This window comes from Puma concolor, chromosome E2 (assembly GCF_028749965.1).
Source record: "Puma concolor isolate L17-30 chromosome E2, mPumCon1.1.hap2, whole genome shotgun sequence".
NCBI lineage: Eukaryota > Metazoa > Chordata > Mammalia > Carnivora > Felidae > Puma > Puma concolor.
Genome location: NC_141681.1, coordinates 47,865,197 through 47,934,097, shown reverse-complemented (window position 1 = coordinate 47,934,097; position 68,901 = coordinate 47,865,197). Strand labels below are relative to the sequence as shown.

Sequence of the window (68,901 nt, the reverse complement as noted above, 5' to 3'; positions counted from 1 at the left end):
GCTGGCCACACAGCAAGATGGCCCCCACCCCGCCCTTGCGGGAGTCACAGTCTGATGGGGGAGGCAGACCTGTCACCAGTGAAACCAAGAATGGTGGGGGCTGGGAGGGGGGAGGTCTGGGGGCACATAATGCATAATGCGTCTGCCCCAGCTCGAGGGTAGTCAGGAAAGGATTCTTGTGTAACCACGCGCGATGGAACCCCAAAGGATAAGAAGGGCTTTATCTCGAGAACAGGGGGTGCCGAGCATCTCAGAAAGAAGGACCGGCCTCCGGCCTGGCCCATCTCAAAAGCTGGGAGTCTCAGGGTGAAGGGGCTAGTGCAGTGGGCAGGGCTGGGTCCTGCAGCGGGCGAGCGGGTCTTGGTGATGAGCTCAGACCAAAGGGGAGGAAAGGTGAGGTTTCCACATCCAGGAGCCCATCCCATGAGCTGGCGGGGACAGGCTGGCCAGGCAGGGGCACGTACCAGTCCATGACTGTGATGTCTGGCTGCTCATCGTCGAGGAGCTCCTCCCAGAGGCCCTCGGCCATAAGATCCACACACTGCTGCTTCACGGTCCAGCTGCGGGACAGGGCAGTGGGGGGGGGGGGGGGGCGGTGAGGCCTGGGACGTGCTGGGGTCCTAGCGCCCTCACAGAGACATCAAGGGCACCCACATAGGGGCGCCGAGCACTCAGTCAGCACCTTGAGGGTTCCTCTATTCCCCTCTGAGGGCCACTCCTTCGGAACCCCATGATGCAGATGAGAAACAGAGGCTCAAGAAGGGAAGTTACTGGCCTTAGGGATCCCAACCCAGGCGCGTGTGACTGAGCCCCTGAGTTACACCGTCTCCCCTAATGTGCAGAAATGAGGCTCGGTTTGATGGAGAATCAATAGTGGCCTGGTGACTCCCTCTCCCGGGGGGGGGAAAAAGTGGAGAAAACAACACTAAGACCTGTTATTTATTGAACATCTACTACATGCGGGTGGGACCTAGCCAGCCAGACCCTCCCTGGTGTTTTGCGAGCATTCTTTTATGCCAAAGCCTGTGCACCGAGCAGGAGACTGAGGCCCAGAGGGGCAAAGTCAGTGTCTCTAGGGCCCGCAGCCAGACCCTGGGGCAGGGAACCAAACGCAGGCCACACGCATCCCGGCCGCTCACCTGAGGTTCTGCTGGAGCTTCTCGGTCCTAATGTACCAGCCGTGGAAGTTGCCTGGCAGGTGGAGGAGCAAAGCGTTAGAACAAGCACATTCTCCAGGACTGTCCCCTCCCCTCGGGCGCCGCCACCAGCACTCACCCAGAGTCTCCAGGGGCTGCTGGGTGGGACCCGTAGGGGGTGCCGGCTCATAAATGTTGATGCCTGAAATGCACAAGGTGAGTGGAGCCTCAGGCAGGCTGAAGTTGTCTCCAGCGCTCCCCCCCACCCCGTCCCACCCCTACCCGCCTCCACCGGACTCCCTCCCCCCCCCCCCCAGGGCTCCGCTGGAAGGGCAGGAATCTGTGCCAGACCGGACCTGCCTGGCAGCGACGTGTGAGTCAGAGCCTTGCCAGAGCCCTGAGAATGTCCGGGGGGGGGGGGGGGGAAGCGACGGTGCGGTGAAGAGGGAGGGTGGAAGGAGGAGGGCGTCCTGGTGTGACAGACAGAGGGACCGAGAGAGAGAGGCACGTAGAGAAAGAGACAGAAATACAGGCGGAGGGAGGCAGGGAGAGAGAGGTAGAGATACGGGGTAAGACAAGGAGACACAAGGGGACATAGCAGGGGCAAACGATACAGACAGAGACAGAGGGCCGTGCAAGGCGGGACGGAGAGAGGCGCCAGGAGGCGGAGAGGGGCACAATGACGGGAGAGCCGGGGAAGGATGCAGAGAAAGCGAGAAGGGCAGAGAAGGAGAGACGGAGGGCTGCGAGGGTGCCGCGCGCGGCGGAAGAGGCGGGGCCTCGGGGCCGGGTGCCCTGCGGGTCCCGCACCTTCGGGGTTGGGCGAGCGCAGCAGGTTGCGGTAGAGCGGCCGCCGCAGGAACAGCAGCTTCCAGGTGAGGCGGGGGGGCAGCTCCAGGCTCCCGCCGGGCGGCCCCCACTCCTCCAGCAGCAGCTGCCGGGCGTAGGCCTCCGACGGCTGCTCGGGCCGGGGGGACCCGGGGGACTCGGGGGGCGCGGGGGACGGCGGCGACGGCGGCGACGGCGGCGGGGGCGGGGACGGCGGCTCCCGGGGGCTCTCGGGCTGGTCGGTGTCCATCCCGCTGCCGAGCGCGTGTGGGTCGTGCACCTGCTCGGTCTGTGGGCTCCGGGCGACTGTGCCGGGCTCGGCCGCGGGGCTCGGGGTTAACTGGGGGCGGGAGGGGCGGGGCGCTCGGCGGGCATTTAAGAGACGGGTGTGTTGGGGGAAGGCCCTCGGTCCCAGGCCCTCCGCCCTCAGACTTAGGAGTCCGGGGCCCCAGTCCCCTGCCCCTTCAGACCCAGGAGTCCGGGTCCTCTCCTCCGCCGGGACCCAGGAGTCCGGGCGCCCAGCCCCGCTTCAGTTTCCCAAGCCTCCTGCCTCAGTTTCCCCGGGGCCGGCCGAGGGCCCAGGCATTGGCCCTGGGAGAAGCGTGTGACAAAAGAGCTAATACCAGGGCTCCCCGCCCTCATCAAGACCTGGCATGGCAGGCTTCAGAGGTCAATTGAGGAAGACCCCCTCCTGCCCCCACCCCGTTCTCATCCAGAGGGTAGGAGGTGGGGGGAGGTCCTACCTCTGTTGCTTCCTCCTCCCCCCTCATCTGGGCCACACCCTTGGGACCCTGACATTTCCTGTTCTGGAAACCAAGGTGGAGGGCAGAGAAAGACACAGGGCACCCGGGTGGCTGAGTCAGGTAAGCGCCTTGATTTCAGAACTCACAGTTTGTGAGTTCGAGCCCCGCTTAGGGCTCTGTGCTGATGGTGCGGAGTCTGCTTGGGATTCTCCCTTTCTCCCTATCTGCCCTGCACGCACTCTCTCTCTTTCTCTTTCTCTCTCTCAAAATAAATAAACTTGAGAGAGGGACAGAGAGAGAGAGAGAGAGAGAAAATGGGGGGGTGGGGGGCAGAGAGAGAGGAAGACACAGAATCTGAAGCAGCCTTCAGGCTCTGAGTTGTCAGCACAGAGCCTGATGCGGGGCTCGAACTCACGGACCGCGAGATCACGACCTGAGCTTAAGTCTGATGCTTAACTGACTGAGCCCCCCAGGTGCCCCAATAAACTTTTTTTTTTTAGAAAGAGAGAGATGCAGAGGGACAGATGTGAAGGCACGAGATGGGGGACCCCAGGGAAGCCCTGAGAGAGCAGCAGAGAGGGGAGCAGCAACCCCACCTGGGTTTGGGGGGGGCCTGTACCCCTTCCCGGGACAGGGGCAGGGGTTACGGACTGCCAACCCCTCTTTCCTCAGAAGTCCTGGGGATTTTGGAGTGAGGGGTAGGGCGATGGTGGGGGCAAGAGGTCGGGGTGCGGAGGAAGTGGGGTGCCGGAGGAACCTGTAGGGCCGGATGCCCGCGGCCACATCCTCCGGGGCCCTGTCCCACACCGGCCCAGGCAAGCACAGGCACAGAGTTCCGCACGGATTACCGGCGACAGTTTTCACAGTGGGTGCTTCCTGTGTACTAGGTGCTGTTCTAAGTGCTTATGGGTTCATTTCGTCCTCCAGCAACAGGGGAGGTGGACGCCCCTATTATCTGCACTTTGGAGACCCAGGAAAGGCGGCAGCACACAGGGGTGGCGCTGCGGCCCGGCCCTGCGCACCCAGTGCCTGTGTTGCTGGCGCACCGACCCCGTGTGGGGTGTGTTGTTATTCCCATTTCACAGATGAGGAAAGAGAGGCCACCCTCACAGGCCTGGTCCCATGCTGCCCTAAATAACTCCGTATGCTTCCACGGGCACTTCCTGCCCCGGATTCTTGCAAGACGCGGACAGACACATGTTCCAGACACTCAGAGTTGAGCTCACACCCGAATGAAGCTGCTGGTGTAATTGCGGGCTGCCTGCGTGCCAGGCATTGTTCCGCGTTCTTTAGGTGGAGTAATTAACTCGATCACCACATCCTCCCTAGGAAATGGAGTCCATCATTGCTCCCATTTTGCAGATGAGGAACCGGAGACGCAGAGAGGTCTAGTAACTCATCCGCGGTTGCACAGCTGGCGGGTCGACAGGTGGATACACCAGAGTTTCCGCGGAGGCACACGGACGGGGACACGGAATCAAATCCCCCCACCCCCAGGGAGGAATACTGGCCCGCACAGAAGCACGCGAGAGATAATGGTCACATTTACTGGGTGTCTGTCTTTAACTCATGGAACCTCACAACAAGCCCGGGTAGGGGGGATCTAGCCATGGTTCCTTCATTCACAGATTGGGAAACTGAGGCAAGAGGTGAGATGACCTGTCCTGGGAAAGGTGAGAATTAGCCAGGGTCTTGGGCGAGGTCGGGGGGGGGGGGGGGGGGTGGGTAGGGGTGGCAAGCGGGACCCATGGGAGGGAGCAGACCAACTGTTGCCCTCAAGGGCTGCCACCCAGATGCACCAGGAAGGCCTCAGGGGTTTCCCAAAAACTCGCAGAGCTCCTGGCACATGCACGGTCAGAGACACTCCCCCGGCCGCCACAAGCACACAACACACACCCATATCTGGCCGCCTGCCCTCCTGTCCTCGCTGGAGAGGGAGCACAGGAGCAGGGGTGGGGGAGGAGGAAGAGGAAGGGCAGAGAAGAGCGGGAGTGTCTTTCGAGGGGAGTCACAGTTGTTCCTGGGTCAGAATCCAAGGCAGGGAGTGGCCTGGGGCCAGAGACCTAAAAGGAAGAGTGGCAAGGAGTGTGTAGAGTGGGGTCTACACCCCTGCCCCGCCTGCCCCCCTGGCCTGTCATGGTTTCCACACCGCACTTCACATCGTCTCCTTCCTGGGTCCTCACCCCCTTCTATATCACACACACACACACACACACACACACACACACACACACACGGATACAGTCAGAGGGGTCCTACAAGAGCCCAAACCCAAGCAGACACTCCCCCACTTAAAACCACCATGGCTCCCCAGTGCCCTCAGGCACTCTTGGACTGACATTCGAGGCCCGGATTTTTTCTGGTCCCTGCCCCCATAACCTGTGCTCTCCCATCAGGGATTTTGTTCCCAAAGTTCTTTCCACCTTGAATGACTTTCCCCCTCACTCACCCCCCAGACTCCGTGTCCCAAACTTTGCAGCATGTCAGATTCACACAGGGAGCTTATGCAGAATGTGTCTTCCCAGGTGCCACTCCCAAGCGCCTGACTCAATCCCTCTGGGCCCCAGAATCCAAAATTTCAGAAGTACCTCTCCCCCTGACACTCCTATGAGAAACATTCTTACTTAAATCTGAGGAATCCAGGCCACAACCCGGGGCCCTGCAAAGCCAAGCGGCTTTCAACATTAGGCCTCAAATGTCCCCCTGCCTCCACCTTCAAGGAATAAAGGTCTTAGTGTGGGGACCCATCTTCCAAACAGGCTGAGGCCTGGGTGACCGACATAGCGCCCCTCCTCAAGGGCACCTCTCATGGGTCACGAAACATTCAAGACCATGAGCAATGGTGGGACCACTTTGGAAATCACTTCGACAATTTTTTTTTTTAATTTTTTTTTTCAACGTTTTTATTTATTTTTGGGACAGAGAGAGACAGAGCATGAACGGGGGAGGGGCAGAGAGAGAGGGAGACACAGAATCAGAAACAGTCTCCAGGCTCTGAGCCATCAGCCCAGAGCCTGATGCGGGGCTCGAACTCACGGACCGTGAGATCGTGACCTGGCTGAAGTCGGACGCTTAACCGACTGCGCCACCCAGGCGCCCCAACAATTTTTGTAAGTGTATTTATTTTGAGAGAGAGGGAGAGAGAGGAGGGGAGGGGCAGAGAGAAAGAGAGAGACAGAGAGAGAATCCCAAGCAGGTCCCACACTGTCGGCCTAGAGCTCAACGCGGGGCTGGAGCTCATGAACTGTGAGGTCATGACCTGAGCCGAGATCAAGAGTCAGACACGTGGGGCGCCTGGGTGGCTCTGTCGGTTAAGCGTCCGACTTCGGCTCAGGTCATGATCTCATGGCTCTTGAGTTCAAGCCCCGCATCCGGCTCTGTGCTGACAGCTCAGAGCCTGGAGCCCGCTTCGGAGTCTGTGTCTCCCTCTCTCTCTGTCCCTCCCCTGCTCACGCTCTATCTCTCTCAAAAATAAATAAACATTTAAAAAATTAAAAAAAAAAAAAAGGGTTGGACGCTCAACCGACTGAGCCACCCAGGCGCCCCAACAATTTCTTTTTTTTTAAAAAAAAAATTTTTTTTTTCAACGTTTATTTATTTTTGGGACAGAGAGAGACAGAGCATGAACGGGGGAGGGGCAGAGAGAGAGGGAGACACAGAATCGGAAACAGGCTCCAGGCTCTGAGCCATCAGCCCAGAGCCCGACGCGGGGCTCGAACTCACGGACCGCGAGATCGTGACCTGGCTGACATCGGACGCTTAACCGACTGCGCCACCCAGGCGCCCCCCCAACAATTTCTTATGAAACCAGATATCCGGGGAGCCTGACTGGCTCAGTCGAAAGAGCATTCGATTCTTGATCTTGGGCTCTTGAGCTCAAGCCCCACGTTGGGTGTAGAGATCACTTAAAAAAAAAAAAAAAAAAAAACATGAAGGAAACAAAAACAACAAATATCCTCCCACCCTACAACGCAGCCGTCCCACCACGCCGAGGACTCAGCCACGGGACACGAAAGCACAGGTCCACACAAAGGGCCACACGCCACGCTTTTTCATAACAGCTCCAAGTAAGGAAAAGGGATAAAGCATCGAAACATACAAGCGCGCGCACGAAACCACACACTGTCACGCAGAGTGGCAAATGCCAAGCAAAAAAGTGCACGTGCTCTGCGGTTCCGCTTAGGGAAAATGCCGGAAGAGGCGGCAGTCACCTAGAATCCAAGAAGGGAGGCTGGTGGCTCCCTGGGCCCGGGAGGGTCCCCTTTAAAGAGGCATGAGGCGGGGAGGGGGGGTGCTTTCTGGGAGGGTGAGGCAGTTCTGTCTTAGTGGTGGTGGTTATATATGTGTGTGAATACGTTTGTCAAAACTCGCCCAGCGGTGTGTTTAAAATGGGTGTGTTTGGGGGTGGGGGGCGCCTGGGTGGCTCAGTCAGTCAGGCGTCCGACTCTTGACTTCGGCTCAGGTCATGATCTCACCGTTCGTGGGTTCGAGCCGGAGCCTGCTTGGGATTCTCTCTCTCCCGATCTCTCTCTGCCCCTCCCCCTTCCCCCCCCCCCCCCCTGCGCGCACTCTCTGGGTCTCAAAAGAAATAAATAAACATTAACGGAATAAAATAAAATGGGTGTGTTGTATTGTAAATTATACCTCAGTAAGAAGCAAAACAAAACGAATATGGCAACTCTCTCTACATACTAATAAGAAATTATCTACAAGCTTATTAAGTGAAAAAAGCGAGGTGACCGACAGGGGACCTTATATGCTACTATTCGTGTGAAGAAAAAAATATATACAAAGCAAACAAGGATCCCTGGCTTCCCATTGCCTTTCTACCTCTTATTCTTTTAACAAATACTTAAGGATTACATAATAATAAGTAATAATACTTATCAAGTACCACTATTTACTTATATCCCCCAGCCCTGTGTATTGGGGAGATAATGTGGAAGAACAGACAGATTCCTGTCCTCATGGAGCCTCAGGCCTCGTCGGGGGAGGTAAGGACTTCAACAAGTCCAGGGGTAGCTGGTTAATTAACAAACAGCATCAAGTGCTTTGACAAAAAAGAACAGACTGTGAGGACGGAGGAGAGGAGCAGGAAGCCTGCTTTAACTAAGGTAGTTAGGGAGGGCTTCTCGAAGGAGGTGACATTCGAGTGGAGACCTGAAGAAAGGGAAAGAGCTGAGCATATCCAGGCAGCAGGAAAAGCAAGTGCAAAGGCCCTGGGGTGGGACCAAGCTTAGTGTGTTTGGGGAACAACAGGGAGGCCCAGGCAGCTGGAACAGAGGAATGTAGGGCATTGGGGGGCAGCTTAGGTAGGGAGCGGTAGGTAGGTAGGTGGAATACATTCTAAATGAGACCCTGGGGAAGGTCTCAGCTGGGAAATGATCTCTGGCTGAGAGTGGTCAGGGGAACAGCGAGGAGGCAGATGAGGGTGGACAGGACCAGGGCGGGGTCATGGAATGACAGGCAGAGGACAGGTTCAGTATCCCCTCTTGATTGGCCCTGGGCCGTGGACAGATGGTGGCACCATTATCAGAGAGGGGAGTATGGAAGGCGGGACAGATGCGGGCTTGGGGAGGAGAGACAGGAAAGTGCAGGACATCCAAAGGGACGGTGCCAGGCGGTGACTGGATGTACGAGGCCACAGTTGAGGGACAGATCAGGGCCGAGACCCAAATCTGGGAGGCACCACCGTGTCGACAGCGGAAGAAAATAATGAGATATAACAACAATAATGATTGCAATTATGGAGCGCTTACTCTGGACCAGACACTGCCCGATGCGCTCGTGTGTGTTCACGTAACGCACTCACTGCGGTAGGTATTGTTATTATTAAGCCCACTTCACTGGGAGGAAACTGGGGCACAGAGAGGTAAAGTGACCTGCCCAAGGTCACACAGCCAGGACGTGGCAGAACTGAGATTTGAACCCCAGCGGGCTGGCCCCAGAGTCTGCACCACCAGGGAGGGTGGCTGAGGTTGGGGTCCAAGGTCCTTAAGCTAGTACCTGACCCCCAGTGGGACCCTTCTTACCAGCCATCTGACCATGGCTCTGCTCTCCTTAAAACCCCTCCCGTAGCCCCAAAGGCCTCAGAGGGGCTCCTGGTCAGCAGCCCAGTCTCTAAGTCATGGAGCTGGTCCCGAGGACCCGGACACCGCCCCTGCCCCCTCTCTGCATTCCGGCAGCTCCAACTGCCATTCCTGGGATTCAGAGCCCTCAGGAGGAGGACAGATGAAGGCTGTGCTGGGCACGGTGACAGGGCTCCATCTCGTCCCAGGTGGGAAGTCCCGCTGGGGTCTGTCGGTCCGTCTGCCCCATTACACATGGTGTACGACTTTCCTAGTGCTGCACAGCCAATGAGCACACACGTGGTGGCCTGAAACAACAGAAGCTTATTCTAAATCCGGAATCAGGGGTCGGCAGGGTCTCGCTCCCTCCAGGGGCTTTAGGGGAGAATCCTTCCTTGCCTCTTGTGCCTTTTGGTGGCTGCCGTGTTCCTTGGCTTGTGGCCACCTCGCTCTAACCTCTGCCTCTGTGGTCATGCTGCTTCCTCTTCACTCTCAGATTTCCCTCTGCTTCGCTCTTTTCTCCCCCTAAAGTTGATTTATTTTGAGGGGGGAGGGGCAGAGAGAGGGAGAGAGAGAATCCCAAGCAGGCTTTTTGCTGTCAGGGCAGAGTCCAATGTGGGGCTCGATCCCACGAACCACAAGATCATGACATGAGCTGAGATCAAGAGTCAGATGCTCAACAGGCTGAGCCACCCAGGCCCCCTGCCTCACTCGCATAGGTCAGTGACATTTGTCATTAAATCTAGGGCCCACCTGACTAATCCAGGATGACCTTTCCACCTCAAGCTCTCTAACCTAATTATATCTATAAAAACCCTTTTTCCAAGTAAGGTAGCATTCATGGATTCTGGGGACTAGGTTGGGGACATATCTTTTGGGGGACTGCCATTTGTCGCCATGCAACCCACGACAGACAGGGATCCCTCAGAGGACCTCCTCAGAGGTCTGGGGAGGCAAGAGAGCCTGGCTCAGTGGTTCTCAAATTTGACTATGTGTCAGAATCTTCTAGAAGGCTTATTAATCGCAGACTGTCGGGCTCCAAACCCTGCTCCCACCCCGAGTTTCTGATTCGGTAGCTCTGGGGTGGGCCAACAGGTGATGCTGGCCTGGGATCCCACACTAGGAACCACTGGCTGGTGGTTGAGCATAAGGTTGCCTGAGCTCAACAGTCGCCACCCTTATCCTGTGTGTCCTTGGGCGAAGGACTTTCCTTCTCCAAGCCTTAGTTCCTCATCTATAATATTGGGCTAACTCCTCCCCACAGTGCTATCCGAGATAGCCCACACTCTCCCCTCGCTCGTGGTATTCCATATTTTTGCTGGTCCTTGACCTTCCAACTTCCTTTCTACCTCAGGGCCTTTGCACAGGCTGCCCCTTTTGCCTACCAGGCCTTCCACTCCATCTTCCCTTCAAACGTCACCTCTTCATAACACACACCTTTCTGCCTTTATTCTACCCAACAGTATATCCTGGCAATTGTTCCCTACCGGTGCATAAACAGCAACCTGGGCCCTCCCCAGCCAAGGTCAGTTTCCCACCCCCTGCTATTCTCTGTCGTCACACCCCGTTCTTTCTTTCTTGAATTCTGTATGATTTATAAATACCTATGAGTATGTGGATATGTTCACTTGGTCATGAACCGTGTCACCCCATGAGAATGTCTGCCTCACCAGGGCAGGGCCTTGGGCGGGTTTGTTTTCTTGTTTTGTTTTGTTTTGTTTTTAGCTCAGGGCCGACAGACTGGTTGCTCTGTTTGCTGAGCAGGGAGGACAAGAAGGCAGGAGGACGAGGCTCCATCCAGTCAAGGAACCGCATCCAACGTGCATGAGTCTAGCTCCCACCAGAGCTAGAGTCTAGCTCTCACGGCAAAACCAGTATCACCCCCAGGGCCCAATCCTACTGGTTGAGAGAGAATGGTGGGGTTCTTGGAGGGCAGGTACCAGGGGCCTTTGAGAAACAGACGGTAGGTTTCCCACCGGGATGCAGGGGGTGGGGAAGCCCAGCCAGGTCGGGAGGGGGCAGGGGATGGGAGACAGTCTGGTGGAGGATGCGGGGAGCCAGCTGCGTCCTGCAGGGGGCGACAGAGAGGCAGGGTAGGAGGGAAATGGGAGGGGCAGAGGGAGAGAGGAAGAGGAGGAGGGGAGAGTGGTGGGGAGGGAAGCAAAGCGACACGGAGACAGAGGTGTAGATAAAGACAGACTGGGATGAGCTTGGCCAGGGGCAGGGAAGGATCTAGAAGGTGAGAGACACCCGGAAGGCATTACCTGGGGCAGAGGGCAGGTGGGAGTCCAGTGGCAGGTGCGGGAAGAGGCAAGGCGTGTGTATTTCAGATACATTTGCCCTTGTGCCACATACAAAGTATTCGTACGAGATCTGTGCCGAGGCATTGTTTAGGACGGCAAACAACCGCAAGCTTCCTGAAAAGTCCATCAACAGGGACTGTTTCAGTAACTCACGGTTCATATGCTCCATGGGATACTATAGCCATCGACAAGGAGTGCGGTTGCTGTGTCCGTACTAACAAGGAACCACCGCCACCATAGAGTGTTAGGGAGGAAAAAGCAAAGCACAGAAGGATGTGTACATTTATGCTAACATTTGTGCAAAGTAGGACACATATCTGCATATGCACGGAGGGATTTGCTGGTACATGCCATACTTTTCTGGAAGGAGATTGCGGGAAACTTGTAGAGAAACTTGTACCAGGGGTCGCCTCCGGGGAGGGGGGACGGGGGAGGGAGGGGGGTTGATTTTGCAATTTATCCCCTTTGGAATCTTTTACATTTTGTTCCATGGGTTTGGGTTACCTGCTTAAATACTAAGAGTCAGCGATAGAATATGGTAGAGAGACAGAGACAGAGACAGAGACAGAGACAGAGACAAAGGTACAGGGAGGAGAGGGAGTGAGGAAGAAAGGGAGAGATTCTAACTTTGCTGAACCCGGGGGCCCCAAACTTCTGTGATGCGTCTGACGTTCTAGGGACAGGCCGTGAGCTGTCCCCACCTCCCCAGACCACAGACCTGGACCCTGTTTGCTGTCCAGAGTCACTCCCAGCCCCAACACCTCTCAGCCCTAAGGCTTCTTGAGCAACCATCTCTCCCCTGAGCCTTTTTGGGGCCTGGCCCTAGTCCAGTTGACTGGCCACCCCCAGCCCCCCTGGGGGGACAGACGGTGACAATCTCCAACTGGGTCCTGTGGCCCCTCAGGTGCAGTAGTGAAGGGAGCCCTGCCCGGTCCAGGAAGCTGTGACAGGGCAGTGATGTGCAGAGAATCCCAGACCACGTGCTTAGGTTCGAATCCCGCCTCTCGCACCTTCTGGCTGTGTGACCTCAGATTGGTGACTTCCTGGGAGGCTTGTATTAGCTTCCAGAGTGCCGTAAGGGAATCGCCGCAGACTTGGTGGCTTAAACCAGCAGAAAGGTGCTGTCTCACAGCCCTGGAGGCCCAAGTCCAAAATCAAGGCGTCAGCAGGGTCTTGCCCCCTCTGAGGCTCTCAGGGGAGAATCCTCTTGGTGGCTGGGAGCCGCCGGTGCTGTTCCCACTGCAGCCCTCCCGTGTCCGCCTCGTCTTCACGTGCCTTCTCTGGGCATCGCAAACCTCCCTCCGCTTTCCCTTCTAAGGACAGGACGTTGTCACTGGATGCAGGGCCCAGCCCGAGGAACCAGGGTGATCTCATCTTGAAACCCTTAATCACACCCGCAAGGGCCCTTTTTCCACAGAAGGGATTTGGAGGCTCCACGTGGACGGATCTCCGGGAGGCCGGGGCGCCTTTCAACACCCTGTAGGGTTAAACGAGGTAAACTCGGAGCTCAGCAAAGCCCTGGACAAGGACTATTTTGATGAATGTTAGCTATGACCTTGATTTTGCTTGGGCCACACGATACTGTTCAACGTGCCAGATTGGTTGCCTACCTTGAAGACTGAAGAGCTCTCGCGTGAAAATGGGGATTTCTCAAGGAAAAGCCTCCCCGGGGCTCGGAGGCTGAGCCTCTTGGACCATGTCTGTCATGCTCAATGCTACTGCTCCGCCGTCTGGGCCACCCAGGGCCTGGCACAGAAACCAACGAGGCACCTGAGACTTTAGGCCTGGCCCTCCTAGGCCACGGGACCCGGGGCAGGGCCTTACCCTCTGTGGACATGATTCCACATCTGTGAAATGGGGGAAGGCATGAGATGCTTCCCTGCGCCCCTCTTCATAAGCTGTGGGGTGTTGGCAGGAAGCAGGCACGAGGTTTGAGCCCAACAGTGACACTGTGGCGGACAAAGTGCTAGGCGGCCCCCACACCATGTTCCTGTTCTCAATCCTGGCTGCGTGTTAGAATCACCTGCACATGGGGGGTGGGAGGGAGGGGAGGGTGGGTGATGGGTATTGAGGAGGGCACCTTTTGGGATGAGCACTGGGTGTTGTATGGAAACCAATTTGAAAATAAATTTCATATATAAAAAAAAAAAAAAAAAAAAAAAGAATCACCTGCACAGGGGTGCCTGGGTGGCTTAGTCGATTGAGCGTCCAACTTTGGCTCAGGTCATGATCTCACAGTTCATGGGTTCGAGCCCTGCCTCAAGCTCTGTGCTGTCAGTGTGGAGCCTGCTTCAGATCCTCTGTCCCCCCTCCCCCACTCTGTGTGTGTGTGTGTGTGTGTGTGTGTGTGTGTGTGTATAATCACCTGGATAATTTTCATTTAAATACCCGTGACTAGGTCCCAAGCCATACCAAAGAGGGTTGCCCTTTGTTCATAGGACAGACCATCAGCATGACCTTGAAGGTCTTTATTCCTCCCAAACCCCTCTCTTGTTCATTTATTCTTCCTCTTTGTTCCCTCTCCCTCCCCCTTCCTCCCCACTGGGAGCCATTTCATTATGTAAATGAGTCTTTCTTGTTTGTAACCCTGAAAAATGAATATTATTGTTTTATGCCCATAATTTGTAATCGACACACGTAGCCTGGTACTATAGATCTTGATTTCACTTTTTTCTGTTGCTGGGTTGGCTCCCCCTACCCATGGGCGCACTTGGTCCCTGGGTCCTGAGCACGGCACGAGCTGGTGTGCAGCCCGTGTTTATCACTCACTGCCCTAGGAGGGACACCCAGGCCGCCTCCTGCTCCTGCCCCATAAACACTGCTGCAGTGAACATCCTCGTGCTCGCTCCCTCCCGGTCCCATGATTTCTTTGGGAAGTCACCCAGAGGCAGAATTATTGGGAGATACATATGTGCAATACTTACTTCATCAGACTAAACCACACTCTAATTTTTAGCAGACTTGTGACAACTTGTTGTTGAAAGTTGTCTTCCTCTAATTACCAGTGAGTTTGTGCTTGTACACACCCTGATTGGTCTTTTGTGTTTTTTTTTTTTTCTTTTCTTCTATGAGTTGCCTGTTTATACCATTTGCCCATTTTCCTATTTGGGTCACTCTTTTTCTCATTAAAAAAAAATCTCGGGGCACCTGGGTGGCTCAGTTGAGTGTCTCTTGATTTCAGCTCAGGTCATGATCCCAGGGTTTTGGGTGGAGACGCAAGTTGGGCTCCACACTCAGCATGGAGCCTGCTTGGGATTCTCGCTCTCTCCCTCTGCCCTGCTCGCTCACACGCTCTTCTCTCTCTCTCTCTCACACACACACAAATCTCCACGTTAGACTTTGCAAATATTTCTTCCCATTCTGAAACCTGTTACATTTGCCCATGATGTCCTTCCTTGAACAAAAGCTTTAAATTTTAACATAGTCAAATTAATTTTTTTTTTCTTTTACTTTACAACTTGTTCCAATGGAGTTTTAAGTTCTTCTCTGCTCCTGGTCATCAAGTATTTTCCTCCGTCACCTTTATAGTTTTTCAGAGGATGCTGAATCCATCAGAGAAACCTTGTCCAATAGAACTCAGATAATGGAAAGCTTTCATATCTATACCATCAAATTAGTAGCACTGGTTACTAAGTGCTACTTAGTGGCACTTAGTAGGATGTGGCAATTGAGGATGTCAAATGTAGCTACTGCAGCCACAGCACTGAACGCTTCATTTATTAAAAAAATTAAATAGCCATATGTGGTTAGTGGCTACCGCCCCGGACAGCACAGATCTAGGGTTTTGTTGTGGTGTTAGGTATGGATTCAGTTTTCTTTTATCTCCAGAAAATGAACCAATTTCCCCAACACTATTATTAAACTATTTTTCCCTCGTTGCTTTGTGGGGCCATCCTTATTGTATATTAAGCTCCTGAATACACGTGGGTCGGCCTCTGGGTTCTCCGGAGAAGCCCAGTGAGTCTAGTGAACAGCAGAGGTGGAGAATCACAATTCTACACTAACAGACTTTTTAGCCAGACACACAGCTGCCCAGAATAAAGACTACATTTCCCAGCCTCCCTTGCCACTGGAGGAAACCATGTGACTAAACTCTGGCCAATGAGGCAATGGTGCAACCTCTGGTCATGTCCTTAAAGGGGAGTGCCTACCTCTTCCAGTCCTCTGGACCACTGATTCAGCCGGGGGTGGGGGGTGCTGGGAATTTGCATTCCCAGCAAGTTCCCAGGGATGCTGCTGGTCTGGGAACCACACTTTGGAGAACCATTGGTCTGACTTGTTTCACTCACTCATCTTGGGTTTTTGTTAAACATGCCTTTGACCTACAGGCTAATACATCCTGACTTGCCCCTCCCAGGCCTTTGCAGTTTAGAGCACAGCACCCCCTGCTGGAGCTGAGGTAACCCTCGCTGCTTGTGTGGCACCAGGTCGACTCAGAGGCTGGCTGCGACTGTGCCACACTTGCCCTTGAGTGCTCCCGTCCTTCCGAGGCTGGAAGCCTGAAGAACTAACTTGCACGGACCCCCTTGCGAGCTGGGGTCAGTAGGGTTCTGCCTGCAGGAGGGACCGGTGCTGCGGGGCGGGAAGCTGGAAGAACCTCTGTTCCCCCAGCAGCAGAGGCACGAGGGGACTTCCGGGATTCTGGTGGTGCCACTGAGCCCTTCTGTTCCTCTAGCCCCACGCATGGCCGGGTTACTGGCCCTGTCGGCTCCCACAGACTTCCCAATACTTTTGTAACTAACCCCCTGTATTAAATCTCTTGTTTGAGACAACTAGAGGCCTTTGATGTCACAGGAGCCCCTTCTGCGGAGGCAGGACAGCAGGACGGGGGCACAGGGCCTGCAGAGACATCCTCAAGGCCACCCAAAACCATTCTTTAAACTGCAGTGACAGTGACTGAAGGGGACAATCACAGGTGGGTCGCCTCCACCATGTAATGGCCCTACAAGGGACTTCCCGTCCTTCACCTGCAGTGGCCTGTCCTGGAGAGGCCCCGGGGGCCCCAGGGAAACAAGGCACTCAGGCTGTGAGCACGGCGGCTCTGTTCTTCACCGTCCTTCACTGGTTTTAGAATCACAGGCTTACCAGCCTCCTAAAATGAGTGGGGGTTTCTATCTTTTTTGTTTCCTGGAACAAACTGTACCAGGTAGGAATTACTGGATCCAAGTCTGGTAGAACTCATTTGTAAAAGCATTTAAGCTCCAAGCTTTTTCGTTACTGTGTGTTTGGCGGGGGACGGGGGTGTGTGTTACTTTGGACTTTTCCTGTTTTCCATTCCTCCTTATACCAATTTTGGCTCTTCCCAGGGACGTAACAGCTCCACCCAGGCTCCAACACATTCACACATTTGGCAACAGCTGTCGCCTTTGGTAGGTTTCGACCCGATTCCCCATCTAGCCTTAGTGCATGTTCCTGGCCGGCCCGGATCACAGACACGGTGCCCCATCCTTGGGGAGCTCAGGGCCTGAGGAGAGGGATGCTGGGGGCGGAGGAGGGGGTGTCATGTGACCGTGGGGAACAGGAGGTGTGGCCCGAGCCAGAATCTCTACATACTTCATGCCCACAAACCAGGCTGAGGTCCCGGGTGCCAATGGTGATGCGACTGGCTCCTCCCGCTGCCGCCGCCCCCGCCACTTCCTGGGTTCCGGGGAAGATGCGCGCAGGCAAGCCCAGGACCAGCCCGGGGCGGTCAGTGACCAGGACTCAGAGGCAGCGCGGTTATCGTGACGTCAGCCAATTGCTTTCGCCCCTTGTGGAGACCCAGGCTCAGCCCCCACCGGGACCCTGACGTGGCGGGAAGCCTTTGGCCAATGGAGTATCTTCCAGCTGGCTACTCGGGATCCATCTGCCTCCGCCGATTCCTCAAAAGCCCACCTGCCCGCTGACCGATTTTCTGAGTGGCCAATTTACTCGAACGTCAACTCATCAAGGATCATTTCCATCCATTGGACATGCTCAAGACAACCTCTGAAACAAGTTTCCAGCAAATCTCAGATTTGGCCAACTGGTGGTCGTGGCACATGGGCTCCGGGAACCTGGCCGTTGGCAGGCCGGCAGGGGAGCGAATCCGGGCCCCTGGTCAGGGGGGTGCTACTGGCTTCTTTGACCCGAACTCCCGCAGAGGCTGCCCTCTCTCCGCCCCAACCCCTCCCAATTCCACACCAAGCCGGCCTGGATGGGGGTGGGGGTGGGGCTCCACACACACACACACACACACACACACACACACACACACACACAAAACAAGAAAACATTTTAATTGTAAAACTAACTCAAGGGAGGGGAGGGTGGGGCGGCTCCAAGGGGACAGGAACCTGATTCTTCAAGTGGTGGTTCTGTCCCTGACGCTGCCCCGCAGGACAGGGGCCATCCGTCCCCAAGTCGGGACAGGGGCTAGAGTGTTATAAAATGACAATATAAATAGACTTCTAGAAAAGAGGAGGCTGTCCAGGCGCAGTAGTCGTCTTCTGCAGAGGCTGGGGACGGGCAGGAAGCCCTGACCCCCGTCTCCCCATCCAGCCACAGAAAGGGGGTGCAGGACTTGGGGAAAAGGCCACTCTTCAGACATTCATGACCGCCCCCACAATGGCTCAGGCGGGGACAGGGGGCTGCGCTGTATGCTAGGTAAGGTCTCAGCGATACCCACTCGCAGGCTGCAGGACAGAGCGGATGGACCTTCCGCACATGCACACGCGCACACACATGCACACCCGTGAGCACACGCACGCAGACAGACACACACCTTTCGTAGTGTTCTCTCCACCCACAGCAGCCCCCACTGCAGATGACTTCCAGTGATGGGGGGCTGCCCCTCCTTCCTGGAGACAGGAAGACACAGGGAGGGCCTGTCCCCGAGGGTGGGGGTCCTGGGATCCTCACGTGCTCCCACGAGTCCCTGTGTTTTTTCAAAAGTCACAAAATCAAACTGGAGTTCAGTAGTAGGGTCCTGCACACCCCCCCACCCCCAGCAAGAAGGGCGGTGCCACATGGAGTGTCTCCCAGGCTGAGGAGTGGGGGCCGGCCCCCTACTGGCCTGCGGCAGGGCAGGGGTGACCCCAGGGGCTCTTTGGTTCAGGGACAGGGCACTGGGCCTCATCTGGTGCGGTTCTGGCGCATGAGGGGCACGATGCTGGCGGGCGGGCCCGCTTTGGCCAGGAACGGGTGCTTCAGCAGTTCAGCCGCCGTGGCCCGCTGTGCCGGGTCACGCACCAGCAGGCGGTCCAGGAAGCCCTTCAGGGACGGGGACACCTGTCGAGAAGAGAGGGAGACAGTTAGGGGATCTGAGTGCCAGCTCCACCGCTCACTTGCCATTGGGCCTCCGTGCTCCTCTGTCAAATGGGATGACAATACCCACTGCCCAGGGAGGGGGCCAGGAGGTCCCATGTGTACTAGGGTCGGGCCCCGGGGGGAGCAACAAATCCAGCCAGGGGCTCATTTCTTTTGCATTTTCAAGGTTTGTAAGGAGGGGACCGCAGCTGAGCCCTGGGGGTACCTCTCCCTTACCAGGAAGGCTCCTCTCCTGCACCTGGCTATGCTGTGTGTGTTCAGCCAGGCCAGCCTAAGCACAACCACTGTGGGACGGTCGGTGAGGGCTCAGGGGACCCGCGGGGGTAGGGGGTGGGGAGCTCAGCACAGAGCGTCCTCTCCCCCACACCACCTGCCTGCCGGGCGGGGCCCACCTTGTGCAGGTTTTTCAGTCGAGGCGGCAGGTTGTCCCGAATCATCTTCATGGCTTTGAGGGGTGGCTCGTTGAAGTAGGGGGGCTCCCCATCCACCATCTCGATCACCATCACCCCCAGAGACCAGATGTCCACCTGTAGTGGGGAAGGACGGTAGGGCTGAGCTGTGCAGGGACTGGCTGGTGCTGGGGGAAGCCGCGGAGGTGGGGAGGGGCCCTGCTTCTGCCTTTGCCTCTTTGTGACTGGGGTCCTTGGGCCCTGAACACCCGCTCTGGCACCCACCTTGCCAGACCCACACACTCTTCCCGCAGGGAGCCCTCGAAGGGTTCTGCGCACGCAGCACCCCTCACTTTCTGCTAACCACGCCCAGGTCTCCTCAGGGGAGCAACCCTCCCTCCCTCCCTCTGCAGAGCATCCTGGGGTCCCGGACCAGGGGGCCTAATCGGCACAGGTGGGACATAGTAATTGGTTCAGGAATAGGCACGTGACCCAAGCGGAGCCAATCAGAGTCAATTCTAAGATTAATATCCAGGAAAACAGTGCCGCTCGTGGGGTGGGGACGTGGCCATGTACTGAGGGGCTGGGCCAGCTCTGCTCCAACAAGGGCGGTGCCCGCCTGACTGAGGACTACGCCGAAGCAGTCGGGGCTGGGGACGGACAGAGCGCATGGATGGCTGGGCCCGAAGCCGGTCACCATGCCCAACTTCACAGTTCTTGGGACCCAGACCCAGCTAACCGTTTGAGCTGGTTTTCTCACTCACAGCCCTGGGCGTGGCTCCGAACTAGCACCCACCCAATCAGGGACGAATGCGCAGAGCACATGCGTGCCTACGTCCTCTCCCACAAGCCCATCCCTGGTGACCCACTTCCCAGACTGAGCCCCACCCCGCCCCCAGCACTCCAGCTGTTTCGGACCGTCACGCTGTAAGCCAGGGCCGACAGCTGGACAACCGGGCCACCTCCGGGTTACCTCTGGCCCATAGGGGAGGCGAGAGATGAGCTCTGGGGCCATCCAGTAGGGCGTGCCAACCAGTGACTTCCTCCGCGGTACCTCCTTGCTCACCTGGGCACAGAACCCAAAGTCCGACAGCTTCACCTGCAACAGGGCACAGGCAGCGGGGGTCAGAGGTGCTGGAGGTGGGAGTGAGCGGTGTCCACCTGCAGCCTGGAGGTTAGAGCCAGACCACTGAGTGGCTCCACCATCTGCCAGCAGGGGGCCCTCAGGTGTGTCACCTCCCCAGGATCACACCTTCTGCCTCCCTGACAGGGTCTGCCCTGGGACTCCTGCAGGAAGTGGCCCAAGCCTTACAGGTAACAGATGCTTCATGGGGGCGGAGATCACGGCTGGCTCCAGAGGCCCATGCCCTGGGCCCCGGTGTCCCTGGAGGGAGCACATCTTTAGGTGAGAGGGGCACAGCCCTGCCCACGAGGGCAGGAGGGGTGTGGCCCACGCGGCAACAACCGCGTTCCCAGAACCACGGATTTTCACCTGTTTTGGAGCCACAAGCCCCCTTCAGATTCTCGAGGGTATGTGTGGATCTTCTCACCCCCAGGAAATATACGCACACGGCATGCACACAATTTCAGGCTCCCAGATGTCCCCCAAACACGTCTGCAGACGGCTTTAGGGGTTGGTGGATTTCAACTGAGACTCCCAGTGAAACAGGGCCCGCTCCCACCCCTACCTCTACTGGAATGGCTTAACCTTCCTGGGGGAGGACAGGTGAATCACCAACAAGATTTTGGTGAAAGTCAAGGACCCCCTCCCGCTGAAAATCACATCTACTCTTAAAAATATAAATGCAGGTTCTGGGCCCCAGGAGGCTCATCCGTGGACCTCAAATTTGGAGCGTAGGTCCAGAAGATGGGAGGCGGGATGGCGGTCGATGGCCCACCTCTGGGTGCTCGGCTAGGAACAGTTTCTTGGTGGAGGAGGAAGCGTATGGCCGAGAGCAGTGGCCGGCCACTCAGACGCCCTCTCCCCTCTCTGGGCCCAATGCGAGACCACAGTTCCAGCATCCTGCGCTGAAGGCAGACTCCGCCAGCCCAGGTCCCCGGTGGATGCGTGAGCAGAGCCCCCCACCGCCCCGGACCCGACTCTGGACTGTCACATGAGGCGCAAACTTACTGCTCCTTGAGCCACTGAACCCGGGATCAGAGATACCCTCGGAGCAGAGGAGAGCTGGGGAGAGGTGGGGGGAACTGGGGAGAGGCGGGGGAAGCCCGAGCCACCCTGCTCCTCACCCTGCCGTCGTGGGTCAGCAGGATGGAGTCACTCTTGATGTCGCGGTGGATGACGCCCTGCGCGTGGAGCACAGACAAGGCCTGCAGCACGGCCAGGCACACGGCGGCAATCTGCTCCTCATTCATCCTGCGCGGGATGGGGGTCAGCGACTGGGGCAGACAGGGCCCCGGCCGGGGGTCCGAGGGGGACACGGCCCTCCCGGCCCCGAGACGCGGCCCCGCCCCAAGGGGTCCGAGGGGACTTCATCCTGTCGTGGGACAGGTCTGAGGGGACGCAGCTCCCGCTGGAGAGCCTGGGGAGGCAGCAGGCTGGGTGCCCGCCGGGGTCCAGCTGCCTGGCGGTACCTGGTGTGAGTGACGATGTCGGTGAGGGCGCCGCCCTCCAGGAACTCCATCACCACCCAGAGCTCATCCCCGACCAGGTAGCTGTTGTACATCTCCACCACGTTCTCGTGCTGGTAGTCCCGCATGATCACCACCTGGGCACCGGGCTGGGTCAGCGGGGTGGGGAGGGCCACCCTCCCGCCTCCTCTCCCGCCCCGGGCTTGGGCCCCGCCATGCTGCAGGCCCAGTCCCACCTGTCACTCCTGCTCACCAGGGTCATCCTGGACCGCCTGCCCCAGTGCCAAAGCCAACAGACCCCAACGGCAGCTTGAGGCCTGATGCCTGCGTGGTGGGGGGGGCGCCCCCCCACACCCCAGTTTCAGATCCTGCTCTCCGACCAGTCCTGAGCTGGTCTCTGAGTGGCCCTGATGACCAGGCTGGTGTTGGGAGAGGGACTCGGGAAGAGAACATCTACGCACAGGGATGAGACCTCAGCACAAGCAGGTTATCAGCCAAGGTCAGAATAAAAGGCTGGGGGGGATGGACTTCAGGGGCAGAGGGCCTAACGAGGCAAAGCCGGGGCTTGGGGGTGGGAACACGCCACTTGCAGGGGTCCCGCTGAATAGCTCCCGGTGCGGCTGGAGCCCTGTAATGTTGGGGGGCCGGGGGAAGGGTTATGGGTACAGCTGAGGAGTACTGAGACGGGGAGGCAAAAGCCACAGTTTAGACCACCTCCAGGCCTGCCGTCCTGGGACTCCTGCGTCAGAGTCCGGGGCCTGCTTCCTCTGGGGAAGGAGCCGGGAGTCTGCCTTTGTAACAAGCTCCCTGGCAGACGCCACAAGAGCCAAAGCCAGAGGCTGGACAGAACCAAGGGCCCAGATGGGGGCTGGACCTCAAATGCTCGGCCAAGAGGCCAGGCCTTCATCCTGAGGACACTGAGGGGTGGGGCGCGCGCGGGCATGGGATAGTCTCACATGTCACATGTCAAAAAGAGCCCTTTAGCGGCGGTGTGGGGAATGCCCAGGGGGCGCCCAAGAGGGGAAGGCCGGGCAGGGCCGAGCGGGAGAGGCTGGGGCTACGCAGGGGCTGATGGGCTGGGAGACAGGGAGGGGCCAGAGCTCTGGGCTGGGGTCAGGGAGGGTGGGGCCTCTCTGAGACAGGGGCCCCAGAAGGGGCAGGGCTGGGACTCTGGGGCCAGTCTGGGAGGGTGTGAGGGGCCTGGGGCTCAGAGAAGGCCAGTAACGGGACAGAGATGCAGCGGGGGATACGGGGGCGCAGAGGTGACAGCCCGGGGAGGTGTGAGGAGTAAGGAGAGGAGGCAGGCCCAGAACCCAGCCCCAGGGAACCCCAGCCCTGAACGGCCTTCTCCCATCCCCACCCTTACAGGGGCTGGCCCAGAACGGGCCTCGAAACCCACTGGTGGAGGACTCCAAGAGGAGGGTGACGGCGGGGACAGGAGGGGACAGGAGGGGGCCCGAGGCCCACCTCATTGAAGAGCAGCTCGCGCCTCTGCTGCTTGCGCAGATCCATCTTCTTGACGGCCACCAGCCTGCCCGAGCTGCGCACGGTGGCGATGCACACGATGCCCGTGGAGCCCTCGCCGATCTTGATGAAGTTGTCCAGGTAGGAGCGAGGGTCGCCGGGGTCCACCACCAGCTGCAGGGCGGCCCGGAACTGCTCGTGGGATACTCGCTGGGGTTCCCGCTGTGGCGAGCGGGGCCCGGGGGGCCCAGGGGCGGGGGGGACGGCAGGGGTGGTGACGGGGCGGGCCGGGGGGGCCAGCTGAGGCTCGGAGGCATGGGGGCCCAGCACTCCTGGGCTGGGGGGTCCACGGGCTCGGGTGGGAGGCCGGGAGGAGGAGGACTGGGGGACAGCCCGGCCCCCTGCCGACGGCCCATTGGGGGCCAGGTTGCGAGGCTCCCCCTGCAACAGAAAAGAGAGGCAGCTGTCAGTGGAGGGGACAGGGGCCGGCTCTGCTCCCTGAGCAGGACAGGGGCCCTGGCTGCGGGGACAGACACATGGCGGTCAGGATGGAGATGGACAGCGGGCTGGGCACAGGTTGGGGTTGGTGGGTGGGGAACAGGGGAAGCTTTGGAAAAAGGGACGGCGGGAGGTCCTGGGGCAGGGGGATTGGTTACCTGGGCACCCCGGGACGGGTGGTCCGTATCGGCCCTCGGGTACGTGTTAAAGGGCCGACCAGCTGCCGCTTTTGCCCCACTGGCCAGACCGGCAGGTTGGGGGGTGCCGACGTCAGGCCCAGAGAGGGGGCGTTTATCCCGGGAGGACTCCTGGGGTCCCCCCGAGCCCTCCCTGGAAGACTTGGGCCTCTTCTCTGGCCCCGCCCGCCGCCTGTCGCCACTGCCGCCACCCGCCTCGCTGCGACCGGCGACCCGGCCCTGGCCGCCCGCTTTCTCTGGGGCCCCTCTGGCCGTGCTGGCCGGCTCTGCGGGCATCCCGTTTTCCTGGCGGGCTCGGGCAGGTGGCGGCGGGCTGTCTCTCCGGAGGGAGTTGGAGCGTGTCACCGACATGTTCTCAAACTCGTCGAGCAGCAGCGTGAGGGCCCCATCCTTGGCGCCTTTGCTGCCCCGCACGATGGTCTGGGGTCCGGGGCAATGGCGGGATGGGGGCCGGGCAAGGAAGAGGAGGACACAGGACGTGGATCCGACACACAAGGACAGCACGACACAACACACACAAAGACAAGACAGAGACGGAATGAAGAAATGCCATGGGGTGATGATGGGGCCGGGCAGTTGGGGGAGGTGCCGGCGGGGGGGGGGGGAGAGGCCGCAGCCCCTCCCATACCACTGAGTTGTCTGTCTGTCTGTCTGTCTACCGCCGGAGGAGAGCTGGAGGATTAACCTCCCACAGGGCAGGCTGTGGCCCCTGGGCTGGCTGGGCCCCCTGAGAAGCACTCCCTGTCTTCTGCTCTCCAGGCTGGGAGCAGGCCTCTGCCCTGTGAGCCGGAGGGGAAGGAGTGCAGAGCCCACGCCACCCCATAATCAGCTCCGGAGAGCCGGAAATTACAGGATGCTAGCTAGGGCCAGGGCACGGCTCGGACCTCCTCCTCCCCTGCAGCCCGCGAGGGCCGTCAGCCCCAAAACCACACTCTTGGGTTCCCTGGAAGCCGAGGGTGGAGGACAGGGAGAGTCGGGAAGGACCGGGCCCAAAGCGCAGGGCAAGAGTGCCCCAGGAGCAGCGGGGGCAAATGCAAATTCCCATGAGGGCCCGGTGGACCCAGAGTGTGTCCTGAATCCACCCAAGCCTCACCTGCCAAGTCCACCCCGATCTGGGCCATGGCCACCTCTTCCCTCGAGTACTGAGTCAATGCCTCCAGGACTCCCCCAGCCCCCACTCAGCTCCAGACACATAGGCCTCCTCAAACATACCAGGCACGCTCCCACCTCAGGACCTTTGCACTGACTGTCCGCTCTTCCTAGAACATCTTTCCCCCCAAGTATGCCCGCAGCTCCTTCCCTTCCCTCTTTCAGGCTTGCTCGGCGTCTCAGAGGGAAGCTTTTGCTGACCACCCGCAGTCTAAAATGCCCACCCCTGACTCTCCCTGTTCCCCGTTCCCTGCCTTCTTTTTTCTCCGGAGTACTCAAAAGCAGCAGACACGAAGCACTCATAAGCTGACCATCGCCTGCACTCCCAGTGCAACGTTCATGAAGGCAGCTCCTGTCTTTCCCTGTTTTTGTGCTCTTGCACATCTCAGCGCCCAGAACAGTGTCTGGGAGGTATGCAGACAGTGCTCGGTAAACACTGGCTGAACCGGTGAGTGAGTGAGGGGGGCTGGGAGGACTCCGCGGGGAGCAGAGAAGCACCCCCATCCCTCTGCTATCAGTCACTGCTATGCGGGGACGCGGGCCCAGGGCGGCCAGGCAGCCTCAGGCCGGAGCTGCCTCTGCTGTGCAGAAAACACCGATGACACAAAAGCCACCTACAGGCCGCAGCGCCCCTGCCCCTGCCTCTCCTGGGCCTGGCTACCAGCGCAGAAGCCCGGCCCTGCCCAGGAGCCCAGTGAAGAAGGTAGATATCCGCTCAGACTCTGGTACTGGGATAAGAGGCTAAGTCCCTGGGGGTTGGGGGAGGGCCCGGGAGGACTGGAGAGATTCCCAGCCGAGGGCAGCGAACACCAGCCCACGTGGCACCTTTGCACGAATTACGACCAGGCACCTCATCCTCCTGGCAGGGCTCACGGCCGACAGGCTAAGCAGGGGCTAGACTGTAGGGGCTCCCCCGGGGAGGCCACAGCCAGTGCTCCAGGGGCCACGGGACCAGCCAGGGGTAGAACTGAGGGGGGCTGCGTGGGGCCCAGGAGAGCCAGAAAGAAAGATCCGGAGGTGAAGCCTCGGCTGCTTAAAGCCGTGGCAAAGACTTCAAAATATCCAAAAGGCCTGCGTGGGATGCCCTCACACCTCGGTGGGCCACCGGATGGAGATTCCGGTCATCCTGGTGAGCGTCCGCCCTTGTGTCCCCACCCGCCACGCCACGCAGATCACTAAGGGCGCCCTCCCGCCAGGCAGGGGCCGGGCACCAGGAGAGGATGAGTCAGCTGCAGGCCTGTCCCCAGGCGCTGGGCCCGTGGATGGGCACACCCATCTCCGCCCCTAGAACGACCCTGGCTGCGTGCCCCTGGCCCCCGGCCCTTCCTGGTTTCCACTGCCCTTGGGGTGAAGTCCACGCTCTGAAGCCAGCTTCCCGGGCCGGGCAGGCTCACGCCCTGCCACCACCGGGCCAGCCTCACCGCGGGCCACGCCTGGGCGCCTGGACCACGCAGACAGGAAAGGGCTTAAGAGCACAGGCCTTGGAAAAAGACCTCCGTTCAAATCCCAACTCCACCCTTTTGCCCAAGGTGGCAGGAAACCAAAGCCCCAAACTGAAAGACCCCCAAGGCTTCATTTGGACCATTTCCTCCACTAAAAGCAGAGCCTCCTCTCCATTCGGCACAATGACTCCTCTGCATCCCTCAGGGCTCAGCTCAGGTGTCCTCCAGAAGCTGGCCGGGACTGTGGGGCTGGGTCAGCAGCTCCTCTGAGCCTAGCCCTGACCATGGGGGATGGGGGGGGGGATCTGTCCCTCGCCCCAGGACAAGTTTCTGGTACTGGGGACAGGGGCATGGAGCCCAGGGAGAGGAGCAGGAATCGGAGGCTGGTGTGGGGGGCTGCTGCAGGGGTCAAGGTAGCGGTTAGTGTTGAGGCAAGGGGAGGGATCAGTGGGTGGAGGAGTGAAAGGTCGGCACGGGGGGACGAGGATTGGGGCGGATGGTTGGGGTGTGTCGATCAAGCATGGGGTTAAGGGCCGGGGGCGCCGTGGGGGGTCGGTGTGGGGCAGGAGGGGTGGAGGTGGGCGCTGGCCTACCTTGGGAGCCCCGGGCTGGATGGAGGTGATGCAGGCGGGGTCCACGAGGGGCTTGGGCCTGCGGGCCGACTCCTCGATCAGGCTCTGCCACTGGCGGGGCAGCCCCGTGAACTTCTGCTCATGCTGGTCAAAGCCCGTGTGCACGCGGTGCTCGAAGTTGGATGGCGCGGAGATCTCTACCCGCTTCTTCTTCTTCCCAAACATGGCGCTGAGGCTCTCGGCACCACGAGGGTGCAGACGCGGGCTCCTATCAGCAGGCCTGCGGGAGGGGGCCACTCACCAGAACCCGCCCAGTCCTCTCTGCTCCTCCGGCCCTGCCCTGGTCCTGTCCGTCCTCGTCTCCTCCCTGGTCTCCCGTCTCCCACATGCAGCCCGAGGGACCCTGTGGACACCCGCCCCTGCTCAGAGCCCTCAGCCGAGTCCTCCCAGTGGCCCACCCCACACAACCTGCCCTTGTCACCTCCCCTTTGTTTACGCTCACACTGGTTTTCAAACCTCAGCGCCTTTGCACTGGCTGTTCCCTGCCCCTGGACACTATTCCCCAGTATCCACACATGGCTCCCTCCTTCCCCTCCTTCAAGTCTCAGAGTTGGTGAATCTTCAAGTAAAAGACCACCCCACTAGCCTTCCATGATATCACTTCATAACACATTTAACGTCTGGAAATTCCACTGTTCTTGTGTTTACTAGCTCAATGTCTATACCCGTCAGCACTGGAATATCAGCACCACAGGCCAGGTCTCACCTGCCCAGTGTCTCTGTGTCCCACCCCGTTCCCAGAACCATGCCAGGCACACAGAGTGTGCTCAGTACCGATTCCTAAAGGCCTGGCCTCAGCCACCTCTGCTTTCCCAGCCCGGAATCTGGGCTAACCCCACACACTTTTGGCTACCTATCCAATCACGGTCCCTGTCCTATGCACGACCCCTAGGAGTCTCACCGCAACACTCCCACTTTCTAGATGAAGAGACCGAGACTCACAGAAGTGAGTTCACACAATGGGGAAAGTTCTGTGCAGCAGACACGAGCAGACAAAACCACGCCCGCCTTTAGGGGCCGTGGTCTCCAGGAGAATACTTAGCACAGTACCAGGCGAGGCATAAATGCTCAACGAAAGCCAGTTTTACAACCAAAGGGGCTGTAGGGGAGAGGCGCAGATCGCAGTGTCCCACAGGGAGACCAGGACGATGAGGGCAAGGGGAGTCAAATGGCCAGAGCACAAATCTCTCTCTGCCACTTACTATGCGTGACCTTGGGCAAGTGACTTGACCTCTCTGTGCCTCGGATCAACCCGCATAGGGCTGCTGTGAGGATTAACGGAGTTAATAGGAGCGGAGCCGGGCGTGGAGCGAGGGCCCTGTCCACGTGTGTGACTCTCATGAGTAGGAGCATTCCTTGCAGTGTCTGAGGGAGGAAGGACCCCGGGTCCTGCTCCCCTGTCCCACACATGGGCCCCAGAGTCCCACAGACCTGGTTTGATGCTGGCTGTGCTAGAAGTGCCCTCGGGCAGGTGACGTCTCCTCTTGGGGCCTCGAGTTACTCATCTGTAAAATGGGAAGAAAACATTCATTCATTGATTCATTCATTCATTCATTCATTCATTCATTCATTCACCAATAACCCACTCCTCTGTGCCCAGTCACGTACTGGTTGATGCTGGGACACAGTGGTGACTAAGCTGGCCCTCTGACAGCCCAGAGCGGTCAGGGCTGGGGTCAGGGAGTACCAGACTGGCGTGAAGGATGGTAGGTGGGGGTCAGGGGAGGCTTCCCAGAAGACAGGCCGTATGAAATAAGGCCCAGAGGATGAGGGGAAACGCACTGGGCGGGGATCTCTGTCTGGTTCATGCTGGCCCGCCAGAGCCTGGCACAGTGCCTGACACAGGGTCGGCCCCAAGCTTAGTAAGTCTTGTGACCTAATGAGGACACTCTCAAGCGTGCCTGGGATGCGGCCCTTCAGCCCCCGGTTCTCCTCCCTCCCTGTTCCTCTCCTGTGGGAGCAGCTCTGTGAGGTTAGAACAGGCTGCCACCCCTAGCCCAGAGGTAGGACCATCAGTGGGTAGCCATCTGGGAGAACCGGTCTGGTGGCAGGAGCCCAGTGGGAGGGGGTGGGGACCCAGCAGACAACCTGTCTCAACTGGTCGGGGCCTCCTGGGCAGCAGGTGGCCACAGCCAGATCCGGCCAGGGCTCCCCGAGCAGGTCCAATTTCCCAGCTTGCTCTGGGGCCCCTGGCTGCCAGGAAGTGGGGTGTGAAAGCCCTGGCCAGGGCGGGTGCCCCTTTGCCTCTGCCTCTTTCCCTTCTCCGACCCCAACCAAGCCGGGAGCCCCTTCGATGTGTCTCCCCCGTTCCAGCCCACTGACCCCTGCCCATCCTTCCCGGGAGACTTCCATCCCCGTCTGGGCTCCCCAGCCTGTCTGCCCTCGGCTGTCCCCCCCTTCCTAGTACCCGTCCTCGCCTTGTCCCCACGGCCGGACCTTCCCCCATCCTCCCTGCTGTCACCCCAGAGCCTCGCCTCCACCTCCTCACCGTGTTCCCAGAGGTGCCCCCACCCGGCCCCAGGCCCAGCCTCACCCTCACCTTGGCCTCTCTCACGCAGCCCTACCCATCCTCCACCCAGCAGCCCACAGCCCGAGGCACCAAGTCACTCCGGGGGCATAAGATTAGCCACGTGACCCCTCACTAAATCCGGGAGAGGGAGGAGCGGACCCTGAGGTGGGAGGAGCTCAGCACGGAGACGGGGGGGGGGGGGGGGGGGGGGGGGGCCGCGGGAGGCAGCCTGCAAGGTGGGACAGCCAACAGCCAACTCAGAACCCTCCCCCAGAAGCCCCAAGCCACCCTTGCACTCTGCAGCCCGCCTGTTTATCCTGCCCTCCGCTTGCGTGACCCCTGCAGGGGAAGGGGATGGAAGGACACACCTCCGGATATTTGCCAGGGGGCCACCCCTTCCCTCTGGGCACCTCATGGAGGGCGGGACAAACAGAGGAACTGGCCGTGTTTATAATGATCAGGCCCCGGCTCCACCCTGGGACAGCTCCCAGCTCTGGCGGCTCCCTTGCCCGGCTCCCCGCCCCCACCGAGTCCCCAGGCCCCTGAGCAGCCCGGCTGCTGTGCCCTGTGCCGCCTTATCTCCTGCCCCTGCCAACCAACCCACCTCGGGGGCTCACTGTGTGGCTGGGGGGCCGGCCGCTCGGCCACTCTGTGCCTCGGTTTCCCCCTCTGTTAAAGACAATAATGCCAGCGCCTGCTTCCTGGAGTTCCTACAGGAGTCACAAGTGAGAACACGAGGCCCTGACCGCCTGGCCCGAAAGCAGCTGTGGGCAGCACTGACCTGAGCACCCACTGTGTGCCGGCCCCTCCTCTAAGCACCCTGCCCAGAGTCCCTCATGTAATCTGCACACGTGACCCACGAGGAAGCAGCCACTACGCGTTACAGACAAGGTAAAACGAGGCACGGGGAGGGCACGGTCCACTTGCCCGGGTCACACAGCTTGGCAGCAGAGTGGGGGACACGAGGCTCCAGGCCTGTTAACCCGAAGCCCGTGCCCGGCCGGTTCTCGGAAATAAAGGCGGCTGCCCCCTCGGAGGTCCGTGCGTGCCAGGCTCTGCTCGGCGCCCTCTGCCCCCAGTCCCATTCCGCCCTCACAACCGACTGGCCCCAGTTCACACATGGGGAGCCTGAGGCCCGGAGAGAGGAAGTCCCTTGTCCAGGGCATCCGGGATTTGAACTCGGGCAGGCGGGCACCAAAGTCCAGGCTCTTCCCTGCCTGGCCTGCCCGGAGGGCCACAGGGACGCCCTTGTTTCCGTCATCATCGGCATCACCAGGGTGCCTTTCTCCCTCCCACTCAAGCCTCCAGTCCACGCCCACACCCTGCCCTTCAGGCCCTGCCCTGACCCTTCCTGGGGCTGAGGGCCCCCTACCCCCTGTCTGACCCGTCCCAGGCCCCCAAGGGTAGAGTGGGGTTCCTGCCCCTGCCTCCCATCCTTATCTGCCTTTACCGCAGCCTTCGGCAGGACAATCTGAAGCAGAAAAGACGTCCACAAACCAGTCCCTGCCACCAAATGTGCCACACTGAGGCTCAGCTCTGGGGCTTCCATCCCCGCCACCGCCACGAGGGCCCCCGTGGCCCTGTGCAGATGCGGACACGGAGCTCACGGACCCCCTATGACCTCGGTGGGGCAGCTATTCTCATTCCCACTTCGCAGATGTGGAAACTGAGGATCACAAGGGTGAAATCTCTTGCTCAGGTTACCACGCAGAGCTGGGCCTAGAAGACGGGGTCTACTACAGGGCCGCCCTCCTTAAGCCTTCTGCTGGCCCCCAAGCCTCCTCCGTGTGGCCCCATGGCCTGTACGATCGGCCTGTCACCTCTACCCCCTCGTTCGCTCTGCCCCAGCCACATGGGCCTCCTTGCTGTTCTTCAAACCCTAGACGTGTCCCCACCTCAGGGCCTTTGCACTGGCTGTCACCTCACCTGCTGGAACTTCACTCTCCCTGATCTGCACACGGCTCCCTCCCTCCTCCCGGCTACCCGAGTCTGTGCTCAAATATCCCTGCTCCTGTCCCGGCTCCCTCTATGCCTTTTTCTTTGCACCTGTCTTCTGTCTTGCTCCCCAGTGTACCCCGTCTACAACATGGCCCCAGCCCACACTAGGCGCTCAAGGAACCTGTGGTGAGTGAACTGATTCATCTGTACCCACTACGCTACAGCCCTGCTTGGACACCTCTGACTCTGCCCGGGCGGTCCCTGGGGCACTCTGGCGGAGATGTGCCCGGGACCCAGGGGCGGCGGGTGAAGCAGCAACGTCAGACAGAGGGAATAGAGGAGGACAGCGTGCAGATGCCTCTGAAGTCTAGGGTCTGATCCCAAGAACGCAGGCCCATTTTGCATTCTACTCTCGTACGGTCATTGCAATTAAAGAAAGTCTTTTGAATTATTCAGCATGTGGGACAGGCGGTTTCCAACCTGTCCCAGCAAAAGCTTCATTTTCTAGTCACCCCTGCATTCACTGGTTCTACACTCTGAGCTTTCAGGAGAAAATGATACCCACCCTCCCACCCACCCAAACTCTCCCCACCAAGGAAATCGGCCCCAGGGGGAGAGCAAGATCCACTTGTGGGACGAAGCTGTGTCTGGGGAGTGTGTGTGCGCGCGCGCATGCGTGAAACTCCTTGCCTCCTGTCCCCTTCCCTCCCCCCAGGCTCTGAATAAAGCTGCAGTTCTGGGAGCTGACCTAGCTGGACCCCAGGGGCCCAGGGAAAGAACAGGGGATGTGACAGGATCACAGTCTCGCTTTCACATCCACCCAAACGAACCCCTCGATCAGGAAGAGGACCACGGAGGAGGGCTCACTGGCCCCGGCCTGCACTCAGGGCTTTCACCCGTGGCTCCCACTCACCCTTCCGTCAAGACCTTCACCCACTAGCTTTGGGAAGTCCCTCCTCACCTCAGTTTACCCCATCTCCCCTGGCTGTGTTCTGACAACGGAAGGAGAGTCCGGCCTCCTTTCCCGGCCTCCAGCAGAAGCCTCACTGCCTCCCTTAATCCCCCACCCTTCCCACCTCCATACCTGTGCTCAGCTCTTGGGTGCCCACCTGTACAGCGCCCTGCCCTCCCCAGTCCAAAACTCTCTCCCAGTCTCCCGCCCCGAGCTGAGTTCCTCCAAGGAATCCTCAGGGACCTTGACCCCAGACCCTGCCACGAGCTCTGGGCCTGACAATACCTACTCTACCCACAAAGGACCCCATCACGCTCCTGCATCCACCCACCGTCCTGCATCCACCCACCGTCGATAGCTACTGAGGGCTGATCTCTGCCAGGCTAGGGCCGGGGCTCCTAGCGGTGGTCAGGACGGCCAGAAGCCTCCCTGCCCGTGCAGAGCTCACGGTCTACGGGAAAGGAGACTGTCGATAAATGAGCTGAATCAGAAAAACACCTAGTAAGTGAGATGGTAAGCGCTGAGGACATACACAAAGGAAGGGTCAGGACAGTGTTGAGGGTCAGGAGAGGTTGGAATTTTCAATGAAGTGATGGGGGGCGTGGCTGGGAAGGGGACACTTGAGCAGCGACCTGACAGGGGAGCGGAGAGGGAATCATTGGGATACCCGGAGGAAGAGCACTGGGCAGGGCAGCACAGAGGGAAGAGTCGACAAATGTCCCCAGGTGCGGTCAGAGCAGAGGAGGCCGAGTGGCAGGGCAGGCGGTGGGGGCAGATCATGTAGGGACTTGGGGGCCACGGGGATCACTCTGTCCTTTCCCTGGAGTGAGGCAGAGCCACACAAGGGCTCTGAGCAGGGAAGGGACGTGGCCTGACTCGCGTCCACGGGCTCCCCATGGCCAAGTGTGGGGCACAGACTGGGAGCGGGGAGCCCGGGGAGGTGCAGGACGTGACGGTCCAGCAGAAGACAGGGGTGGGCAGGCCCACGTGGGGGCTCAGGAGGGAGACGTGGGCAGGCTCCAGGCGTGTGGTAATGGTCGCGATGACAGGACTTGCTGAGGACCGACACCACTTTCCGCACTGGCTGCAGCAAGCGCGCCACGGGGGCGGGGGCTTGGTCCAGTCTTGCCCATCACCGCACCCCCGGTGCCTGGCACATTCCGCCTACCCTCTCCCGGCCCTTCACATCACCCAACAGGTTACACAGTCATGAGTGTGCCTATTGTCTCCCACTAAGTCAGTGGCTCGGCACAGGCGGGACCCACGTTTCAGTTGATTACGGCTCGGTCCCAGCACCTAGCGCGGGCTGTTCCTTCTTGGTGGCCGAGTGGATGGAGGGGACGGGCGCATGCTTTGGTGCCGACTCTGGCCCAGGCCCGCACCAGGCGTGCGGCACCAGGTGTGCAGACAGGCCACAGTGAGCCCTCCGCACGGTTCCTCTTCCTTTCTCCTTCCCAAACCAAAACGCTGAGGTCCAGAGAGGGGAAGTCACTGCCCAGGGCTGCCCAGCACCAGGTCACAAAAGTGCCCACTCTGACCCACAGAGAAGGTCACCACCCCCTCTGCCTCCTGCTTCCCTGTGGCCCAGGCTCCAGCCAAGGCCTTTGCTCCAGACAAAGGACCCCAGAGGTTTATGGGACAAGAACGACAGCAGAGCCAACTCTATGCCGATAACCAGAACCAAGATCAGAAAGGCTGCCTTGGTTAGGAGGGAACCAGAAGCAACGGTAAATCAATGGCTCTCCCCAGGCCTCCCCCTTGGATAAAACTCCCCACTGGGACTTACCAAGCCCCAGACCAGTTGGGCTGTTTCAACCCCAGGACCTCATCCCTCCCACTCTCTTCACTACAACTGCGCTCGCCTCCTGCATTTTTGTCTCAGACACCTCAAGCTTGTTCCAGCCTCAGGGCCTTTGCACCTATGCTTCCCTCTGCCCAGAGCTGCGTGGCTCACCCTCTCCTGACATTTGGGTCTCCGTGCAAATAAAACCTCATTAGAAAGGTCTTTCTTGACCCCTGACAAAGTTTGCACCCCTGCTTTATCCTCCTCTGTGGCATTTATTAGTACCTGACCTCGTGTACATGCGGACTGTTGGTCCCCTCTTCCTCCTCTCCCCCCAGTAGAGGCTCCCTCTCCCTGAGAGCAGGGGTCTCTGTCTCATTCTTGCTGTAGGCTTGGCATCCAGAGCAGTAGGCACTCATCAAGTATTTGTGGAGCAAAGGAGGGATGCCATTGCCCAAGTGATGCGTCCAGACCCTGAGGGGGGACAGGCGAGGCTGGTGGAGGCAGAGAGTGGACATCAGGCCCCGATCCCTGCCTCACACCACCTGCAAGTCCGATTGAGGCTCCAGCAGGAGTTGGTCTGGGCTTTGGAGACCAAATCCGGCTATTTGTGAAGAAGCTGGTGCGTGTTCCAAACACCACAAGGGGCGCCCACTGCGTTCCTATCCCCGGGCCCTGCCCACCCCAGGGAGGCCCACCCCAGCCACGCTGTGCTGCCGAGGCTCCAAACGTGAAGAAGTGACAGCCTATTTTGGCGACAGGCAAGAGGCAGGTCATACAGTGACAGATGCCGCAGGAAACCCATTGGTCTCCATAACGGGTGAAATCCCATAAGATGACACAGATCCAGGGATCCCCCTGGCCTGGGGAAGTCTGGGGAGCGAGGAGCAGCCCTGCCCCCCCCAACCCGGCCTTTGTGCAGACAGTGCCAGGCAAGGACTCGGGAGGCGGTGGGTGGTTAGGAGTGGGCCACCCAAGCTCTGCCACCGGCTCCACCACTCCCAAGCTGTGCACCCCTGCGCAAGTGATTCAACCTCTCTGGGTCTCATCCGCAAACCAGGGATGACGACAGTCCCTGTCTCCTGGGACCGTTTGGATGACGGAATAAGGCGACGCGTGAAAAGCATTTAGAACAGGACCTGCCACCAAGCGGGTCCTCGCTACGGGTGAACCTGCTGCTAGGAACAAATAAATGAAAGAGGAGGCCGGGCACAGCCGTCTCCTGGCCAGCACAGGGGTGCCAGCCTGTCTCTGTTGCCTTGCTTTCTCCAGGGCCCGGATGGGGGGCAGAACGGGCTGCACTGTCCGACGACGGGTCTGCCGCTCCCGCTGCACCTGGAGCCCTCCGAGAGGGCAGGGCCTGGGGCCATCTCAGCCCCTCTGGGTCCCCAGCCCTGCCCAACACAGGGTGGCGCACAGCTCAGAGCGGGGCTGAATGAAGACACAGTATTTCCTGTGCCCAACCGGGCCGGGCAGGTGCCCAGAGCCCCAAGGAGGCCAGGCGGCTCCTCCGGCAGCCCCAGGCCCGGTGCCCCGCACCCCCCACCAGGCACAACAGGACACAGACACAAAGGGCACCCCCAGAGGTGCCCAGGGTGGGGACAGAGGCCACAACAAGCCTGAAAGTGTGGATGAGCCCCCAGGGACCAGGAAAATCCGATTCGACTTCATTCATTCTTCCCCTGAGGGAGGGCAGGAAGGAGGGAGGGGGTCACAGGCAGGAAAGAGCGTTTGGAGCCCCCCCCCCCGCCAAACAACTCCCCGCTACACACACAGACACACACACACACACACACACACACACACACACACACACACAGGAGCCCTAGACACTGAAGTACATGAAGCCGCCCCACCGCATCTTGGTGACAGCAGCCGTACAGGAGCCTCGGAGCATGAAAGGACATCCCACCCTGAGCCTTAGCTTCCGCCTCCGGAATATAGGCCCCAGCAGCTCGTGGCCGAGCTCCGAGTGGGAGAAGCGGCCGTGAAGAAGGGCCTGGCCCGGAGGAACCAGAATGGAAGGGCCAGGATAATCGGCAGCCCCGCAGCTGCCTCTCCACACAGAGTACAGAGACCACCCCCCACTCCCCGCCGAGACGCACAGACTCCCGAAAGGGACCCACAACACATGCCAACGAGATACACCATACAGACCAGCCGCCCACCTTAAAACAGGCACCCGCGCGCATATACACAATCCCAGATGGTCCACAACTGTCGGATTTACCTAGAAAGGACCCAGACACATACTCAGGAACACTCCCCGAGACAGAGTTAGACCCCGAGACCCACACAACCCTAGCTCCACACACAGAAGGTAACGAGACCCCACACCAGACCCAGGCACACCCATGGCCAACCCCAGGGTCATCCGGGGTGACCCAGCGGGGCACAGCCCCTCAGGACCACCCCCACAAAAGCAGGCCCCAGGAATGTGCCCCCACAGAGGTGCTCAGGGGCCTGCGCTGAGGCACGCAGCAAGCCCCAGGAGACAGACACCTGCCTCTGAGCACGTGGAAACACGGCCACCTCGCCCCTGGCCCCAAGATCGGTGTGAGCCCTTGAGCACGTGTTACCCTGGCCCGGGTGGCTCTGGTCGCCAGGCGGTAGGACTGCCCTCCCACGCCCCATGTGGTCCTCCCCTTTCCTCCCCTGCTGCCCGAGGCCAGAGTCGGCTCACCTCCACCATCCCTTGTCCCGGGCCACCCTCACTGGGGCAGGCCAGCAGACAGGCTTCCGGCCGGCAGAGCAGCGAACGGGGATCAAGGGGTTCCCCGGCCCACGACGCAGGCGCCCACCAAAGAGAGCTGGCTGGCTCTGCACCCCAGCCTCTCTGGCAGCGGGTGGTGCCGAGGCCCGCCCTGGCAGGAGCCGAGCTCGGCAGTGGCTCTGGTCCATGGAGGGGGGAGGGAGGAGGGAGGAGGGAGGAGGGAGGAACAGAGGGAAGGAGGGGCCGAGCCTGGAAAGCCGGGCCACGTGGCCACAACTGCCCCGGTGGAGGGAGGACCTGGGCAGGGACACAGCAACGGGGGACCCAAGCCCCAGCCCTTTGCTTCAACGGGGTAGTTCCCCACTGGCACCCCACACCCCCGTGCCAGGCTTGGTGCCAGGGGCCAGGGAAGCAGTGGGGCTTCCCACACAGTGGGGCTGAGTACCCGAGAGTGGCTGGCCAGGCAGCCAGATTTGAGATGACAGCCCCGGCTGGGGGAGGGGGGCGCTGGTCAGGGTGGGGGGCCCCTCCGAAGCGGAGGGGCGGCTGGAGATCCAGAGCTTGCCGTCCCCGCCCCCACCAGCCACCTCGTGATTCCAGCAAGAGCTCCGAGAGGGGCCACGAAGGGGGCCTCTCCTGCTGTACCCCGCTCTCTCATTAGATGCAGGGAAGGTCACGGCGGACCCCTGACATGGCCATCTCTAGGCGCAAAAGTGGGACTGGTGGGCCTGAATGGTGGACATGTGGAGGGAGAAAGGCGGGGAGGGCTGGGGCCTCGTCACGCCCCGCTGGCTCCCATCTTCGAGGATGCAACTAACCTTCTGAAAGTGAGGGGCCCGACTCTCCAAGAACTGACTCTGGGCTGGGCCCGCTCTCGGCACCTACAACACACTCACCACTGCCCTAAAAGGGAGAGGTACTTTACCAGGGTCCTTTTACAATGGAGGAAACTGAGGCCCAGAGAGGTTGGAACACTTGCCCCAGGCACCCAGCAGGGAGATCGGGCACCAGGCTTCCCGGACAGGCCTCGGTGCCCTTCACCAGCTGTCCTGAGCATGAGGCTGGCTTGCCCTGAACCCCCATTCCACACAGGAGAGAGATGTTTAGAGAGGGGAAACCTAGACGGTGTGTGCACACCCCACCCCACCTCTGCCGCCCTCTTCCCTCCCCTTCCAGATCTTACTTCCTCTACAAAGCCTTCGCCGGCCCAGGTCAGAGCGCACTGCGTAAAATGTGTTTTGTGTGTCTGTCTATCTTCTCCCTGACAGGGGACTCGGGGGGGCAAGACGGTGGGGCTGCCTGCTGTGTCCGGCCCTGCCTCAGACACCTTCTTCTCCAGGAAGCCCTCCTTGACACCGGGCTGGGTCTGGTACCTCCTCCAGACTCCATCCTGGTGCTGACTCCTCCAGGCCACGCTGTCTCTGCCATGTCGGTCCCCCTCATTCGTTCACACATTTCCGGAGCTCCCGGCACCTGCCAGGCCGGCCTGTTGGAGGCCCTGGCAATTCAGCAGGGAAGAAACTAGACAAAACTCCCTGCTCCAGGGACTGACGTCGAGTGGGACTGCTTCTCCACGGGGGCGGGGTCCCGTGAGCAGCGGAGACCAGGTTCTCAGGTTCTCACAGGTGGCCTAGGACGGGTGCCCAGTCGATGGTAAGCCCGTGAGAACAGCGAGCAAGTGGCCCAGGCGGGCAGGTGGACAGAGAAGCCCGTGTCCTTCCCACTCTCCTGCTCTGGCGCCTCTACAGAGACGACTCCCGGCGGCCAACTCCCCGAGGACTTTATCACTGGGACCAGGAGGATCTCACCGGCTCCAAGGTCCTGGAAACCCCACCTTCCCTCCTCCTGTCTACCACCCACCCACCAAGCCAGGGACTCCCAGTCAGGCCCAGGCTGGGTCCGGCATGGGGGGGCCACAGCAGGGCAGGTCTAGGAGACCCCAGAAGTCCTAGATCCCAGGCCACGCCCTCGTATATGGGGTGGGGCACCTGTCAGGCAGCCGCCCAGAGAGGAGCCAAGTGGGTGGGCCCCCAGACCTTCCCAGACCGGACAGGCAGGTTTGGGCTCCGGCTGGCTGGCTGGCTGGCTGGCTGGATTGGGCAGTTCTGGCCAGCCAAGGGAAACTAGGTCCCAAGGGGAGGGATGGGGGGAGAGGGAGGGAGCACGCTTTCCCCAGAAGCCACACTGGAAACAAGGGGTCTTCCTGGGAACAGGCTCCAGGGGCAAGGAGAGGTGGCTCCAGGATCATCTCACACCGGAACAGATTGTTATACGGCTCTGTGTACATAACCCCCAAGTACAGACTAAACCAATAAACCCATGCAAAATTCATCACACTCCGTCACATCTGGGCTTCATCCATCCCCTTTCTTCCCTTTCCTTCTCTCTGGCTCTACAGGACACAGGCCCAGGGTTCAAAAGCCAGTGGCACCAAAGGGTAAACAGTGACAGGACTGCGCCCTCCCGGGCGGCCCCAGCTCAGCCCCAGAGCAACCTCTACGCAGTTTCTTTTCTTTTCCTGAGAGCCTACACAAGCGCGTGCGTGTGCGCACACGTGCTCGCACACCGTTTGAGAAACAAAAACAAAACAGAAATGGCCGCACACCACGCGTACTCTTCCGACCTTGCTTTTCTCAAAAACGTGCCTTGGGTCCTCCGCACTCCGGGCACAGGGGAGGAGCTCAGCAGCACCCAGCGGAGGTGAAGACACACCCTGGGGACCTAGCACGTGCTCTCCCGGGCACATTCTCTCGACACCTAGAAAGCGCTCTCCCAGGCACGTACTGAGCTCTCCCGGCCAGCGGACTGCTGGCCTCAGGGACGCGCACGGGTAAGTTCCCGCAGCACAGTCGGAATCAGCTAGAGAGACTGGGAGCGACGCACACGCTCGTCCCCCAGAGACGGATGACGATCTGGGATGTGCTGGCTCCACGGGGTGGTACGCAGCAGTGAGAAGAAATGAGCCACAGCTACCTGTGAATGGACAGTCGAAAGCGAAGGAGCAAACCGCAAAACAATGCGTCTCATGACTTCGTTTAGAAAGAGCTCAAAACTAGACACAATGAAATACGCTGTTTAAGGACGACGACAGAGGCGGCGAAACCCAAGGAGAAGCACCAGGCGGTGACTGTCTCCAAAGTCAGGGGAGGGGCAGCCTCTGGGGCAGGGAGGGCCTGAGAGGGGGTCCTGGGGGGCTGGCGCCAGCTGCTTCTTCTCCTGGGGCGGGGGCGCCAGGTGGGTTTCCCCTTCACAGTAACTGGTTACGCTACACATTCGTGCCTGATACCCTCCTCGGCATGCAGGCTATCGATTTCAAATTATGTTACGGGGGCGCCTGGGCGGCTCAGTCAGTTAAAGGTCTGACTTTGGCTCAGGTCAGGATCTGCTGTTCCCAAGTCGAGCCCCATGTCGGCTGTGCTGACAGCTCAGAGCCTGGAGCCTGTTTCTGATTCTGTCTCCCTCTCTCTGCCCCTCCCCCACTTGTGCTGTCTCTCTCTCTCTCTCTCTCAAAATAAACATTGAAAAATTTTTTTTAAATAAATAAAATCACGACGTTAGACACAAGTACATACGTGTATATATGTATCTGTGTATGTGTTTATGTATGTATAATATACACACATTATATACATAGTCTTTACGTGTCTTAGGTGATTTTCCAGGCCTCGATCGTTGCAAAACACTGCGTGCACTTGAGCTGCTGCGTGGAAGGACCGGGATGCCCGAGCCAGTCCCCACGGGGCCAGGTAGGTGGTTTCCAGCCTTCTGCTCTTACAAATGGTGTGGCAAAACGACGCCCGTGTGCAGATGCCACTTCATGGGTGTGCCAGCATGTCTGTGGGCCACGTGCTGACAAGCGGGCTCGCTGGACAAGGACCATCACCGCCAAGCCGCCCACGTGAGCGCTCCCCACCCCCCACAGCCCCTCGGCCTCCCAGCCCAGGGTGCTGTCTGGCTCTCTTCGCTCCTTGCCTGTCAGATAGGGGAGGTCTGGCCCCTCTCGGCCTACTTTTCATTTGCATTTTCTACTTAGGATGCACACCCCATCGTAGTTTGAAAGCCATCAGACTCCTTTCCCGCTGAGTGTCTCCACCAAGCCTTTGCCTATTTTCCACGGGCCCAGGGAGACCTCTGTAAATCCAATCTATGTCCCTTTCCTGCCGAAACGCTAGCGGGCACGCACGGCTAAAGCCACCCCCTCTCCAGGGTTCCCCAGGCTCTCCCAGCCTCTCTGGGCTCATATCCTCACCTTCCCTTTCCCCCCAATCGCGGGTGCAAATTCCTGCCCACGTTCAGGGTTTCTGTCAAGAGAAATCCAATCCATGTCTGCCCTGTGTCACCAGGGCTGGGGCGGGGTGCAGCCTGGTCCCTGCCCGCTGGGGCCCCTGATCAAGGATCACACAAATGAAATGTGAAATTCCAGCTGAGCCAGGCTGGTTGGAGGGACGAGAATGCGAGAATGCGGCGGAGCAAGGCCAGAGAGGGGCAGCAGCCAGCCCACAGGCGAGCCAGGGGGAGCCGGGTGGGTGCTGGCGAGGGGCCTGTCCTTGCCAGAGAGAATTCTGGCTGTCCTGTCTGCGGAGGACGAGATCGAGGTGGCTTGAGTGGGTGTGGGGGACAAGTGACAAGACACAGCATCGGTCCAGGCAATTGATGAAGGCAGCCGGGACAGCGGGACGCAGAGAGAGGGGGACAGGCCAGGGCGATACTTGAGGAGTCAGATACAGGGGCTGAGGACGAGGCAGGCGTCAAGGGGGTCTCGCAAGTTGGGTAAACCACAGTGCCACCTTCCACACAAGGGGGCCTGAGAGGAACTCCAAAAGCGACAGGCCCCAGGCCCAAGAATTCTGGAACAGAGGAAAGTGGAGGCCTCACTCCCCCTGATGTGAAGGCCCACTCACAAAGCCGCAGTAATCAGTGCAGATAAACACACACGGGTCAGCGAGCCGGAGCGAGGACCCGCAAACAGACCCGCACAAATATACACACTGGTGTTTAAAAAACTCATTTTGCAGGGCGCCTGAGTGGCTCCGTTGCTTAAGCGTCCGACTCCCGATGTCAGCTCAAGTCACGATCTCACGGTTGGTGAGGGCGAACCCCATTCGGGCTCTGTGCTGACAGTGAGGAGCCTGCTTGGGATTCTCTCTCCGCCCCTTCCTGCGGGCACACGCATGTTCTCTCTCTCTCAAAATCAATAAATATACTTAAAATAAATAAACACTGGCTTTTCCTTCTTTGTGGTAAAATATACACAATATTTATCATTTCAACCATTTGTGAAGTGTATAATTCAACGGCATTAAGTATCTCCGCAGTGTTGTGAAACCATCACCACCGTCTACACCCAAAATGTTTTCGTCATCCCCAGCAAAAACCCTACAGCCATGAGACAGCAGCCCCCATTCCCTCCTGCCTCCCAGGTCCTGGGAGGCTCTGTTCTACTCTCTCCGGGAACTTGCCTATTCTGGGTGTCTCCTTTAAGTGGGATCTTACAACACTTCTCCTATGTCTGGCTTCTTACGCTAAGCATAATGTTTTCGAGGTCCACCTACGTGGGAGCATTTTTCAAAATGTCACTCATTTTTGTGGCTGAAAAATAACTCACTGTGTTGTATATATACACATCATATTTTGTGTATCCATTCATCCGTTGATAGCCACTTGGGTTCCCTCTACCTTCTAGCTATCGTGAACAATCCAACTACGCACACTGATGTACAAATATCTATTCGAGACTCTGCTTTCAACTCTTCTGGGTATATACCTAAGGAGTAGAACTGGCAGGTTATATGATGGTTCTGTGTTTAACCGTTTGAAAAACTACCAGACTGTTTTCCACAGCGGCTGCACCGTGTTACATTCCCATCGGTGATGCGTGAGGGCTCCCAGCTTCTCCACATCCTCGCCAATACTGGTTATTTTCCCTCTACTGGTAACATTTATCCTGGTAGGTGCGAAGTAGTATCTCGCTGTGGTGACTTACTTCTGGCCCCCCCAAAAAGCACAAGCAACTCAATGGAGAAAAGAGCATTTCCCGTAAACGGTGCTGGAATCATGAACCCTGATCTTCAACCCCGCCCTTTGCACCCACGTTAACTTATAATGGATCACAAACTCAAATATAAAACCACAAAACTTTCAGAAACCAACCGACCAAACCAACCTTCAGGATCTAAGGCTAGGCAGAAATGTTAGACTGGATATGAAAAGACCCATAAAAGGAAAAATTAATGAAGTAGACCTCATCAAAATTATAAACTTTTGCTCTGCAGAAGTCCACAAGAAGAGGGGGGGAACATCTACTGATTGGGAGACAAGATTTACAAGCCACCTATCTGACCAAGGACTAGTCTCTAGAAGAACTCCCCAAATTCAACAGTAAAAAAACCAAGCAACCCCGGGAGAAAATGGGCAGAAGACACGAAGAGACATTTCACCAAAGACGGTGTAGAGACAGCAGTCAGCACATGAAAGGATGTGTGGTGACAGACACAAATTAAAACCACAATGAGTTACCGTTAACATGCCTAACAGAGCGGCGAAAATCAAAAACAGCGGCAACACCAAATGCGGGTGCAGATGCAGAGAAACGATCATTTGCACACTGCTGGGGGGGGAAACGTAAAATGGTACAGCCGCTTTGGAAAACGGTTTGGTGATTTCCTGCTTTTCTTTTTTTTTGGCAATTTCTTTAGACGTGCAACTGGCCATACTGCCCAGCAAGCGCACTTCTGGGTATTTACCCCAGAGAAACAAAAATTTACGTTCACACGAAAACCTGTATGCAACTGTTTATGGCAGCTTTATTTGTAATAGCCGCCAAAATGAAAACAACCCAGAGGTCCTTCCATGGGTGAAAGGATAACCTGTGGTACGTCCATACCATGGGATACTCGTCAGCAAGAAAAGGGAACCAACTATTTTTTTTAAAAATACCTATTCTATTTTTTTTTTTTCAACGTTTATTTATTTTTGGGGCAGAGAGAGAGGGAGACACAGAATCGGAAACAGGCTCCAGGCTCTGAGCCATCAGCCCAGAGCCCGACGCGGGGCTCGAACTCACGGACCGCGAGATCGTGACCTGGCTGAAGTCGGACGCTTAACCGACTGCGCCACCCAGGCGCCCCCTATTCTATTTTTTAATGTTTATTTATTTTGAGAGAGAAAAAGAGAGAGAACAAGTGTCCACGAGTGGGGGAAGGGCAGAGAGAAAGAAAGAGAATCCCAAGCAGGCTCAGCACTGTCAGCGAAGAGCCCAACGTGGGGCTCCAACTCACAAACCGTGGGTTCATTTCCTGAGCCCAAGTCAGACACTTAACCGACCGAACCACCCAGGCGCTCCAGGAAACAACTATCGATACACGCAACAACCTGGGGAACTCTCCAAAGAATTAGGCTGAGTTAAAAAAAAAAGCCAACCATGGGGCGCCTGGGTGGCGCAGTCGGTTAAGCGGCCGACTTCAGCCAGGTCATGATCTCGTGGTCCGTGAGTTCGAGCCCCGCGTCAGGCTCTGGGCTGATGGCTCGGAGCCTGGAGCCTGTTTCTGATTCTGTGTCTCCCTCTCTCGCTGCCCCTCCCCCATTCATGCTCTGTCTCTCTCTGTCCCAAAAATAAATAAATAAACGTTGAAAAAAAAAAATTAAAAAAAAAAAAAAAAGCCAACCAAAAGGTTACATACAGTAGGATTCCACTTACATAACATTCTTTTCTTTTTGAAACTGTAAGCTTTTTCGCTTTATTTTATATTTTAAATTCTCCTTATTGTTACAGTTCTTTACATCAGGGCTGTGAAAATTGTTTCACAGTACATCACATTTTTGAAATGCAGGATTATAATAATGGGGAACGGACAGATGAGTGATTGTCAGGAGGTAGGGACGTGCCAGGGAGGGCATGTGGCTATAAAAAGGCATCAGGAAGGAACCTTGTGATGGAATGTTCTGTCTCTTGACTGTATCAATGTCATTATCCTGGTTGTGGTCTTGTACTAACTATAGTTTTTGCAAGATGTTACCTCTGGGGAAACAGGGGCCTTCTCTGTGTTATCTCTTGCATCTGCCAGTGAATCCACGGTTATCTCGAAATAAAAGCTTAGTCAAAAATATTAATACTTGAGGGGAACCTGGGTGGCTCAGTCATTACAGAGGCTGCTTGGGATTCTCTCTCCCTCTCTCTCTGCCCCTCCCCTGCTTGCTCTCTACCTCTTCCTCAAAAATAAATAAACATTTGAAATATATATATATATACATAAATAATTTATTTAAAATGCCAGAGACCCTTGCCCACCTTTTAGCCTTTGAACATGCTATTCACTCTCCTTGGAACACCATTCCGCATACTAACTCTTGTGCCTCTTTTAGCCTTCAGCTCAGAAGTCTTCTCTTCCAAGAAGCCTTCCCTGACTTCCTAAGCCTAGTTCTCTGGGCTTCCTCCTCCACAGCCAAGGCAGTGATCTGTGCTCCACGGTCATTCTGGCTGTCACCGACTGGTGCTGTCTGTCTCCACCACTAGAGCACAAGTTCCATGAGGGAAGACCATGGGCTGACCGGCCACCAGCCTTTCCCCGGCGTCAGCCAGAACAGAGCTGGAGGCACAGCGGTACTCAGGGAATATCTACAAAATCAATGAGTGAGTGGCAGTGAGGACAATAACACAGCTCGCACTCAGTACAAGGATTCTCCGCGCCAGTCTCTTTTGAGTGCTTTCCGTGGATGAAATAATCTTTATACAGTCCCATTTTATAAATGGGGAAACTGAGGCCAAAGGGGGAAGTCGCCGCATGCCAAAGGTCACCCAGCCAATAGGCGGCAGAGCCGGGGAACGCATCCAGAGCCTTTGATAGTCATCTCCACCCCCGAGGGCCTCTCCGGAAAGGCTGGATGAGCCTGGCTACCAGGGGAAGCAGAGGGGCACAGGGGGGCAGGCAAGAGAAGAGACCGTCTGGCCCTCCGCCTGCAATCCGTTCCTCTGTAGTGGGACAAACAGACCCCGGATGATACCAGAGTTCCTTTATCCCTTACAGGTGCTCAGTGAAGACCCCTTACATGTCAAGGGCCTGTGACTGAGTCCCATGTGGTGACCTGGGAAGCCAGCAGTGCCCTCCATGGACAGAAAATGCCGACGTCACTTGAGGTTTCAAACCACCGCCCCCCCCCCCCCATGCCCTCCCGAGGCTCCCCCAGGGCTGGGCTGCTTTCATCTGGCAACTGTGGGGGCGGGTGAGGCAGCTCCGACCCACACTGGGGAACATTCCTATTGGCACAGGACTTCATTTGTCCGCCTAGAGAAACCTCAAGAGCAAAATATTGAGAGCAAATTACAGCCGAGAGCTGGCGGTCTGGTGTCATTACACTCGGCTTTAAAAGCTGCGGAGCAATATGGGAGACTGTGTAGGGAGGCACCAAGGGACCACGGTGAGGCCTGAATACCTGCAGGTGGGCACACAGGGCTTTCCCCAGGGCCAGGGTGTCTCTCCTCTCAGCTGGGCAAGAGGGCCTGAGGGGGGCCGTCAGGTGATTCCCTGTCCTCTTGGGGCATCTGATAGCTCTCAAAATTCACAAAAATAGAAGCAATAATTAAAAGTAGGAAAAGGGGCGCCTGGGTGGCTCAGTCGGTGAAGCGTCCGACTTCGGCTCAGGTCATGATCTCACGGTCCGTGAGTTCGAGCCCCGCGTGGGGCTCTGTGCTGACAGCTCAGAGCCTGGAGCCTGCTTCCGATTCCGTGTTTCCCTCTCTCTCTGCCCCACCCCACTCACACTGTCTCTGTCTCTCTCTCTCAAAAATAAATAAACATTAAAAAATTTTTTTTAAAAAGTAAAAGGAAAAAAAGACGGTTGGATTTCTTTGACAAAGCTGGTGACACCTACCTTCCAGATCTGGGTGGTCGTTAGATGGGGGTACACCTTAGAATCATTCATTAAACTGAACAGGGAGTGATGTACTTTTTCTCTACACATGTCCTATTTTACACTCCCGTGTGGCAAACACCAGGGACGGCAATTCTGACAGCTGGAAGCTTCCTCTATATGCACCTGTACCTTCAGACAATCTCCCTCTCTTGAGCTCTATCTCTCAACACACACACACACACACACACACACACACACACACACACCCAAGCTGTAAACTGCTATCATAATAACAACAGTCCTCCTTGGCCCCTTGCAGTTCTTGGCCTGTTTCCTTCAAGGAAGGCACAGGCCTGCAAGCAGCCAGCCCTGGAGCCCTTGGATGCTGCCATGGCCGGGGTCCCCGTACCCTGGACACTCCCGTGTCCCATGTGCATCACTCTTCAGTGAGTGAGCCCTTCTGGCCAAGGGAATGTGTCCCTGCCCTGCCCTACCCTGGGGCACCAACAGCCAGTCATACAGAGTAGAAGGACAGAGTTAAGATTTAGTGAAGTGTCCCCCTGGAGGACACTTTACTGGCTCATCGGTGCCCTATGCTGGAGACACAAGACGGAAGCGAGGCCAGCTGCGAAGCATTCCGTTCGGGCGCCCTGCTGGCCCAAAACGAGGCGGTGGGCAGCTGTTAACACCCCACACTGCAGAGGAGGAAAGTGAGGCTCAGAGAGGGGAGGTGCCAGCCCAAGGTCACACAGCGTGTATCAGAGCCAGGAGTCCGTGGTAGGTCTGACGCAGGCCAAAGCCTGCTCGCGTAACCGTGTTCATCCTCTCGTTTCATGCGCCCGGTAATTATTACGCACACAGTGAGCGCCAGACACGGTTTTAGGCACTGGGGACACAGCAGTAAAGAAGACAGTCCCTCCTTCCCAGAGCTGAAGTTCCAGTGGGGGAGATAAGACAATACACAAGTAAACAAAATAGGACGTAACAAGGGGGCGAGGACAGGGGAGCAGAATCAGGGAGGTCTCCGAGGCGGGTGGCACTGGAGCTGGACCAGAGGGCAGGGAGGAAGCCACGAGGCAACCCAGGGTAGAGGGGATGGCCACCACAAAGGCCGCCGGACCGAAGCCCGCCTGATACACGCCAGGATGTGCGAGGAGGCCAGCGTGGCCGGGAGCGGTGGGGGCAGTGGTACAGTTGAGGTCAAGGAAGCCCGCGCGGACCGTGGAAGAAAAGTAGCTCCCATCACACCCTTTTCTGCACGGTCTCCGCCTGGCTGAGTCCTGACCACAGCCCTCCTAGGGAGGTGTGGTCCCCATCGTGTTCCCGAGGAAGCGGGTGGAGGATGGGACAGCTTCCCAGGCTGGCCCCGCTGGCCAAGGGCAGAGCCAGGCCAGGAGAGCAGCTCTGTGCCTAAATGACCACCAGGCCAGCTAGTGGCCAGCTAGGGGGTGACTCAAGGATGGGGCTGGGGGACGGGGATGGCTCTCAGCTGGGGGCCTAGGGGTCCTGGCAAAGCAGGAACCCGAAGCCACGCGCTCCTGACGACAGACAGTTCGTGGAGGCTGGTGGCTGACACACAGCCCTTTGCCCAGGCCCCGGCAGTTCCCGAGCCTCTGTCCTCAGGTACCCCCCGCCCCGCCCCACTCTGCTGTATCCGGATACCAGTCTGACTGGGAGCAATGGAAGAATTTTTCTTTCGATCCACTCAATTTTTAAAATTTAATGAAACTTATTTTATCTTATTTAATTTTTTTAAGTTTTTTTTTTTTTTTAACATGTATTCATTTCGAGAGAGACAGAGTGTGAGTGGGGTAGGGGAAGAAAGAAAGGGAGACACAGAATCCAAAGCAGGCTACAGGCTCTGAGCTGTCAGCACAGAGTCTGACGCGGGGCTCGAACCCAAGAACCGTGAGATCATGACCTGAGCCGAAGTCGGATGCCTAACCAACTGAGCCAGCCAGGCGCCCCCTAGGTTTATTGTAAAAGTGCCCCAGGCACTAATGTTGACCTGATGTTCATACATATAGTACCACCTGGGAAAGAAACAGAACCTGAATATAATCAAGCCTCTAGACCTAAGTCCCAATTTACAGGAGGCACAAGGGACAGAGGAACACGTTAAGAGACACAAGGATTCATCGGCTGGGTCCAGACTGTGGAAAACTCGAGGGGACAAAGCACTAGGGTCTTTGATAGATACACAATGCAAACAGCAAGCACACAAAAGCGCTGACACGAGAGGTCCCACAGACGACAGACGCCTTAAGGGGCCTGTCAACCAAATGCAAAGCACAGACCTTGTCTGGATTCCAAATCAAACGAACAAATTGGAAAAAGGATGATAAGACAATTGGAGAAATGTGAGGATGTTCACGAACTACCAGCTCTTTTTTTCCTGTGACAACAGTATTGTGGGTTTGTTCTTTTAGACTCTTTAATCTCCTTCAGGAGGAAAACTGGGAAAACTTACGGCTAAAGTATATGACGTTTGGGAATTGCTTTGAAACAATCAGGGAGGTGGGGACTGCGTTACGAGATGAAAAAGCCCGGTGACATCATTGGTAACTGTGGATGCCGGTGACAGGGACAGTGACGGGGACCTGAGGAAGGCATGAGACCACCCCTCTGAGCATGAATGAACACTTCTACACAAAGGTTTTACACGTTTTTGCAAAAGGAAATGTGACCTACTGATAACAGCAAAGAATTACGGCTTGCTCGCCCAGTGAATCTTTTATTACTAAATCCAAACACGTGTCCTGCCTCTAATAACTGTAACAGTGATCGCGGCCAAAGCGACCATGACGACATACGGATGGCAGCGCCGTGCTGAGCGTCACACACGCCACTGACTCGCTCACTCCTCCCAGCTACTCAGAGGAGGCAGCAGGAACCCATCTCCTGCTCCAGATGTGGGAACCGACGCCGCTGCGGCATCCGGGGCTCCGGGGCCCGGCCGGGGCCCCAGGGGAAGCTCTGCCAGAACCGGAGAGGCCCAGTGGGGAGCCCTTGCCCTGAGCGTGCGTGGGAGAGGAGGCCAGTGAGCCCTGGCGAGCACTGGACCCATTTCCTCGTCCTCCTCAAATGTAAAGGCCCCCGCGATGCAACCTCCACATCTGAGCATAAGCTTTTGCTGAAACCGAACCCTGGGTTGTCCCGCAGAAACTTGAAATGGTAACCGGCCACAGAGGGCACCACCAGACTTTTGGGCCCGCAGAGGGATCTTGGGTCACAGGATCGGTCACGTCAGGGTCTGCCACCTGCTGGGACAGTCCTCCCACGAGGCAGCAAAGCCGGCCCCAGTACCCCCAAATATCAGTGGGACACTTGCCCCCACCCCCACTCCAGGTGCCAGGAGAGGTGATGGGGGCTGGGAGGGTGACGCCAGCATCCTTCCCATCCCTGTCCTGGGCTGATGGACACCATCTCCCTCTGTGGCTTCAGCAGGATCCTGGCTAAACGGGAAGCCGGACAAGCTTCAACTCGCGGAGGAGGGAGTGAGAAACCGAGGCCAGGGAAAGGGGGAGAGAGGCAAAAGGCAGAGAGACATGGGGAGAAAGAGAGGAGGAGGGGAGGGAGACAGAGAAGGCCACCTCCAGGAGCCTGGAGGACCCAGGGATGGGAAGACGGGACAGCGGCAGAGGCTGTACCGCCAGCACGGAAGCCCTCCCTGGGCCCAGCGGCCTCATCTGTAACGTGGGAACAACAGTCCTATCTTCCGACAGTGCGCCTGTGGGGGTGACGTGGCTCAATCACGCCATGTCAGGAGACTGGAAAGTGCACCCAACGTTGCAGAAGTGAACACGTTTGCTATCATTTCTGTAGGCCGGTGGCTCTCATCTTAGCTAGTCACCCAGGGAACTTAAAACAAAACAAAACAAAACAAAACAAAACAAAACAAAACAAAAACCAATCAATGCTCGGGCCCCACAGCCAGGGATTGGGATTCAAACAAACGATACCCCCAGATGATTTAAGGTGCAGCCGGGGGTAAGTGGGATGTCAGGGGCTGGGCAGGACACACAGCTCCAGGCCTGAGGCCTGGGGGGTGGGAGGGGAGAGGTGGGATTTGTAAAGTGAGACAGACTGATGACAGAGGGGCAGGGAAGTAGAAAGGAGGGCCGGGGAGGGGCAGGGGCATCGCCTGGGAGGCCCCTCTGCCTGCTCATCCTCCCCCACCTCGGGCCACCAGGAATCTGGGGCCTGCAGAGGAATGCAGGCCGGCCTGGCACGGCCATCTCCGGGCCCCCTCCCCCTGCACAAATTCCCAGGAGCCCACCTCCGCCTGGCCCAGCCAGAAGCCTCCCCTGGGAAGGCATCAGCTAGCCCTCAGTCCTCCAGCCCTCCCAGGCTTCTCGGAAGGCCCGTCCTGAACCCCTTCTCCTTTTGGGTTCTCTGCAGCTCACATGCTGGACCAGGCGCCAGGCCCAGCACTTAGCAGGGGTGGAGAGAGTGGCCCTGACAGCCAGCAGGGAGCTAGCAGAGCTTATCACCTGCTCTGGTGGGTGGGGCAGGGGGAGGGGCGACCTGAGAAGGCCTCCCAGAGGGGGTGACCTCTAGTTCAAGTCTGGCGAGGAATACTTGAGATGAGGGCACTTAACAAAGGTGGGCAAGGCTGAGTGCAGCAGGCAAGCAGATCGGGGCAGGGCCCGGTCCACCAGAGGGGGCTCCAGGTTTGGGTCCTCGCCCCCAGGCAGTGGGAGACATGGAAGGATGTCAGGCGGAGAAGGAACCCGCGCTGACCTCAGCCACACCAGCTGCCCTCCACCTCTCTTCTTTCACGGGGATGGGAAACACCAGCTGGCCCACTGGAGGGTGCCAGGGTATCCCCAGGTCCTGCCACCCCAGAGGGGTAGAGCTGGGCCCTGGTTCCTTCCTGCCACGCTGTGAGGAGACTCCTCCAGAGCTGCTTCCCGCATCCCTGAGCCTGTTCCCCGATAATTAAACTGTAAGCTGATTAGTCAAGGAAAACCTTTAATTAGCCCTTGAAATCATTCAGGAAAATTACAACCTCCACTCCGGGCACCCTGCCCGCCTTCTCCCAGGGCCCAGGAGTGATGCCAGGGAGGAAGCAGGGTCTGGGGAGGGGGACTTCTGCCCCTAATGTGAGCCTCACCTGGCAAAGGCCAAACCTAGGGTGCAAGGCACCTTGTGGGAGAGGAAGGCACGGACTCCCCCGGCCACATCATGAAGTACCTCGGAATAAATCCAACAAGAGGTGGGCAAGGACTGGAAAAGTCCAAGTGCTGGAAAAGCAGGGCACGTTCCTGAGAGACGTCAGAGAAGACAAATAAGTGGGGAAATATACCATGTTCATGGACTGGGGAGACACAATGTTGTGTCTGTGTGTGTGACAAGATGCTTGTCTAATATTTAAATAGAACTCAAGAAGCCAGGAATGGCCCAGACACTCTTGAAGAACAAGTAAGAGTGTTTGCTCTCCCCATGATCAAAACTTCTTATCAACTACAGAAATTAAGGCAGCATGGTAGTGATGCAGGAATAGGCCAAAAGAGAGAGAAAAGGACAGAGCACTCAGAGAAAGACCCAGTTATACAGATAGGTGATTTATGAGAAGCCTGACTGTGGAGAAAAGTGAGCCTGTTTTTAATAAATGGTATTTGGAGGATTGGGGATCCAGATGAAGAATATGAACCTGGATGCCTCACACCACACACACACACACACACACACACACACACACACACACACCCAGGACAAAGAAAGACTAAAGGTGAGAAGCAGGACTATAAAACTGTAAAGGAAATGAGTGATACATTTGACCACATTAAAATTAAGAGCTTCTGTTCATCAAAAGATACAATAAAGAAGGCGAAAAGACAGGCAGCAGGCCAGGAGAAGATATGTATAGCATCTCAGAAACACAAAGGCTCTCATCCAGAACCTAGGATTTAACTCAAAGAACTGACAAATAAAAATGCAGACAGCCTGATGGAAAATGGGCAAGTGACTTGAACAGGCTCTTCACAAGAGAGGAGCTTCCAGATGTCCCAGGAACAGGTGAAAGGCTGCTCCACCTGACCGGCCACCAGGGAAAGGCAAATCGGCAGGCTGAGGAGATACCACCAGACCTGCTTAGCACCAGCTTTCAGGACAGGCTAGCACTCCCCACTGGTACCACCCTTACCCTCTATGAAAGGGGTCAGATAGTCACGGCCACCTTCTGGGATCCCGGGATGCACTGAGCAGACGCACAGGAGTGCTACGTGGGGTGCCGGGCCTGGTACGTGCAAACCTTCAATTAGTTTTCCCTATTAATCAGTCTAGGGAATAAGCACTCCCCAGACCCGAGGTCATTTCAGGCCCTCCCCTGCCTCTGAGCAGGGATGCCCCAGAAGGCTGAAAGTCCAAGAGGCAGACGCCAAGTAGGTAGCAACGGGATCTGTTTATCCACCAACCACTGTGTCCCTGGAGGCCACAAAGGGCCAGAGTATTTGTGGAAGGGAAACGAAAACAATCATATTTATACGCCAGGCATCAGCTAAATATGTTAGGAGCAGAACTTCATAGATGCCCTAGAACACCCAGAGTGGCCTCGATTCTAGAGAAGAATCAGGACGTGGAGAGGCCCGCGTGGCCGTCTGCACTCAAAATCCAGACTGACCACAGAACTGACACTGCTACCCTTCAATTCCCCGAAGGCCCCTGCGCTCTCCCAGCCTCAAATGCCCATCCCCAGCCAACCTCTATCCACCCTTCAAGTGGTGTTCCCTCCTTTACCTGGGGCAGATCTCCCGTCATTGGTCACTGCACTCAGGTGACAACAGCATTCACAGCTTAGCAGAGCTCATTCATTCCTGCTTTCACATTTAGTCCACCAGCGTTCATTGAGCAATCACGACACATACACATCAAGCTGAGGTTCTAGCAAGGGACACGGTAAGGGTCTCCCACGCTTACCCCCCAGCCCATGAAGCCAAGTTATGAGGGGCAGGGAGGACAATAAGCCAAGTGACCCACAAATCCTAATGTAATGTAATGTAGGATGAGTGCTACAAAGAAAATCAAGCAGGGGAAGGCGGGAAGAGACGGTGACAGGTCGCAGAGGAAGCAGCATGAACCAAAAGCCCTGAGGCAGGCCCCAGCCTAGAATGTTCCAGGAACAGCATGGCAGGAGAGAAGGGGAAGCTGGCAAGGAAGCTGGGCCAGGATCTCATGCCCCACCCCCCCCCGCCCCTGCCCCAAAGAGATGAAGCCACAGGAGGGTCCCCAGCAGGCAGAGACACGATGTGACCCCAGCTCCCTCTGTCCTCATGGGAGGATGGACTGTGGGGGCAGCGGGGGTGCGGGGAGTGAGGAGGTGGGGGAAGAGAGTGGATTAAGTAGGGGCTGACACAGGGAGAGTGAAAGGTTCTGTTCTGAAGGTATAACAAGTGGCTTTCCTACCATGGTGGATGCGAAGGAAGAGGACAAGAGGAATCAGGATGATACCAGACTCCTGGCCGGATCTACAGGATGGATGGGGTGCCCGTTGATGAGACAGGGTCACTGGGGGACGACGGGGGCTTGGGAGTCTGGCTTCCTTTACCTGTCTGTGTGTCAACCTTTGACCAAGGTCTGTGCACTAAGACAGGGTACACTAAGGGCCACCTACTGTGGTCACCTCTGGTTCCCGTGGCCCCAGCACAGCGCCTACTCAGGAATAAGCACTTGACTCCTACTGGAAGGACGGGTAAGAGCTGGCAGGGACAGGAACATGGGAAGGACAGAATAACGAGAGGACTCCAATCAATGATAAACAAGCACGTTACTTCTGCAGAACAGAATATAAAATGTTCCAAGCTCAATTAAAAACTTTGACCGACCAGGGGTGCTGGTTAAGTGTCCTGTCCGCCTCTTGGTGTCGGCTCAAGTCATGATCTCTCAGTCGTGGGTTCGAGCCCCGCATGGGGCTTTGCGATGTTGATGCAGAGCCCAGCTGGGATCCTCCCTCTCTCTCTCTCTCTCTCCTCTCTCTCTCTCTCCCTGCCCCTCCTCACCTCTCTCTCTCTCAAATAAACTTAAAAAAATTAAAAAAGAAAGTCTGACCAAACGTTGGTGAGGATGCGTAGTGCACATTGGTACCATACCCTACCTCTGACCCAAGCAAGGCACCCTGGGTAGTTTCCCTGGAAAAAGCATGCACACGTGCCCCAGCAGACGAGTTCAAGGACATTTATACCCTGCACAGCAGGAGACAGAGAGATCCGTTCTGGTTTATTTCCACAACAGAATACTACACAGCAGTGACGGCGGACGAGGGGCCTGCCACACTCGAGCGCGCGGCGGGACCTCCCAGATTGCGGACGAAAGACGGTGGACACAAACGAGGACGCGCCGGAGGACTCCATGTATGTGAAGTTCAAAAGCAGGCAAGGGTGGGGGATGCATGCCTGGTAAGAACTCTCCAGAAAAGCAGGGACGCAGGGACCCCCAAGGTCAGGGGGGTGATCACTCCTGGGGTCGTGATCGAGAGAGTGGGGGTGGAGGCTTCCAGGGTGAGGTGTCCTGTCTCCCCCCCCCCCCCCCCCGTGTGGTGAGGGTGTCGGTTCCTCCTATAATTATGTGAAATCGAGGCGTGCGCTTACGCGCGTTTCCGGAGGCATATTACGCTTCACGATTGGTACACGTATAAAAGTAGTAGAATCATAAACGTACATAAACATACAGACACACACGCGGCATCTCGGAGTCAAATCATCTGGGGTCAGGCTGCTGTGGAAGATCTGGGGGCGCCCGCGGGCAGCAGAGGAGGGGTCCCTAGGGAGACAGGAGGCAGACCGGCCTGGGGGTCCTCACCTGAGGGGCAGGTGCTGAAGAGCCCTGCCCTCCGGCCATGTCCTACTTTCTCCCTATTCCCAGCACTGACTGCTGAGGGGAAGGCAGGGAAAGGGAGGGGAGGGGAGGAAGGGGCAGGAGGAGGGCGGGAGGAGGCCCAGGATAGCCAGGCGGCTTCCCTTCCCGTTGTGTGGGAGCGGCTGAAACCAGACTGGGGAAGTGAGCCGGGCCGAAACCTCAGCACAATGCCACTTTATCAGGAGTTTCCAGAGCCAGGCCCCAGGCACCTGGGGGTGGAAGCAGGGAGGGCCTGGAACCCCGAGAAGACACAAAGGGGGGGGGAGGGGGGCGCGAGAGAGCCTTCTAAGCCCTCAGGCTTAGTTCCGGGGGTGGCACAGGTCGTGTGCCAAGGTGGTCAGGAGGCAGACTCGGCAGTGGCCCCAGGCAAGTCTCCCAGGCTCTCAATCTCCTCCCCTGTGGAAGGGGAGTAACAGGAACGCCCCGATCTGGAGGGTGCTGGCGGAGGCCAATAAGTCAGTTCGCAGGAGCACGCAGAGGGAGGCTCGTGAACAGTCCTGGTATCGGGTGAGACTATGCATATTATCACTAGCAGCTAAGTCTCTGAGCGCCTTCGATGCACTTTGCCTGAAGATTACGCATTTATATCCTCACAACAACCCTTCGGCGAGGTACCATCGTCGTCCCCATTTTATGGATAAGGACGCCACGGCACAGAGCGGTTAAGTGACCACTCAGCTAATAGGGGCAAAGCTGGCGCCAGAGTCCATGCCCTCAGCCTCCACTGTGTCACTCAAGTTAAGAACTCCAGACTGGAGCCAGGAGGGCCTGGGGTTCGAGTCCTGGATCTGCCACTTATTTGCGCAGGGGTTGCCAGCCTGTGCCTCAGTTTCCCCTTCTCAGGGAAAGTAAAAATCCCACAAACAGCTCCCGGGAAAGGAAGCCTGGATGGCTTTCAACAAACACAGAAATGCTCCATTTCATTCAAATGAAAATCAGGACCTTACAGGTAAGGACGGGCAAAGATCAAAGTATCAGGTAACAAACACCCAACAACGCGGCCAGGCCGGAGGAAAACCTCAACCTCCTCAACCTCGGAGCCACCAGACCCTGGGGCTGGGGTGTAAACGGGCAGGCCAGAGCCCTACGGGCAGAGCTACCAGGGTGCGCACCTCAGACCCCCCGAGCCCACCTCCAGAGCCGCACCCACAGCCGCAGTCACACGCGTGAAGCCCTGTCCAGAAGAGGGAAAGGCTGGAAGGGCGGGAACGGCCACTGACGTGAACACAGGCGCATCAGCATCAGGGGACATCACACGGCCGCAGAGAGCGCTCCACAGAATGGAAGGGGGAAAACTGCAAGGGTTGGGACAGAATACCAACATGGGAAGTCGGCTCCACCTGGGGAGAAACAAAAGGGGGCAGATCATGTGCAGGAACAGACGTCGCCAGAAAGAAAAGACGCCGGGAACAATGGCTGTCTCTGGGAAGGGGACGGACAGCCAGGCCCGGAGAGGGGTTTCATTGTCACCCTGTAGCCTGCTGTGCCGTGCGGAGGTTTGCAACTCTTATAAGTGTAGGGGACAACGCGCACACGGAGCAAAAACATGCCTCTTTAAAACGAAGAAGACGCTGGCAGAGAGAAATGAGGTTACTAAGCCCTCCCCCTCCGGGCCCTTGGGCAGAGCCACCGCGAGGATGCTCAAAAAGCACAGCCAGCGCCTGGCCTGGCCGCCCCGGAGGCTGGGAGCCCGCGAGGAGGACGCCGCAGCCCAGGGGGACGGGGCGCACCGAAACGGAGACTGTTAAAATTGTTGAATTATTAAACTGTTACCGCAAGCTCACCGTGGGCCGGGCAACGTGCTAAGCGCTTTCCAGCATGATCTACAACCCTCCCAACGGCCCATTTCACAGGTGAGGAACGTGAGGCCGGGAGGCTCCGGCTCTTTCCCAGGGGCCCCAGCTAGGGGGAGCAGGGATGCTGTGGACGGCGTGGCCCCCGGCACGGAAGTGGTCACTGCCCCTGAGGGCGGCAGCAGCACCTGGGGAAAGGCAGGGCAGGACCAGAGGGCCCCAGGAGACAGGCTGCGGTGAGGGGTGGCTTCTGTCTCATCCGCCACAGCCAGCTCCCCTGGGACCTGGCAGAGCTCCCCTCTGCCCCCCTCTGCTCCCCCCACACCTTCCTGTGGGCCAAGGCGGCCGGCGGACAACAAGCCCCAGCCCCGGAAGGGTGGTTGGGGCGGGAAGGGTCCCATTTCCCTGGCCGTGACTTGGAAGGAGACCGCTTCCTGCTGGCAGCATCTGTGGCCGCCTGGCTCGGGTGATGGGATAAACAGCTGCTGGGGACACCCCGACCGGCGTCTGGCCAGGAAGTCTGGTCTACTGTGAGCCAGCAGGACAAGGAGGGGTGAGGCAGTGGATAAGAGAGCGAAGGGGTTGTGGGGGACCCCGAGAGAGGTAGGGACCCGGGGCCCAGAAACAGCCCAGGTTGAACAGACCTCCAAGGAGCTTCCCTCTAATAAAGAGGAGCCTGGGTCAGGCCCAACTGGACAGGAAGAGACCTTGTCTCATCAAAACCACTTCCAAATCACTGAGGACAGCCACAGCAGGCAGTGACTCCAGAGTCTGAAGGCCTGGAGTTCCCGTCCTACCTCTGCCGCTTGCCTGCTGTATAATCTTAGACTTGTCACCTAGCTCTCTGGGTCTCAGTTTTCTCATCTCTAAAGTGAGGACAATAACAGTACCTACCTCGTAGGCTGTCTGTGGAGATCCAATGGGTTAATATGTGGAAAGTACCCACAATTTCGACAGCACACAGATCCCTCCTCCATCACTGCCGCCCTCATCCTCTCCGCCCTCATCTGCTGGGACTATTACAGCAGCCTCCCTGCGGTCTCCCTGCCACCGCCCCCCATGATCTGGGCCCCACATGGCAAAAGGAGCAACCCTTATAAAAGAGAAACGGGATGGGGGCGCCCGGGTGGCTTAGTCTGTTAAGTATACTCTTGATCTCGGCTCAGGTCACGATCTCAGGGTTCATGAGTTTGAGCCCCGAGTTGGGCTCTTCTCTCACAGTGCAGAGCCTGCTTGGAATTCTCTCTCCCTCTCTCTCTGCCCCTACCCACCTTGTGCTCTCTCACTCTTTCAAGATAAATAAACTTTAAAAAAAGTTTTTTTTTTTTAAAGAAAGACACCAAATGTTGCTTGAAACCTTCCAATGATCCTCGTTAGACACACTCCTCGCCTCAGCCTGTTGGCCCCCCCCCCCCCCCCCCATGTATCTGCCACATCTTCCCCGCCTCCCTGAACTCAGTGCCTGCTTGGTCACACTGGCCTCCGTGCTGGTATCTGACCATCTCAGGGCCTTTGCACTTCCCATACCCACTACCCGCTCTATTCTTTCCACCTCCTTTCTAGGCCTGGCTCACTCTTTCTCATCGGTCAGATGTCTCCTTCTCTAGAAAGCCCTCACTGACTCCCCAGGCTGGGCCAGGTGCTTCCCGGATCCTAACCTTGACGCTTCTGCTTGTGCTTCCCCATCCCAGCCCTGACACTCTGGGCCGTCATTGTCTGGGGATGGGGCCCGTGTCCCTGGTATGCCAAAATCCATGCAGGCAGGGCCAGGGCCGTGTTGGTGGCCAGTGGGACCCGTGGTCAGACACACAAAGAGTGTGACAGGCTCTGCCTGTCGCTTTCCACACTTCACCTGCTTCCTCCCTGCCCCGTTCCTGAGGAGGTTCAAGTCAGTACGGTTTCCTTCCCCACTGTCAGCCCTGAGAGATGCCTCCCCAGGAGAGCTGCGTCAAAGCTGTGGTCACTGCCCCGGATGCCCTACGGGGCAAAAGCCTGGGTGTGGGGGCTCGGTGGGTGTCAGGCCCCAGCTAAGCCCATCGCGTGAACCACCTCCTCAACTGTTCCCAGCCAGCCCGGGGGCGGGGGGTGGGCATAAAGCCACCATCTCATGGCTGAGTAAAGCCATTTCAGCAGGGGCCATGAACTCGCCCAAAGCAGGACGTGGCGTGAAGGGAGCCCTCAAGCCTGGTTGGAAAGCAGACTGGTACAACTGCTTAGGACAGCAATTTGGAAGGTCCAGCAGTTCCACTGCGAGTCCCATGCCCGCGAGAGACTCTGGCCACGGTATCCAAGGAAACACGTTCTAGAATGTTCGACCCAGCACCGTCACTGTCCCAATGGGAAACCACCCAAATGTCCACCAAGAGGTGAACAGGTAACTCCTGTGTGGCATAATCACAAAAAGAAACACTCACGGCCGAGACCGTGAATCCTAGCGCGACACACATCCTCGAGGAGCAACAGGCGGACTCTAACGTTGAGCAGGAAAAGCAGGCTGCTTACCGGGATACCACTTACATGATCCGTGAAACCGGAAAACAACCCTGGCTGGCCACCAGAGCCACGTACTGATGCCAGCCCCACCCCAGACCCAAGCGGATCCAAGTCGTAATCTCTACGGCTGGCCTGGGCAACGGCATTTTTGAAAGCTCTCCAGGTGACTGCAGTGTGCAGCCAGGGTTGAGGGCTGTTGCTCTGTCATTCGGGAACACTCTCAAAGGCAGTAAAAGTAGGAAGACCCGCAGAGGAGCGCTGAACACCAATTCCAGTGCAGGGCAGCTCCGGCAGGGAGGCTGGGGAGGGGGCGGGGCATTGAACTCAACACTGCAAGCTCTGAGCTCGTCACAGGCCCAAGCTGGAGGGGGGAGTGCTCTGTTATACTGAATGCTTCACTTTCTTCCCTAGTCTAAAATGTATCGTCAGGAATAAGACTGGCAAGTAAGAAATGACTTGCCTAAGGTCCCTCGGCCGGTGACAGGGCAGGGACCCGAACTGGGGTCCCCAGTGCCAAAGCCCCGTCCCTCCTTTTCTGTGCCAAGCCCGGGATGCTGAGCAAGCTGGAACCGCGAGGGCACGAGGCTGGGCTGACCGGCAGTGTGCCCACCCAGTGACCCTGCCCAGAAGGGGGCGGGGCGGCTGGCTGAGAAAGCCAGGAGGCGGATGGAAAGTGAGGTCCTCCCAAGGAAGACAAACGCTAACACAGCACCCACCGTGTGCCAGGTCCTGGGTCAAGCGCTTTACACCTTGCACCCTCACGGCAATCCCACGAGGTGGCCACTATCGCTATTTCCATTTTGCGGACGAAGAAAACGGAGGCCCAGAAAGTTAAGCGACTTGCCCACGGTCACAGCCCGTGAGCGCTGGAGCTGCGTGTGAATCCCCGCTCCAGCGCCCGCGCTCCGAACCAGTCCCCAGTACTGCTCCACAGACCCAGGGCAGGTACCCATCCCCTCCCTGCTCCGCCGCCCCTCCCAGGCCAGGCACCCCAGGGGTACGGATGAAGCCATGTGTCACTGGCTGGGGGTCTGCTTCCAGTCTGCTCCCACGAAGGGATGCCGAGAGCCCTTGGAGGCCAGGGATTGTGTGTCTCTTCCACTGCTATGGTCTCGGCGCCCGGCAGCGTCCATCGTTCGACCACCAACAGCCGAGCATCCTCTACCGCCGGGCAGGGCTTCAGGTGGGTGTTCAGGGAAGGAACAACATGGGAGAAACTCCCGCCGTGGGGGGCCCACATTCTGGGGAGGAGGCAGGGAATAAACAGTGCCCTGAAAAACCAAGTAAGAACAGAGCAAAGGGCTGGGGAGAAAACAAGATAGTGAGATAAAGAGTGTGAGGGACTGTGAGAACTGGGTGGAGTGACTGGGAGTGAGGGGGCAGGGTGGGGAAAGGATTCAGGCAGAGGGAACAGGAAGGTCAAAGCCCTGGAGGGTGGCATATGCCTACAGAGAGTAAGAACAGCAAACAGGCCAGTGGGGTTGGACCTCGAGGAGGGATGGGGAGGAAATGAGGTGGGGGCGACTGAGGACCAAGGTGAGAGCTTGGGGTTTTCAGTACAGAGAATACTCAACTTTGTACAGGGTCCCACTCAAGGACACCCTCTCCAGGCAGAAGCCCATCAGACTCATTGAACTCTGGGCCACCCACAAACACCCCACTCCCATAGGTCCGAGGGAACTTCTCTTCCCAGATCACGCCCTTCCAAGAAGCCCAGAGACAATCCATTCCAGTCCAGGGAGTGGCTCAGCTTTGCCCGGCCCCCTGCTTCCAGGAACAGACCTTCAACAATCTACAGTATGAGAACTGGGGGCAGGAGCTCTGGAATCAGTCAGACCCAGCTTGGAATCAGCCTTTGTTACTCAACAGAAGCTATCTGAGCCTGTTTTCCCGTCTGCAGAGTGGGTCTATCCGGTACCCACTTCACAAGATTGTGGTAGAATGAAACAGCACTGAGAACAAAGTTAGCCGTCATTAAATGATAGACAAGATTATGTTTGAGAGCATCGTACCATTCTGCGCCCAGAACTCTAGAGTTTGAATCCCAACCCCACAACTTATTCGTTAGATGATCCGGGGCTAATCACTTGGGCTCTTAATAATAGTGCCAACCCTGTAAGGCTGTAGTCAGGATTAAACATATGTAAAGCATCTAAATGAACTGGCACATAGTGATTTGTAAGTGTTTGCTATTATTTTCATTATTTGCGGGAGGGGGCTTTTACTCCACCAGGTCTTCCCTGACCTCTCTCTGGGACATTCCTCCCGTCCTCCCCAGCAATGCATCCCTCTAGGGTTGTAACTTTTGACCCTCAGGTACATCATCTGTCAGATTCTGACCTTTGCCCTCCTTTGGCCACGCCCCACATTTGATCCCTTAAAAAGAGGTCCCCCAACCTAAATCTCATGCATCTGCTCCGCTGGTTGCTGCCTTAAACCTGAGAACCACCAACCCCCTTAGCTGCGATCTGTGACCCTGGTAGGCGCACCCGGCCTTCAAGTGATGAGTTCTGACCCCCATTTTTGACACTCGCCCCGAGCCCCCTCGAACGCGCCCCATTGTAAATTTCGAAATTTGCGCTCTCCTTCGCCACGCCCCCTTCGCTAGTTTGAACTCTGACCTCCCCTACCCCACCCTCCCCAGCAATATTGACCCCCGACCCCTCGGACGCGACCCTTCCCTCCTGAGTGAACTTTGACCCCAGCGGCCCCGCCCCCTACTTGTGTAAACGATCTCCCACCGCCATCGCCCGGCCCACCCCAATCCCCTGGCCAGACCGTTTATCCTACCGGATCGGCGCTGCAGTCGCTCGCGGCCTAGCTGCTCGACTCGGAATTCCGAACCCTCACACGGCCCTCAACTCTCTTGCGCCGCCGCCACCGCGGCCACTGCCGCCGCCATGTTAAATCCCCAACGAACATCCGGGGCTTTCCCCCCTCACCGCCCACCAGTCCCCATAGCAACGGGGCTGACCGGGCAGGGGGCAGGGCCCACTCGGGGGCGGAGCTGGGCCGCTGGCAGAACCCGCTCCAGCCTCTGATTGGTGCATATTGTCCAATCGGAGGCCTTCGGGATGAAAATGCCAAGCGGGGATTGGAAAATTTGGAAAGGGTGCCGGGAAGCTGGCTCCCCGCCTGATCGAGTTCTTAAAGGGGAAATGACTATTCTCTTGTAACAGACCCACCTTACACTAAAAAGAGTTGGTGGGTGGAAAGCGGTAATGCGCAATTGTGGCCAGAAACAGTTATGACGAACTTCTTATGTGCCAGACACCCGACCAAATGCTTTACTTGCATCGTTCCGCTAAACGCTCACTAAATCCCTATTTTATTGTTAATACCCAATTTACGGATAAAGAAACTGAGGCTCAAAGTGGTGACCTAGCTGCCTCAGGATTACAGGACATAGACAATGAGTTTTTTTTTTAAATTTTTTTTAATGTTTATTTATTTTTGAGACAGAGAGAGACAGAGCATGAACGAGGGAGGGTCAGAGAGAGAGGGAGACACAGAATCTGAAGCAGGCTCCAGGCTCTGAGCTATCAGCACAGAGCCTGACGCGGGGCTCGAACTCATGGAGATCATGACCTGAGCTGAAGTCGGTCGCTTAACCGACTGAGCCACCCAGGCGCCCCAGATAATGAGTTTCGAACGACAGTCTGTCTGAGTTCAGGAACTTGACCTGAAATCAAGACACTATTTGATCTTACTCTTTTTAATAAGTTTTTAAAAAGTGAATGATGTGTCAAAAAAAAAAAAAAAAAAAAAAAGGAAACTACCAGAAAATAACAAAATCCTTAGGCTAAACCCAGACAAGCTGTCCTGTGATTTCACTCACTGGGCGCCAGCTACCTTGCCCTTCCAGAAAAATATCAGGTGCTCTCCCACCTCAAAGTCTTTGCATTGTCTGTTCCTTCTGTCCAGAGTAGCCTTCCCCCAGGTACCCCAGGGCTCCCTCTCTTGACTCCTTCAGTGTTTTACTCCTGTATCACCTTATCAGTGACCTTACACCTTCGCACCTTAACTAAAGCAGCAAACAACCTTCTCTCGAGCTACTAAACCCTTCACTTTGTCTGCTTTTTTTTTTATTTCCCTGCTGTAATCACCTTCTAACAAACGAGATGATTAGCTAATTGTAGTTATTGTTTTTTGGTAGTTCCCTCTACTGAAATGTCAGCTCGAGGAGGGCATGGGTTTTGTCGGTTTTCTTCACTGTGCATGCCCCAGTACCCTTGCACTGTTGGTATGTAGATGATCAATAAACATTTACTGAATGGGGTGGTTGGATGATTCCTAAATCCACCCCCACAGAAATACTCTTAAACGCTGAGTGCATTCTGCCTCCCTCCCGCCCCCCCCCCACACCGGAACAGTGTCTAGCACATAGTAGGCATTTAATTAATGCCTGTGGAGGCAATGAATGGATGATTGCATGAGTCATTTTTTTCTGTACGTTTACCTACCCCCTTTTGTCTTTAACAGAATCAGAGGCATACGTTTATAAAGAATTTTATATGTTTTTAAAAACAAGATGGGAAATATCACCAGTATCTTCCCATGTCATTTTCTTCGAGAGCATTAGTTTTAATGGCTTCAGATGCCATCCTGTCAATGAACTCTGATTTGTTTAACCACTCATTCTTGTTGAACATCGAAGCTGTGATAAATATTTTGCTATTATAAATAATACCCCCCCCCATTCAAGCAGTTAAATATTTGTGCACATCTCTAATTATTTCCTTTGAATAAATTCCCACAAATGGAACTGCTGGGTCAAAGGAAATGTACAACTTTAAGATTTAATAATAGTAACAGTTGCCATGCCTGGAGCTAAGCTGTGTAATTTTAACAACAGGGGCTATGATTATTCGTGCCTGCGCTTCGCAGAGGAAATCCAAGCTTAGAGAAGTAACTTTATTTGCTCAAGTCACACAAGCTAATGGGGCAGAGCCAGGGCTCCTCCCCACCTTTGATTCCCAGCCAAGGCTCTCGCTACCTGCCCTCTGCTGCCTCCCGGCGGCCCGGAACACAGGCTGCCAAATTGTGCTCCAAGGATCCAATTCACGTTCCCACTAGCGTTCAGAGGGAACTTGCACTTTTAGGCATCCTCGCCAGCATTAAACATTCTTGTTTTTGTGCTCTTTTGAAATCCGTATGTCTTACAGAGTCTCCGCTTTTTAAAAGTCAGGTCCAGTAGCGAAGATGACGGCACGCGATCCAGGTCGGAGTGATGGGAGGAGGGCCGGGGGTAGCCTTTGCCTCTTTGCGGCCCTCTTTAAGGCAGGGCATTAGGCTCTTGGAACTTAGTTGGGGATCTCGGTCAGAGATCAGACCCCCCGAACAAGCCCAGTGGTAGATCTCCTCCGAGGGCTTCCTCAGGATGAGCAATTAGACCCTCTTTCTTCAGGGCTCTGAGAGAAAAAAATCAGCCTCCTCCAGAAGGCTTCCTGGAGGAGGTAGCCAGGAGGTGACCGCCCAATAGATCGAAACAGGTGAGGAGGACTTGGCCTCATAAAAATGGTAAATTTCAGTACATCAAGGGAAAAGATGAGTGGTGATACATAGATGGCAGACAAAGCTTTCTGTCCTTCATATGTAAAGAGCATTTTCAAATCAGTAAGAAAAATGAACATACAACATAAAAACAGGCAAAACACATGAACACAAATTTAAAATACAACGAATACGAAAAAAATGGAATTGGCAAATCAAATGAATGAAATGGATATTAAACTCTTAAACAGATCCCTTTTTTGATCTCTCAGAAAAATTTTTATGTCATAATTAGTGCTGACGAGAATACCAGATAACAGCCACTCTCATACCCCACTTATAGGACTATGATCTTGCGGCAGGCTTTTGGTAATATCCATGAAGAGACTTAATAATGCTGTCAACCCTTTGATGCAATTCTTCTTCTTGGAATTGTTCTTAAAGGGAGAAAAAAAGACATAGACAAAGGAATATATGTGAATGTATAGGTGATGCTTGAATAACACAGATCGGTGCATCGGTCCACTAATAAGCATATTTTCAAAAAAATTTCTTAAGTTTATTTATTTATTTTGAGAGAGTGCATGCACACAAGCAGGGGAGGGGCAGAGAGAAGGAGAGACAGAATCCCAAGCAGGCTCTGCAGCATCAACACAGAGCCAGATTCGGGGCTCCAACTCACAAACTGCGAGATCATGACCTGAGCCGAGATCAAGAGTCAGATGCTTAGACAACTGTACCACCCAGGCACCCCACTAATAAGCGGATTTTTAAAAAATGTTTATTTATTTTTGAGAGAGAGTGAGAGGGGTGGGGGAAGGGGCAGAGAGAGAGGGAGTCACAGAATCCAAGGCAGGCTCCGGGCTCTGAGCTGTCAGCACAGAGCCCGACGCGGGGCTCGAACTCACGGACCGTGAGATCACGACCTGAGCCGGAGTCGGCCGCTTAACTGACTGAGCCACCCACGTGCCCCTACTCACCATCGTTTTTTTAATTACTAACGTATCATACCATACTTCACAATCTCCCTATTATTGCATATTCAATTTTTCCCAGACTCTCTAAACACTTCCCCTGTATGACCTTATCTAATCCTCACCACTTCTCTATGAGGTGGGATCTTTAGCCCCATTTAACAGATGAGGAAACTGAGGCAGGGGAGGAGAGCGGGGTGGGGGGGTGGAACAAAGTCCCACCACTTGTAAGCAGCTCCGCTGGAATTTCCCCCAGGAAGTGTGACTTCAAAGCTGATGCTCTTCAAGACTGTTCAAATTCATTCAATAAATACATTCGTCGAACGCCATCCGTGTGCCAAGCCTGCTGGATAATTACAACCACCGACATTTACTGAAGATTTTCTATTCTAGCAGGCCCTGTGCTAAGCACTTTACATGCACCACCTCATTTAATCCCTACAGCCAGCCTATGCACTTTTGTTATTCCAATTCTCCAAATGGGCAAACAGGAACAGAGAAGTTAAGTAACTTCTCCAAAGCCACACAGGCAGCCTGGCTTCAGGGTCTAGGCTTCCAACCATTTCTCTTCTTTTTCAGAGAATAAATGCTTGAGAGAGAAATAATAAACACGTGAACCAATGGATAATACAAAACAAGGTGACAAGGGGAGCTCGAAACGTGTCACAGAATACAAGATTGCCGCCATAAAAAGAGTGCAGAAGACACAGGACCCAGCGATCCCACGCGTGGGTATTTACTCCAGAGAAATGAAACCGTATATTCCCGCAATGACCCGTACAGGAAGGTTCATGGTGCTTGTTTTTGTGGTTTCGGGGGTTTTTGTTTTATTTCTTTCCACAGCGCTTGTTTTCACATCGCCGGAAACTGGAAACAACCCAAAACGTCCATCAACTAGCAAACAGATAAACGGGTTGCCATGTATCCATTCCAGGACGCTACTCGGCATAAAAAGGAAGGAATTGTTGGTAAGCAGGGCCTCATGGATGAATTGCAAATGTGTTAGGCTGAGTGAAAGAAGCCAGTCTCTTACAGTTCTATTCCTAGCTTTCTGGAAAAGGTAAATCAAATCTTTGGTGACAGAGGGCAGAAGCTGGGGGACAACAGGAAGGATTCGCGGCAAAGGGACAGGAGGGAAACTTTGGGGTGGTGGAAATGTTCCGGGTCTTGATTACAGTGGCGGTTTCATGGGAATACACATGGGCCAAAACTCCTCAAATTGTACACTTTATTTTTCAAATGTATGTATTTATTTATGTATGTTTAAAGTTTATTTTTGAGACAGAGAGAGAAGGGAGGGGCAGAGAGACAGAGAGAGAGGGAGACACAGAATCCAAAGGAGGCTCCAGGCTCTGAGCCATCAGCACAGAGCCCGACGCGGGGCTCGAACCCACGAACCACGAGATCATGACCTGAGCCGAAGTCGGAGCTCAACCGACTGAGTCTATCCCAATGCTTTAATTCCAGGGTATTTTCTCCGCAGTGCTGATCGCCATCCGGAATGCTCGCATGATAGTATTTTTGTTCATGGTTTCTTCTCTATCTCTCCCAGTAGAATTTAAGCCTCACAAGGGCCAAAACCACCGCCCCTCCTGGGAACACTCACCCCAGCTTGCTGGACACACATCTGTGGAGCCTCCAAAAGCCTCGCTCCGCTTCGCCCTCCCAGAAGCTGTAGGGGCTTCCGTCCTGCAGCCTGTCACTTGCTGGGCACGTCACACACGACGGGTGTTGCAATCGGCCAGACGTGCCTGTCTCCTGCGCACCCGGCAGTGGGAACCCCGAGGGCCAGGCCTTCATCTGATTCACCTAAATTACCATCGTTCCTCCTATTTATTACCTGCTCCTTCAGCGCCAGGTGCCGCATTAAGCATTTTGTCTGCACGTCTCCTGCCTTCCCTCATTCACTCAAGCAGTGTTTATTGAGGAACTGCTTTGTTTCGGGTATTGGCACTCCAGGGGTAAACAGAGCTGGCAGAAACCCCCGTGCCCCAGGAGCTCAGTTTCCGATGGAGGAGATAAAGAATAAATCATGAAAGATGTATCTCCATAGCGGGTCCCAAAGCAAACGTGATCTGAAGGCAAATAAAGCAGGGAAAGGTGATGGGAGGTAGGGGGTGGGATATGCCGTGTGGGTTTTTTTTTTTAAGTTTTTAATTTATTTACTTATTTTTGAGAGAGAGAGAGAGAGAGAGAGAGAGAACAAGCAGAAAAGGGGCGGAGAGAAGGAGAGACAACATCCCACGCAGGCTCCACACCGTCAGCGCTGGGCCGGATGCGGGGCTCGAACTCACAAACCGCGAGATCATGACCGGAGCCGAAGTGGGAGGCTCAACCGACTGAGCCACCCAGGAGCCCTGCTAGCTAATTAAATGCGGGACATGACAGAGGCGCCTGGGTGGCTCAGTCTGTTAAACATCTGACTCTTGGTCTCGGCTCAGGTCATGAGCTCACGGTTCGTGAGTTTGAGCCCCGCATCGGGATGGTGCAGAGCCTGCTTGAGACTCTCTCCTTCTCTCTGCCCTTCCCCTGCTTGTGCACTCTCTCTCTCTCTCTCTTGCTCTCACTTAAACAAAAAATGAAGGCCGTGAGAAAAAGAAGAGTCAAGGACAACACGACCCCAAGGCTTTCAGACTCATTTAATCCCAAGGCAACCCCATAATGTGTGATCCTCCTTTTGTGACAGATGATAAAACAGAGGTCCAGAGTGGGCTGGTGACCTCACACCCCACAGGAAGGGGCAGAGCTGAGATTCAAACCCAGTGCTGGGCCTTTGCTCTCTGAGGACCCCACCGCCCAGGCACGTTCACAGCCTCCCCCAGG

The 68,901-nt window shown here is 56.8% G+C and overlaps 3 protein-coding genes across 7 annotated transcripts in view; all 3 read right to left on the bottom strand.

Annotated features, from left to right (window-relative positions):
• The window catches only part of NCCRP1 (NCCRP1, F-box associated domain containing), a 3,226-nt gene extending 939 nt beyond the window's left edge, over window positions 1-2,287 (bottom strand). Inside the window, exons 1-4 of the mRNA XM_086689724.1 lie at window positions 1,947-2,287; window positions 1,276-1,338; window positions 1,140-1,191; window positions 465-560 (exon numbers count right to left, since the gene is read on the bottom strand). Of these exons, the coding sequence (XP_086545850.1) occupies window positions 465-560; window positions 1,140-1,191; window positions 1,276-1,338; window positions 1,947-2,214 (479 nt within the window). The 5' untranslated portion in view covers window positions 2,215-2,287. The remainder of the gene's footprint in view (window positions 1-464; window positions 561-1,139; window positions 1,192-1,275; window positions 1,339-1,946) is intronic.
• Window positions 2,288-17,318: 15,031 nt separating this feature from the next.
• Window positions 17,319-62,557, bottom strand: PAK4 (p21 (RAC1) activated kinase 4). Of its 5 annotated transcripts, XM_086689721.1 has the most exons (11): window positions 62,402-62,554; window positions 48,940-49,069; window positions 28,157-28,230; window positions 26,687-26,945; window positions 23,464-23,922; window positions 22,811-23,248; window positions 21,347-21,480; window positions 21,002-21,128; window positions 19,728-19,853; window positions 18,758-18,892; window positions 17,319-18,326 (listed from the first exon to the last, which is right to left on the bottom strand). In XM_086689721.1, the coding sequence occupies exons 4-11, from the start codon at window positions 26,888-26,890 to the stop codon at window positions 18,171-18,173; spliced, it is 1,779 nt and encodes a 592-aa protein (XP_086545847.1). In that variant the 5' UTR covers window positions 26,891-26,945; window positions 28,157-28,230; window positions 48,940-49,069; window positions 62,402-62,554; the 3' UTR covers window positions 17,319-18,170. The 5 variants fall into 5 exon arrangements, with proteins under 5 accessions (XP_086545847.1, XP_086545845.1, XP_086545848.1 ...); XM_086689719.1 differs by lacking the exon at window positions 48,940-49,069 and having other exon boundaries at window positions 62,402-62,557; XM_086689722.1 differs by lacking the exons at window positions 48,940-49,069; window positions 62,402-62,554 and adding an exon at window positions 60,328-62,121.
• Window positions 62,558-68,700: 6,143 nt separating this feature from the next.
• ACP7 (acid phosphatase 7, tartrate resistant (putative)) overlaps window positions 68,701-68,901 on the bottom strand; it is a 16,293-nt gene continuing 16,092 nt past the window's right edge. Inside the window, exon 12 of the mRNA XM_086689718.1 lies at window positions 68,701-68,901. This exon is cut by the window's right edge and continues 1,631 nt beyond it. The gene's annotated coding sequence lies outside the window, so the exon portion shown is untranslated.

Excerpts from the sequence above, each read along its gene's own strand:
- PAK4 (XM_086689719.1), bottom strand. The coding sequence starts at position 26,890 with ATGTTTGGGAAGAAGAAGAAGCGGGTAGAGATCTCCGCGCCATCCAAC. Across the intron at positions 23,249-23,463 it reads ACCCGTCCCGGGGTGCCCAG|GGGGAGCCTCGCAACCTGGC; the intron begins GTAACCAATCCC and ends TTTCTGTTGCAG. Across the intron at positions 21,481-22,810 it reads GCGAGCTGCTCTTCAATGAG|GTGGTGATCATGCGGGACTA; the intron begins GTGGGCCTCGGG and ends CCCGGTGCCCAG.